Source organism: Rattus norvegicus, chromosome 3 (assembly GCF_036323735.1).
Source record: "Rattus norvegicus strain BN/NHsdMcwi chromosome 3, GRCr8, whole genome shotgun sequence".
Lineage (NCBI taxonomy): Eukaryota > Metazoa > Chordata > Mammalia > Rodentia > Muridae > Rattus > Rattus norvegicus.
The window spans coordinates 181,517,995-181,580,514 of NC_086021.1; the positions used below are offsets into that span (position 1 = coordinate 181,517,995).

At 50.2% G+C, this 62,520-nt stretch overlaps 3 protein-coding genes and 1 long non-coding RNA gene across 19 annotated transcripts in view; 2 read left to right on the top strand and 2 right to left on the bottom strand.

Moving 5' to 3' along the window:
- Nucleotides 1-207, bottom strand: part of LOC102550081 (uncharacterized) — a 5,850-nt gene extending 5,643 nt beyond the window's left edge. The window contains exon 1 of the long non-coding RNA XR_352946.5: nt 1-207. This exon is cut by the window's left edge and continues 202 nt beyond it. This is a non-coding gene — a long non-coding RNA (uncharacterized LOC102550081).
- An 18,463-nt stretch (nt 208-18,670) lies between these two features.
- On the top strand, nt 18,671-28,836 carry Fam210b (family with sequence similarity 210, member B). Of its 5 annotated transcripts, none has more exons than XM_006235677.5 (4): nt 18,678-18,925; nt 24,748-24,917; nt 25,729-25,987; nt 26,135-28,836. In XM_006235677.5, exons 1-3 carry the CDS (start codon nt 18,740-18,742, stop codon nt 25,943-25,945), a joined length of 573 nt encoding a protein of 190 aa, XP_006235739.1. In that variant the 5' UTR covers nt 18,678-18,739; the 3' UTR covers nt 25,946-25,987; nt 26,135-28,836. The 5 variants fall into 5 exon arrangements, with proteins under 5 accessions (XP_038960576.1, XP_006235739.1, NP_001100017.1 ...); XM_063283416.1 differs by lacking the exon at nt 18,678-18,925 and adding an exon at nt 18,927-19,542; XM_039104648.2 differs by lacking the exons at nt 25,729-25,987; nt 26,135-28,836 and adding an exon at nt 25,431-25,700 and having other exon boundaries at nt 18,671-18,925.
- Nucleotides 28,748-44,896, bottom strand: Aurka (aurora kinase A). 4 transcript variants are annotated; one of them, XM_006235675.5, is made up of 9 exons: nt 44,763-44,896; nt 42,729-42,775; nt 40,521-40,776; nt 37,076-37,130; nt 36,292-36,483; nt 35,466-35,604; nt 32,632-32,780; nt 30,179-30,353; nt 29,335-30,090 (listed from the first exon to the last, which is right to left on the bottom strand). In XM_006235675.5, the coding sequence occupies exons 2-9, from the start codon at nt 42,768-42,770 to the stop codon at nt 29,905-29,907; spliced, it is 1,194 nt and encodes a 397-aa protein (XP_006235737.1). In that variant the 5' UTR covers nt 42,771-42,775; nt 44,763-44,896; the 3' UTR covers nt 29,335-29,904. The 4 variants fall into 4 exon arrangements, with proteins under 4 accessions (NP_695208.2, XP_006235737.1, XP_006235738.1 ...); XM_006235676.5 differs by having other exon boundaries at nt 44,685-44,815; NM_153296.3 differs by lacking the exon at nt 44,763-44,896 and having other exon boundaries at nt 28,748-30,090.
- Nucleotides 44,897-44,958: 62 nt separating this feature from the next.
- Nucleotides 44,959-56,733, top strand: Cstf1 (cleavage stimulation factor subunit 1). 9 transcript variants are annotated; one of them, XM_006235683.5, is made up of 6 exons: nt 44,959-45,147; nt 47,064-47,264; nt 49,936-50,213; nt 50,348-50,545; nt 51,989-52,379; nt 54,685-55,442. In XM_006235683.5, exons 2-6 carry the CDS (start codon nt 47,096-47,098, stop codon nt 54,942-54,944), a joined length of 1,296 nt encoding a protein of 431 aa, XP_006235745.1. In that variant the 5' UTR covers nt 44,959-45,147; nt 47,064-47,095; the 3' UTR covers nt 54,945-55,442. The 9 variants fall into 9 exon arrangements, 8 of the variants coding, with proteins under 8 accessions (XP_006235745.1, NP_001402805.1, NP_001402806.1 ...); NM_001415876.1 differs by having other exon boundaries at nt 44,961-45,147; nt 47,067-47,264; nt 54,685-56,733; NM_001415877.1 differs by having other exon boundaries at nt 44,961-45,122; nt 54,685-56,733.
- The last annotated feature ends 5,787 nt before the right edge of the window (nt 56,734-62,520 follow it).

A 62,520-nucleotide genomic window follows, 5' to 3' on the forward strand; every position in this document is an offset into this window, starting at 1 on the left:
CTCTCATCCTCTAACTTTTTGTCCTCTTTTCTACTTTGGCGACTCTAAGGGAATTACATCTGTTTCGTAGTGGCTGGCACCTATGTCCAAGATTGTATTTAAGAGCTTTTTAATGTCTCCAAAACTGATGTGAAAGCCAGAAGATGTCTCAGCTGGGAAAGCGTCTACTGGCTTAGGACGTGTGAGCCATGAAGCTAGAAAGGAGCCGGGGAGAGGGGAGAGAGGTCTTAGGAGAAAGGGGACATCTTTAAGTGAGGCTATTAACATTCATGTGATGTCAAGACAGAAAGGGACACTGCAGGGAAGAGAGAGCCCAGCAAGAGTTGGGCAGGATTGGGGAGAAAGTGGGCAAAGGGACCAGAAGAACAAAGTATGTTCAAAATGCCCCCAAACTCAAAAGCTCTCATTGCTTCTACACTTTTCTGACATGATACCTTGTCCTTTTCAATCATGGGAGACAGAGACAGAGATATAGAGAAACAGAAACAGAGAAAAGAAGAGACAGGGTCAGAGAGACAGGGAGGCGGAGAGAGACAGACAGAAGGAGGAGAGACAGACAGACAGAAAAAGAGAGAGAGATGGGGGAGAGAGAAATACACAAGAGATTTTACATCCCCAAGAGACAGACAGAGACAGACAGAGACAGGGAGACAGAGACAGACAAACAGAGAGAGACAGAGACAGAAAGACAAAGAGAGACAGGCAGAAGGGGAGGGAGAGAGAGAGAGAGAGAGAGAGACAGAGACAGAGACAGAGAGAGACAGAGACAGAGAGAGACAGAGACAGAGAGAGACAGAGAGAGAGGAGAGAGAGAAGAGAGATGGGGGAGAGAGAAATACACAGGAGATTTTATATCCCGCAAGAGAGAGACAGAGACAGACAAACAGAGAGAGAGAGAGAGAGAGAGAGAGAGAGAGAGAGAGGAAAGAGAAATACACAAGAGATTTTACATCCCCCAAGTCAGTTAGCATCATCTGTGTGACAAACCACCACTTCATGATCTGTAGAAATGGTTCCTGTTCAGCAGACATCAGCTACCCAGGGGCGCTTAGCTGGGGCGTCAGCCTCCAGCAGGCTAACCTGGCGTGAGCGTGAGGTGGTCACTGTTCTAGAAACAAGAGCCGGAGCTGAGTTCACAACACACAGGTCACGACCTCTCAGTCCTGTTGATCAGTTTGATTAGCATGCTAAGACAGAACCAGGAGATGGAGAAACAGACTCCAGCCCTGGGAGGGAGGAGACTTATCGGTCCATTTTGACACACTCCTTCCTGCAGCTTCTCTATGGCTGAGTCACTTGAGGAATGCAAGCCAGGAAGAATTGGTCTGGAGTAAGGGAGCTATGGCTTCTCGGACACACGTGGCCCCCTGCACAGTGCTTCTCTCTATTGATTTGCTCAATTACATAAGCTTCCAGTGCACAGGGCATGGACATACTGACCACTCGCTATCCCAAAGTGACTTCCCACCCAGCATATACCAGATCTCAGACTGACTTCCAGCCCCAGCATATCCCAAATCCCAGGGATCTCCCATTCTAGTATATCCCGAATTCCAAAATGATCTCTACCCCAGTGTATCCTAATTCCTAGAGTGACCTCTGACTCCAGTATAACCCAAATTCCAGAATGACCTCCAACCTCCCCCCACCCCGTTATGTCAGTTCCCAGAGTGACCTCTACCCTGGCAAACTGCAAAGATCCAGCACAACTACAGCTGCACCCTGAAATCTCTCCTTTTTGCTCACCCTGCTTTCTTCTCCAGCCAATAGCCAATGGAACAGTCCACACGGCTAAGAGGTTAACTTAGTTGGTAACCCATAACCCGGATTGTGAACGGGCGCCGCTCTGGAACGGAATTCACATGCTACCATGTTGGTCCCACGGCCTGCCACTCACCCGGGTCTCTGAGGCCCAGTGCCCTCAACTGCAGAGCTGTGCATGCTGTGTTTGCATAACACTCTTTGAAGATATGTTCATTGATTTGTACATTTTGTACAAGCACCGGTTCGTTTTGAATATGCTGACGATGTTCAATAAGGAAATAAACCAACAAGGGTTCATTTCTTTGCATTTAGCCCTGAGTCCCCCGGTGTGATGGAGGAATAGCGGCATCCCACAAGAAGCAATTTGCACTCACACGGAGGCGTCTTGTTGAAAGGTGGAAAGACTCCGTAACTCAGGGAAGTCGGCTTAATACTTACATTTGCAAGTTACAGCGCTCACAAAATGACCCCAAAAGTCATCCGCTGTTGGCGCTGCCTCTGTGATCATGGCCGTGGGAGAGCCTACAGCGCCACCTTCTGGGTATTGATGTCTGCTACAAGAGTACCCTGTGCCGAGAGCCGCTCTCCTGGTAACTGCCCAAGGCAACCAGCACCTGGTAGCTGCGGAGCCACGATCCAATCCGTCTGGCAGGGCGTGGCCTCTGCAGTCCCTGAAACCTCTTACCAAGTGCCTCCCAACAGAGAGAGCAGCTCTCTGCCAACAACCATGCCAGAGTGGACAGAAAAAGGAAGGGGTCACAGGAGCTGGCCAGCCACGTGGGGTGGCACCCCCATTCTCACCTTTCTGAGGCCTCGGTTCTCACATTTGAAAATGTAAATGAAGCCAGCCTTTGGGGGTTGTGGTGCCCAAAACCAACAGCAACTAATTAACATTAAGCCTGAATTTCCTCTAAACGATGCTGCAAACACGGCCATATCAGCCACAGCCCTCCTTATAAAGAGAAGAGCCCGCACCGTGGGATTAAGCACCCAACAAATTCTGAGAATAGTTGTAAGCCTTGTGGTCCCATGGACACAGGGGTATTTCAGCCCCATTCATCGATGGAGAAAAAACTCATTAACTATCTTGTTCAATGTTAACTAGAGCCCTTGGGAATGTTTTGTTTTTCTCTGGCGGTCTGCTGGTTTTAGTTCAAGCAGTAAATAGACAATAGGCAGACTAACAGGAGAGAGAGAGAGACAGAGAGAGACAAAGACCTGCAGGTTTATTATTGTGCAAAAACACAGCGGTTAAACAAGGTAGGAGACTCAGAAGAGAAGGTCAGATGGCCTTAAACATCTCTTCCTGGCTGGAGGGAAGGGAGGGGCTGGTGATTTTAGAAGGATGGAGAAGGATTTAGGGTGGGCAGGAGCAAGAGTCAAAGGTAAGGCTGGGTTCCGCTGGATGTGTGTCTCTGAGGCTCCATTCTTGCCTCAGGTTGAATTCAGTCTTCCCTGGTTAGGGAAGTTTCAGGTAGACTAAAAGCCAGAGCTGAGGCAAAGTGCTGGCCTAGTGTACACGATGTCTCGGGTCCCATCGTATGCCAGGCAGGGTGGTGCAAGCCTGTCATCCCAGCACCGTGGGAGATGATAAAAACAGGATCAGAGGTTCAAGGTCACCCTCAGGTACTTTGTGAGTTCAAATCCACCCCGGGACTATGTGGAAGCCTGTCTAAATGAAAAGAGGAGGAAGAGGAAGAGGTAGAGGAGGAGGAGGAGCAGGAAAAGGAGGAGAAGCAGGAGGAGGAGGAAGAGCAGGAGGAGCAGAAGGAGGAGCAGGAGGAGGAGCAGGAGGAGGAAGAGGTGGAAGAGCAGGAGGAGGAGGAGCAGGAGGAAGAGCAGGAGGAGGAGGAGAAGGAAGAGGAGGAGGAAGAGGAGGAAGAATAGAAGGAGGAGGAGGAAGAGAAGGAGGAGGAGGGGGAGGAGGAGGAGGAGGGGGAGGAGCAGGAGGAGGTGGAGGAGCAGGAGGAGGAGGAGCAGGAGGAGGGGGAGGAGCAGGAGGAGGAGCAGGAGGAGGAAGAGGTGGAGGAGCAGGAGGAGGAAGAGGAGGAGGAGGAGGAGCAGGAGGAGGAGGAGCAGGAGGAGGAGGTGGAGGAGCAGGAGGAGGAGGAGCAGGAGGAGGAGCAAGAGGAGGAGGAGGAGCAGGAGGAGGAGGTGGAGGAGGTGGAGGAGCAGGAGGAGGAGGAGGAGGTGGAGGAGGAGCAGGAGGAGGAGGAGGAAGAGGTAGAGGAGGAGGAGGAAGAGGAGAAGGAAGAGGAGGAGGAAGAGGAGGAAGAATAGAAGGAGGAGGAGGAGGAAGAGAAGGAGGAGGAGGGGGAGGAGGAGGAGGGGGAGGAGCAGGAGGAGGAGCAGGAGGAGGAGCAGGAGGAGGAGGAAGAGGTGGAGGAACAGGAGGAGGAGGAGCAGGAGGAGGAACAGTAAGATGAGGAAAGGGAAAACTAAAGGCCTTCTCTTGGCAGGTCCAGTCCGGTAGAGAAGGAAACGTGGATTAACACCAGCAGTTGGGAATTGTGTAGCCCGGGGAGTCTAACAGAGCCAGAGGAGCTCCAATGGTTTTATTTGAAAATTTCATGCGGTGTACATAATCATGGTCTCCCATTTCTCCAACCCTTGGCAGATCCCTCCCCACTTCCTACTCACCCAACTCCATGTACTTCCCCCCTCTTTAAAAGAGGAAAAAGACAGGCTGGAGAGATAACTCAGTGGTTAAGAGCACTGACTGCTCTTCCAGAGGTCCTGAGTTCAAATCCCAGCAACCACATGGGATCTGTGCTACCATCTGTAATGGGATCTGATGCCCTCTTCTGCTGTGTCTGAAGACAGCTACTGTGTACTCATATATAATAAATAAATCTGAGAGAGAGCGAGATTGAAATTGATTGATTAATTGATTGATTGATTTTAAAACACTACTGAAAACCCTGGGGTCCAGTTTGTATTGGCCAACGACTCCCAAGCTCATGCTAGGCCTCGACTGTGGCCAGCTTGCTCAGCAGCTGTCACTTACAAACAGCCTCTTAGCGAGGGGCTCCCTACCCCGTCATGTTTGTGCATTGAGATGAAAGCTCTCAGCTACTGTTCTAGCTCTGGGCTCGTCTACCTTCTGTCATGCTCACTGCCATGGTAGGTAGAGACTCTTAACTATCCCTCTGAAACTGTGGGCCTCAGATAAACTCTTTCTTCTATAAATCACCGTGGTTATGGTGTGTTGTCACAGTAATAGAAACGTGACTGAAGCAGCAGTTGGTAGCAGGAGCTGGGTATCGCTGTGGCTGGCCTGCCCTGCTGCTTTTTAAAGGAATGTGGAGACTTGGGGACTTTGGACAAGGAAAGCAGCTGAATGTTGTAACGTTGAATGCTGTGGGCAAGGCTTACTTAATGAGTCATACCAGTAGGAGCCCGGGAGGGTATAGTGCTGAGACCAATGTGGACTGTGGAGGCCCAGTTCACGAGCTTTCAGACGGCACCTGTATTAGCAACTGGACTAAAGACCATCCTTGTGATACATTCTGTGGTTGATGTTTACCTTAATGTGTGGGTCAAGGGGAACACTCCTCCATTGCTGGTGGAAGGGCAAACTTGTGCAGCCATTATGGAAATTAGCATGGCAGCTCCTCAGAAAGATAGGGACCAATAGACCTCAAGATCCAGCTATGCCACTCTTAGGCATTTACCCAAGGGATGCTCCATTCTACCGCGGGGCCACCTGCTCGACCATGTTCACTGCTGGCCTAGTTTAAATGTCTCCAATAGAATGGGTAAAGAAAACGTGGTACATTTACACAGTGGAGTATTACTCAGCTGTTTGGAAAACAAAAACAAAAACGAAAACAAAACAAAAAAACAAAATAATGAAATCTGCAGACAAATGGGTATAATCAGAAAAAAAATCATTCTGAGTGAGGTAACACAGGCCCCGAAAGATAAATGCATTATGTATTTGCTTATATGTAGATATTAGCTGTTAAATACATGATAACAAGACTACAGAGACCCAGAGAAGTAAGGCACAGCTCACTGGCTCTCAACCTTCTTAGTATTGGGAGCCGTCAATGCCATTCCTCATGTTGTAGTGCCTCCAACCATAAGATTACTTTTGTTGCTACTTCGTAGCTGCAATCTTGCTGCTGTTGTGAACCATAATACAAACATTTTCTGAGACAGAGGCTTGCCGAAAATGTTGAGAACCACTGGTATAGAAGGGACCGGTGAGGAAGACATATGGAAGGGAAATAGAATAGTTTTTATGGGTGTGCTGCGGCATTTGGGGGGACAGGAGCAGGAGGATCAGAGGTGAGGAGAAGGGGACGTGGGGCTGAGGGAGGGAATGCACAGAGACCGCTAGAATTCGGGGAGAGGGGAGATCTGCTTGCTGCTGAATTGAAAAGTCTGGGACTAATTTCGCTAACAAAGGAGACTTTGGGACAGACTGATATTAACTCTGCCTCATGGTTATTAACAACCATTCTATTACACATCTCTAATGAAGAGGAGCAAGCAGGGCAAAGAGAGATGCCAATGTACAGTCTAGGGAGAAGAAGCGCGCCAGGAAATTCATTGATGGAGCCAAGGCTTGTGCTGAAAGAGACAGAGACCTGTAGAGAGCGGCGCGGCGAAACAAAGATGGCGCCGACATCCAGCCTTGTCTGGATATAAACGACTTACTGCGCATGTGCAGGCTTGTCCCCTTGCTAGGGCTCCCTCTAGTGGTGAAAAGCGGTACTGCACATGTGCGGTTTATGCACCAGGTGTCAGTTGACCGTTAATATGCTAATGAGGTGATTCATTCTCCGCCAATCACTGGAGGACAAGTAGTGGGGTGATCCAAGCCCCACCAATCCCTGAGAGATAATTAGCATACAGTTGTCTATATAAGTCGAGCGATTTTGCTGCTCGGGGTCCCTGTTCAAGAGAGCTGTAACACTAAGAAGAGCTGTAACACAGTAAAGGCTTGTTCGCAGAAGAATCCTGTTGCCGCGCGTCGTTCTTGCTGGCGGGACATTGGGCACGAGACAGAGACCCAGTGAGATGTGGAAGGAAGAGAGTGGCCCTCCTAGGCAAGTCCCCACACAGCTGACCCTGCAACTATTGAAAGGAAAGTCTCCATTCCTTCAAAGCAGCAGCGAATCACAGCTTATGCCAATATAATTCAAGGGAGAGGTCAGGGGGTCATCCCGAGCAGGCAGGCAAACTTGGTATCATGGGCCACGAGGTTCTGGCTTTACAGACACAAGGGACACAGGAGTAAAGGGTTGTAGAATCTTCCTCCACAGCTAAGGGAAGCTGCTGGGTGTGGGCTTTGTCAGTCACCCCTGGCGGAAGCCCTCGGAGGCCACTGCCTACAGCTGTGGGCATGAAGCCTGAATATCGCCGAAGATGCCAGGATGTTGGAGGTGCCAATTCCGCAATGTCTGCCAGGAAGAGAGGGTTTTACACAGAGAGTGGAACCAACCCAAGAGAGATGGAGGGATGCTGCAGGCAGCAAATCCAGGAGAGTGGCACCGTCTAAGTCCTCTGACGTTCGACGGGGCCTTCAGAATTGGAGTTTGGCCCCTGTATCTCCTCAGCGTTCCCCCAGTCCCCCCTTTTGGAATAAACTGAGAGGATCTCAAGATGCAGTCCTTGAGTAAATAAATACGCTCACTCCCAGTCATAAGGAAAGCGCTTTCTGCCTACCCTCGAAAGCTCTCGAAATGGAGTCTGTGAAATAAACAGACAGTACCTGAACCAGCCAGAGAAGCCCCACTTTCCACATCTGCACAGGAGACTCACACAGATCGGAAGCTCGCAGTCGAGCCAGATGGCTGAAGCTCATCCAATGCTCTGAGCACGAAAAGGGCTGGGTGCCTGGGGGCTCTGGTGGGAAGAGGTCATCTTCAAGTCACAGAAGTGACCACATAGTGCAGAGACCTAGCTGGGCCCTTGACTCTGGGGACAGGCCTTGTCATAGCAGCCTCTCCCGGCTGTTGCTGTCCTAATGGGATTCTTTCAGAGGCGGATGTCACTTCCATGGAAGGTCAGCTTTTTAGAGCTGTCCCCATGTCTGTAGTGTCCCCAAAGAGCCAGCTCAAAATAGGTCAGAGAAGTGAGGGGCACATTCTGCAGACCCCTGCAGTCACTCCGTTGAGGGGTGGCGCAACAGGGAGGTGTCCTAAGTTCTACTAAGCTCGATTTGAATCTTATTACTTTTTGCAATGAGCGAGTTAGAGTTATAATAACAGGTTTAGTTTTTAAATCTCCGACAGTTGCGGTAGGACTGGCTGTCCGGCTGTCCGGACACTGATTTTTTTAGCCCGTCATACTTCTCAGACCTGAATCACATTTCCCTCTGTCGGTGTTAGTAATGACTTTCCATTAGTGAGCATTTCGTACAAAGCACCCTCAGACCTGACCGGCCCAGTCCCTCTGGATCCCGGCAGTACTGAGAAATGATAGGCTCTTTCTGAAAAGCAGTGCAGTTCTCGGAAGGCCCCATGATTCTGTCCTCCCACTGACAGGCTTACAATCAGCGCTCTCCCCAAACAGCTCACTGTTCCAGGCACCTGAGGTGCTGTGTCCTGAGCTGCCCACCTTCCAGCTTAGACCAGACACGCCTATCAGCTTCTTCTCAAAATAGATGAGTGAGAAGAAGCCACAATAGACCCGCTATGTATTGATATACTGGCCTTGGGGAGATGGCATCCTGACTAATGCTGTGCCCACATTCTGTGTTCTCTGTCTCTCTCCCCCTCCCCTCTGTCTTCCATCCCCTCCCATTCGCTCCCTCTCCTTCTCTCCTTCTCCTCCCTCCCCACCCCTTCCCTCCCCCTCCCTCTTCCTTCCCTCCCCCTCCCTCCCCTTCCTCCTACCCTCCCCTCCACCTCCTCTTTTCCCCTTCCTTCCCCTTCCCCCTCCTTCCCCTTCCTTCTCTCCTCTCCTTCCCTCCCTCCCCTTTCTTCTCCCCTCTCCTTCCCTCCCTCCTCCCCCTCCCCTCCCCTCCCCTCTTCCTGTCTCCTCCCCCTCCCCTCCCCTCCCCTTCTTCCTCCCCTCTTTCTCCCTCCCCTTCCTGCTACCCTCCCTCTCCTCCTTCCCTCTCCTCCCCTCCCCCTCCTCTTACACAAGTCCCCTGAAACAGGGACTGTCTTTGTGCCGGGTCTACAGACAAGGATAGAGAATGTCAGAGGTGAGGATGGACTTGCTTACTCACAGGGTATGCATGATGTCCACGAGTTAAATCTGAGCGATCAAATCCCTAAACCTGAAGCCACAAACAGCCCTTTGCTTCAATGCCCTGGGCCGATGATCTTCCACTCAATTTGTAGAAACAGAAAGAGAAAGCCCACAGGGAAGAAACTGGAAGGAAAACCAGAGCTGTCTTGATAATTCACCTCATCTTTGTTCTTATCTGTGGTCTGCCCAGGCTTAGCACACTAGAGACATCATACCCAACAATGGTCTCCTGCAGCGTTCGGTATAAGCAGAGGGGGGCAGGCACACATCCAGCACCACACTAGGAATTGGTCAAGCCAAAATCTGGCCAGCTTCTGTTTACAGTCATGATTCTTCATCAAAAGCAAGGGAGAAACATGAAGTCAATCTGGAGCTCAGTCCATATTCGGGACTGGGAAGACGACTATATGTGAGGTTTCCCCAGAGCTCAGGTAAATGCCAGGTGAGCCTGATGTCCCACCTGCTACTCTAGCCCCATGGAGCAGAAGCAGGAGATCTCCAGAGCAGTCTGGCTAGCCAGAATAGCCACATCAGTGAGCTCTGGGTTTGATTGAGAGCCCCTGTCTCACTGAATAAGGTGAAAGGGTAAAGAGAGATGACTCTTGGCATCAACCTTGGGCCTCCACATGCATGTGCACACACCCAAACACATCCACAAGTGTGCTGACTCACATGCAAGCATGCACACAGACACAGGCACGGCATACACCTGAAAGTGGAAAGGGAGGGTCTGTCCGAATTCAAACAGGAAAAACTCGTTCACAGGGCCAGCCACACAAGAACAGTGCTACTCTGAAACAGGAGGACAGTCGTCTCATCCTTCCAGGGCGGGGAAGCCCTGTGTCCAGGGTGTGAAGTGTACCCCCAGGCTCATGTATTTGAACACTTGGTCCTAGGTTGTTGTGCTGTTTAGGGGAGGCCATCTGTGTGAACTTACTGCCAAGAGATGGTCACAATCATGGGGCCAGTGGTGCTTTGAGTGAGAATGTCCCCCATGGGCTCAGAGATCTGAATACTCGGTCACCAGGGAGTGGCCCTGTTTGAAAGGATTAGTAGGTGTGGTCTTGTTGGAGGAAGTGTGTCACTAAATGTCTTAGTTAAGGTTTTACTTGGGGCTGGGGATTTAGCTCAGTGGTAGAGCGCTTACCTAGGAAGCGCAAGGCCCTGGGTTCGATCCCCAGCTCCGAAAAAAAGAACCAAAAAAAAAAAAAAAAAAAAGGGTTTTACTGCTGTGAACAGTCACCATGACCAAGGCAACTCTTATAAGGACAACATTTAAATGGGTCTGGCTTACAGGTTCAGAGGGTCAGTCCATTATCATCAAGACGGGAACATGGCAGCATCCAGGCAGGCATGGTGCAGGAGGAGATGAGAATTCTGCAGATTCATCTGAAGGCTGCTAGCAGAAGACTGGCTTCCATGCAGTTAGAGTGAGGGGTGAGGGTCTTAAAGCCCATGTCCACATTGACACACCCACTCCAACAAGATCACACCCACTCCAACAAGGTCACACCTACCCCAACAAGGTCACACCCACTCCAACAAGGCCCCACCCACTCCAACAAGGTCCCACCCACTCCAACAAGGCCACACCCACTCCAACAAGGTCACACCCACTCCAACAAAGCCATACCCACTCCAACAAGGCACACCCACTCCAACAAGGTCACACCCACTCCAACAAGGCCATACCTACTCCAACAAGGTCACACCCACTCCAACAAGGCCATACCCACTCCAACAAGGCCACACCCACTCCAACAAGGCCACACCTTCCAATAGTACCACTCCCTGGGCCATAAACAAACCATAACACTAAGAGTGGTCTTCCCGGGGCTGGGGATTTAGCTCAGTGGTAGAGCGCTTACCTAGGAAGCGCAAAGCCCTGGGTTCGGTCCCCAGCTCCGAAAAAAAAAAAAAAAAAAAAAAAGAACCAAAAAAAAAAAAAAAGAGTGGTCTTCCCAAAAAGGTAAGGTTCCAAAAGCCCATTCCAAGCACAGAGTCTCTCTCGCTCTCTCGCTCTCTCTCTCCCCCTGCTGTCCACGGGTCCAGTAGAGCCCTCAGTTCCTTCTCCAGCATGATGTCTGCCTGGACGCTGCCATGCTCCCTGCCATGCTGATCATGGACTGAACCTCTGCACCTGTAAGCCAGACTCAAGTAAATGCTCTCTTTTGTAAGAGTTGCTGTGGCCATGGTGTCTCTTCACAGCAATAGAACACTGACTAAAAGAGCACCACAGAGTGCCCTGCATCTTTGGAAATAATTCTCAAGCACAGTGGTCTCAACAGCAAAAACACAGGCAAAGCTAAAGGGAGCAGTGCTGTCAGTCAATATCCATGAACACTGGGAAAATATTTCAGGAGAACTCAGGTATGCACTGGCCTCCTGACCATCGGGTGGTGGCTTGACAGACAGCCTTGCTGGGAAGAGCAAACGGCAAGCAAAGGGAAGGAAAGGGGAGTGGCAGCCATGTTGTCATGGCTCCTGACCTTGTACGGCCCATAAGCATTCGTCTGGCTTAACCCTCTGCTATCCCAAACTGTGGCTAAACAGACCTTCGCTCTTCATAAATCCCTTGCCTCGTGTGTTTCATTGTGATAAGAAGAAAGCTGACCAATGCTCCTTCCTTCTCAGCAATGCTTTGAGATCAATTCCACAGGGACACGGTTACCAGGAGTGGGTGATTTGCAGTGGCATGAGCACAAGGAGCCAAGGCCACTGACATTACACATGAGTACTAGCAGCCAGGGGCATGAACACCAAGAAGGCAGGGCCACTGCCATCTCTGAGGCCACAGAAACTGTGCTGAGCACCAGCTTTCAAGTAGCTTCCAGTGGGATGAGGGTCGATGCTTTGCTCTGCCAACCACTGAGGACCAGCTCCGAGTCTGAGCCAAGCCAGGCTCCTGTGCCTCCCGCTACAGAAGGAAATCACTTTCTATAATGAGGTCTTCAGGCTGCTCCCTCAGAAGGAAGGCCCATCTCTCACTCAGCCTCTGCCTCATTACTCTTGAGACACACACAATTTTCCTGGGTGCCGATGTCTTCCCTCTGTGTCGCGCAGATGTGAGTCTGATCCGCAAAAAGCCATCATCTCATAATCTGACCATCAGAGAGGCGTAAGGGGGACATGCCATCAATCTTAATTAATCAGAATTAAAAAATGTCTGTTTTAAATTCCAAGAAACATGAGCTGAGGCGTGAGGTTTGAAGGTGCTTGTTTCTATCTGCTTCTATTGTTCCTCCCCTAAGGGCTTCCTGGGAGAGCATGCGTTCTGTCTGCACCCACGTTGATTCAGTGGCCATTTTTAAAATCGTGTGTGTGTGTGTGTGTGTGTGTGTGTGTGTGCACGTGTGTGCGCGTGTATACACTTGTGTGCACACTTGCATGCATGGGTATGTGTGAGAGAGTGTGTGCACTCTCTCTTTCACACACACACACACACACACAAACACACAGACACACACACACAGACATACACACACAAGTATACACATGTGTAGGTTGGGTCCCAGGGATCAGACTCAGTCTGTCAGTCTTGGTAGCAAACACTTTTCCCCACAGAGCCAGCCCACTGTCTCCTCTTTGGATTTCTTCATGCGATCTCTCTTGCTGTATCTACGTGAGGCCAGACCTGCAGAAGCTGCAGGAATCTCGCCATGTCTTACCACAACTTCTTCAGGACGGCACACAGCGTCCAGGAGCCACATGCAGAAGGGCACACAAATACCAACAGGATAAAACCCCAAGGAAGGAAAGCAGGACAGGTAATCACCAGCCACTGTCTCCCCAGCTCAGCAACAGGTCACCACGGGCTGCACAGGAAGGACGCCACCAGAGTGCCACTGGTGTGAGGTCCAAGTCAGCTCCATGGTATGTGAACAATTCTTATTTTGTGTGTTTGCATCTTTTCTTGAAACAAATTATATCATAACCTGAGTCCCCATTAGCCCACCATGATCAAAATCCCATCCGTACATCCTGCATGAACACCCCAAGGGGAAGAATGGTATAGAAATTGTGGTATATAGAATATTCCAGAATGTCTCAGTTAGGGTTTTACTGCTGTGAGCAGACACCATGACCAAAGCAACTCTTTTAAGGACAACAGTTAAAGGGATCTGGTTTACAGGTTCAGAGGTTCAGTCCATTATCATCATGGTGGGAGCATGGCAGCACCCAGGCAGGAAGGGTGCAGGAGGAGCTGAGAGTTCTACATCTTCATCTGAAGGCTGCTAGCAGAATACTGGCTTCCAGGCAGCTAGGATGAGGGTCTTAGAGGCCACGCCCACAGTGACACGCCCACTCCAACAAAGCCACACCCACTCCAACAAGACCACACCTCCTAATAGTGCCACTCTCTGTGCTGAGCATGTACAAACCATCACACAGGAAAACGTCAATATCTTCAGTGCAGTACCAAGGGGCAATTTGAGATTGGGGAAGCTACTAGGTGTTCAGTTTAGATCAACATAGAAGATAGTTCAGGTACCTCATCTCCACCTCGGCCCTGTGAGAGTACCTCCAAAATGTCCCCTCAGTTCAAGTTCACCCAGCCTCCCTAACTGGTATAGTTTCATTCTGTTACTGTTGCAAATACTATGACCAAAATTAATGTAGGAGAGAGGGAAGGGTTTATTTTACTGTCACACTGTATTCAGACAGAGAGAGTTCAGTGACCCTGGTCCAGCAGTGTAAGCCCCTTAGCTCTCAGTTTATAGGTTACTGTCCAATATTGAAGGAAGTCAGGGGAGGAACCCAAGGCAGGGACTTAGATCAAAACCACTCTCTGGCGCACCCTCGAGTCCACGCCTGGCTGGCTAGCTTTCTATACAGCTGAGAGCCACCTGCCAAGGTGGGAAGGCCTTCCTTCATCAATAAATAACCTAGACAGTCCACCATAGACATGAGCACCACAGACCAAGCAGACCTAGACAAATCAAGGCTCTCCACTCAAAAGATTCAAGGCTGTGGCAAGTTGAAAATTAAGGCTAAGTAGACAGCAGCCACCCTCCGTACCCTGGTCAATTCTGGAGGCTCGTGTGGTGCCGTGAAAGCCTTGCAAGGCTTGGTAACTCTAGCTATCCCCACCTTGGTAGGTTGAAAGACTTAGGCATGGGAGGTAGGCTCAGCCCATTTGAGCAGAGGTGGGAGCTTAGCCTGAGACTGTGGTCTCAGCCAGTCTGTACCGCCCATCCTCCAGAACACCCAGGTGAATCAGGAGTCATCAGAAGTCGTGATAGCAAAACCCACAGCCATTACAGAGCAGTTCTATTAGTCGTTCTATTAGCAGAGAGACATCCCCTTAACTCCAAGTGGGATTCTTCATCTCCAGTCTAAGCTGAGGACTGCAGCGTCTTGCTGTGAGTGTCGTAGCAAGATGACACTCTGGACCAGAGGAGGGCTCAGCCCCACAGCTGACACCCAGTCTAGTGTCTGGCAGGAAGGTAGCACTTTATTTAGACAGAGAGAGTTCAGTGCTCTTGGTCAAGCACTTCCCTGATCAATCTCCTGGAAGACAAGGACCCAGACAAAAAGGCAGCTGGGAACCCTTCCTGGAAGGGATCCAGCCCAACTCTGCAGGAGTCCCTGACAGACAGTCCTTAAAGCACTGAGACCTGGTTCCTTGGCTCAGAGCACTGTACAGCATTGAGGAGTCTCACCAGGCCCCAGGAAGGGATGAGGGGTCGACTTCTAATCCCTTGCAGATGGCCCTCCTGCTGAGGGATCTTGGTCAGTTGGCTGTACTCCCCAAGCCCCACGCCCTCGTGTCTGTGGACAATTAGAGCATCCCTAAGCCCTGGACTCAATGGCCAGCGCAGAGGGGGAAGAGAGAGAGAAAAACCACAGAGTGGCTGGGCCGAGTCTTTTGTCCTGCACAGCCCTGGTTCTCCTCTAAAGAATTTGTGATCCTGGTGACTGCAGTTCGTTTTCTAATAAAACTTTGAACTCTTGTCTGCTGATGTCCTGTAGAAGCAGAATGTCGGTATGGTCTGAGATTTGAGGACATCATGCACAAGGTGGACAAAATTCAATTCAAGCATAGACTCCCGGGTGGGCCCAGCCTAAGATCTCCCTGTATACCTTTTCAGCCATTTATTTATCAAAGGGTTTATTGGCAGCAACTCCTTCATGTCTGTCACTCGACACCTTCCTTCCCTGTGTGATCAGATCAAACCGACTGGGACAAATCTCACCCCAGCCAAGAAGGGACAACTGAGACCAAACCACCAGATGGCTGAACAGAGAGGTCTTCAGAGAATATTGTTCAGAAAGATGGGGGAGGAGCTGTCAGATCAAAATGAAGTCACACTGTGCACAGTGGCACTTGCCTGTCATCTCAGTGTTTGGGAAACCAAAGCAAGGACGATTGTAAAATTGAGGTGAGACCCTGTCTGAAAGCCTGGGGCAGGAAAGCACAGTGATCTGTGTCAGCCCTTCCAAAAATAAGTCCAGATGAGACGTTACCTGACGTGGGTACCCGAAGTTACTGAAATGCTTTCTGACCTCAGAACCTATGTGCCTTCTCTTTGTATCTGTTTCAGATGCAGAAATACCTTGGAGAATTTAAAACTAACTCATAGCTGTTGACTGTACTCCGATGTGCACAATCATGTACTGGAAATTTCTCTTACTGAGGAGAAGCCATTCTGCCAAACAAGTGTGTCCGTGTTGGAGGGATGTCACCCTCCCTGTGGCACGGAGCTCAAGTGTGTGTGTTTTGGAAGGATGCTGTCCTTCACGTGGCACAGAGCTCATAGATGTGAGTTACTAGTAGCCACCAGGGATTATGGAGGGCAGAAGGGAGGAAAAGTGCTTTCACTTGCTGTACTCTGGATGCAGCTGTACCCGGGTGTGCCCATTAAGAACATCTGCACACGGGGTTGGGGATTTAGCTCAGTGGTAGAGCGCTTGCCTAGCAGGCGCAAGGCCCTGGGTTCGGTCCCCAGCTCCGAAAAAAAGAAAAAAGAAAAAAAAAAAAAGAACATCTGCACATACACATTATTGATCTCGGAATATGAACACACGGTCAAAGGCTGGCAGCGTTTGACCATAGCATTCCTCCTCATCCTCTGACAAATTTTTTTTTTTTTTTTGGTTCTTTTTTTCGGAGCTGGGGACCGAACCCAGGGCCTTGCGCTTCCTAGGCAAGCGCTCTACCACTGAGCTAAATCCCCAACCCCATCCTCTGACAAATTTAAAGGGGAAAATTTAAACGTGTCTCTCTCTTCCCCAAGAACCATCAAGCAGAAAACACGAACTCAGTTCTGAGGAAGCCAGAGCAGGAAGCCTGAGTGAATAAAGGAGACCCAGACACAAGAGCATTATGGGAACTAGGAGGCCCTCCAGAGGAAGTGCTAGGAGGCCTCTCTGACCCTGGGGACTTGGAAAAGACACCTTTGAGACATTCCAGAAAAAATGTCCACTCTCTCTGTGTACCAGGCACTTGGTAGCAACCCTTTCTAAGGTCTGTGTCAAGACTTCCCCAACAATAGGGGGGCTATTAGTGTCTCTTTATTTTACAAGTGAAAAGGTGAAGCTCAGAGAGGCTGAGTCACTGACTCCAGGTCACACAGCTCAGAGTTGCAGGACCAACGTGACTGAAGACTACACCTTTTACTACTCTTTATACCTTGAACACCCTGAGCAGAAGCAGTCCACACAGGACCAGTTTACATCCTTCAGATACTCAGACCCAACTACCATAAACAGAACGCATGCATATCCAGTACGGTTTCTGACTGTAAGAGCTTTGCCGAGCTGAAATGCAGCTAGTGGCATATCTTGAGAATTTTAGCTTTATACATTTCATTCTTTTGGGTCGAGGAGACTGAGCTCAGACACTGGTCTGAAGCTCCTGCCTCTAGTTCCCAAATACTGAGCCACAGTCCCTGTCCTGAGGGCCGTTGACATTGTTTCATTTTGCTGGGGCTGGAGAGATGGCTCAGAGGTTAAGAGCACTGATTGATCTTCCAGAGGTCCTGAGTTCAATTCCCAGCAACTACATGGTGGCTCACAACCGTCTGTAATGGGATCTGATGCCCTCTTCTGGTGTGTCTGAGGACAGCTACAATATAGTTACATACATAAAATAAATACATCTTTTTTTTTAAAGTGGACTTTGCCGAGTGCACTGTCGTGACCCCTCACTGACTGGTCAGCCCCCTGCTCCTTGAAGGCCCTCCCATCTCCCACTCTCAGCCATAGATGGCCACTGACCCTTTTTTTGAGGGGGTTCAGAATTTTGCCTGGTTTGGCGTTCTTTGAAAATGAAGTCCTCCTGCCTGTTGTATTGGTAGCTGCAATTTTCCATTTGGCGAGACAGTCCTGAGACTTGTCCCTTGGATGAAGGTGTTACTTGTTACCTGTAAAGATTTTTTTTTTTATTATTTTTTTCATGGGGGCAAGGAACATGTGTGCAGGTCAGAGGATGACTTTGTGGAGACCGTGGTTCTTTCTCCCGCCCCCCCACCCCACCCCCAGCTCCTTGCCTGGGTCTCAGGGTAGAACTCAGAGCCTCGGCTTGGATAGCAAATGACCCACAGACTGAAGTTCCATTCCCCAGCTGACAGACTTCTGGATTGCCCTGTTAGGAATATTGCTGTCTTCTGTGCATGTGTGTAAGACAGGTTCTCCTGTGGTGGAGGCTAGCTTTGAACTCCTAATCCTTCTGTCTTGGCCTCCTGGCTGCTTGAGTTACAGACCTGCACCACCATGTCAAGATAATAGATTACTTTTGTTTCTTTCTTAAGTTATAAGAACAGAAGGGTTAATTTTGGCTCATGGTCCTGGAGGTCCAAGATAGAGGGGCCACATCTAACGCCAGCAACGCCTTCCTATGCGTTCAAGTCCCCAGGCAGTGCAGAGTCACCAGGTGAGAGAGAGTGAGCTCTTGTCAGATTTTAACCCGGAATAAAAATTGAGTCTTTGGCTGGGGATTTAGCTCAGTGGTAGAGCGCTTACCTAGGAAGCGCAAGGCCCTGGGTTCGGTCCCCAGCTCCGAAAAAAAAGAACCAAAAAAAAAAAAAAGAAAGTTTAAAAAAATTGAGTCTTTGCCTCTCTTGAGACGCTATGGGAGTGAAGTTGCTGAACAACCTGGCTTGTGTACTTTTAACTATCTGTGAAAGTACAAAACTTTTCTCCACGGTGGCTGCTTTCATGTTCACACCAACGATATAATAGAGTCATTTAGAGGGCTTCTTCAAGTGAGATTTAATTGCTATAGTCCCTTTCTTCTTTAAAGAGGTCATGTAAGCATCAGTCCTCCAAGTTTCGCCCATTCGGCTGAGAGTAAAAACAAAGAATGGGTGAGCCCTCTTATGAAACAGCCGCCAGCCACACTCTACAGTCCAGAAACTTAAAATCCTGGAAAGCCCTGCGAAAATGCATTCCAAAAAGATCTGGCCTGAGGTCCTGAGAACCAGGCTGATGGACTTGGCAGGTCCCCAGCCCCGCCCACTCCGCTCAGGAGGCGGGACTTAGCCCGGGGAAGCTGGGCCGAGGGGCGGGAACGAGAGAGAGCGGGCGTCTCCAGATGCCCCGCCCACTCAGGGATAGGCTGCTTCTGCAGAGGGCGGAGCTGTTGGGTGGAGCCCAAAAAACCTGAGCTCTGCCGTAGAGCCCCGCCCACCCCACGCTCAGCTCCGGGGGAGGACCCTGGAGAGGTTGAGGCGGGGCCTGGCAGGAGGTGGAGCTCGAGGCCCCGGCCCCGCCCACCGCTCTGTGCTGGGGCTGGTTCCTGAGTGGGCACCGCTCGCGGCGCGCCATGGCCGGGCTCTTGGCGCTGCTTGGCCCGGCGGGAAGAGTGGGCGCCCGGCTGCGGCTCCCGCCCCCTTGGCTCCTGGGAACCGCCACCTCCTGTACTCCACCGCTCTGGGCCGTGGCCTTGTCCCGCCCGGGTCCGGACGCCAGGCTGCTCCGCACGGCCCGCGGAGACTGTCTCAGGCTCCAGGTAAGGCTCTCTACACCCACTCCGACCCTCATCCCCAAGTGACCGGAGCGCCGTGTCAGGGCCAGCTCCAATCGACATTTTTTACATTGCACCTGCCCTAAATGGGTCACCTCCGGTGTTCCGGAGTTCTCTGATTCCTAGAATCCGAGAAAAATCTCTTTTAATTGGCAGCGGAGAAACTGAGGCTTGGGAGTGGTATGGTGCGCTGCCCAAGGTCATGGAGTCGCCCGCCGAGCTCTGGTTTTGAAAGCCAGAATAGTGGCGTTACCAAGCCGATCGCAAGGGGCCTGAACTCGATATGAACTTCCAAGCCGGCCCCTGGAGTTGTTCCTTTTGAAGTTCAGTTCAGGCCTGGGCACTGGGCCCAAGGGGCGGCATCGCGGGGTGCCGGTGCTCCTTGCTCCGCCCTTTTTATCTAGCTGGAGGAGCAGGCTCAGAGCAGCCAGTGCACCCCGTTTCGTTTCGTTGTGGTTACTTTCCCTGAGTGCTAAGAGTGAAAACTAGCTTCCATTCAGACAGCCGCGCATCTCAAGTAGGTCTCTTGAAAAAAAGTAGTAGTTTCGAGAACAGAAGCCTCAAGGTCTGGAGGAGTCTGGAAGACCACCGCCATGAATCAGGTAGTTCTGAGTACTGTCTGCTCCTGTAGCTTTTCAGTAAGTAGCCAAGGGGATTGATTGGTCCCTTTTCTTGGGTGCCTCTCACAAACATGGATGGACTTCCCCTCTCCTCTTCTGCCTGACAGACAGGACACTGGTCTCAGCTCTGCTCCTGAGCACAAAGCAGGATGCTCAGGACGTACCTTGCTTCCTGGTGATTCTTCAGGGCATAGCATAGCTTCCTTCTCCTCCAGAAAGTCTTCCCTGACCAACGGTGGTGTTCCTCCCACCAGTCCCATACTGTCTCTTCTCTGGCGCCCAGATCTTTGCTGCTTTCACAATCTGGTACAACCTCTTGACTTGTTCTGCCACTATCAGCCCTGTTGGCAGCCTAACACTAATGCTAATCCTAACCCTAATGCTAATCCTAACAGTAACACTAACCCTAACGCTAATAACCCTAACCCTAAAACTAACCCTAATGCTAATTCTTTTTTTTTTTTTTTGATTCTTTTTTTTTCCGGAGCTGGGGACCGAACCCAGGGCCTTGCGCTTCCTAGGTAAGCGCTCTACCACTGAGCTAAATCCCCAGCCCCTGCTAATTCTAACCCTAAATGCACACTGTCTTGACAGGTGTGTGTTTACAGCAAGGATAAGTCTGGTCTGAGCCTCCTAGGATCCATGTCTCTGCTTGCTAAGTCAGTCACTTTGATCAAATGCTATCCCCTTTTCATGTCTGTAAAATGAGATGTTACTAAGTAACATTTCCCAGAGGGTGAATGTGATAAGAGATAGCATGCTAGCTAGCATCTGGCACATCATGGGGACACTGCGATTGCTGTCATCTGTGTCAGTACACGCCGCCCAGGGCCTCCAGAGCCCAAGAGCAGAAGTTGTACTGCTGCTGCTTGATACATAGAATCAGAGTGGGATCAGAACCTTAACAGAAGGTTAGAACAAAAGACACTCCTGAAGAAGCCAGCCGTGGGGGAAGGGCCTGCCCCTGGGCCTCAGTCCAGCATCCCACTCCATCTCCAACCTGGCTGCCTACACTGGGAGGCCAGCTGGGGTCTCCAAATGTTCTAGACAGTAAATCAAGTATCTTGAATGACAGGCCGACCTCGTGCCTACAGCAAGGACGACTGCACTGTGCTTGGGGGGTGGGGGGGGATTCGCACAAGAAGCCTGCCCTTTCACAGCACATGGTTCAGGGTCACTTAGACCTAGTGAGTGGAGGCCTCCACTTGTGACCCTGAGGGGGGGTGGGGCGGGGGGAGGAGCTCGTATGCAAGTGGCTTGCTGGCTTCCCTTATCTAATGAGCAGCATCCCTCCTGACTCACTCCTTGCTTGTCTAGGTGTGTCTGTCTCCTCCCTAATATTTCACTGTTCGTCCTCCTCTGCTCCCTAAAGTCGGCCTCCTTAGAGGTCTGTCCGTCTGATTTTTGGCACAGTCCCCTGCTCTGGAACACTCTGACCCAGAAGAGATATAGAAGGCGCCATGCTGGGACTGAGATTGGGCCGTGCCGCCCTGAGCTATGTGCTCCCCCCCCCCGTCCCGCCCTCCCCACCCCCTGCCCCCACTCCCCACCGCCCCATCCCTCCCCACCCCCATCCCTCCAACCCCATCCCCCCCACCCCCCACCCCCACCCCGAGCTTTGCGGATCCTCCTCTGTTCCTGGGGATGTTGTGAGGATTCCCCGAACTAAGATCTCCATGGCCTTCGGAACACTGCCCGGGACAAAGTCAGCACATGTGGTGCTTATCAAATGAACCGGAGCACACCGAGGGATCAACGCGACCGACCTTCCCACCCCTTTCCTAATCCGGCTTCCTCTGGTTGTTGTGAAACACCGCCTCCTGTATCCCAAGCAGGCTAGCCTTCAACTTGAGAAGCTTGAACTTCTGATCCTCCTGCCCCCACCTCCAAAGGGCGGGGACTCTAGGTTTATACGGCCAAGCTGGTTTTATACTGTGCTAGAAAATCGAAGCTTTGCACATGCTAAGCCTTCTGCCGCCGAGATGCATCCCTGCCTGAGCGCTCAGAGGCGTGTCAGTGTCCCACGATCAGGGCGGTCCGGAGCCCTTGCAGGTAGCGAGCAGCAATACCTGTGGAGAAAGGGTGTCTGCCAGTGCCCCATTGCTTGCGCTCGCTCTTGTGAACGCCTTCGCTTTAGCTTCTTTAAACTAGGGCTTGGGAGAAAACTGCATGGTCCTTCATGTCCTGCAAGAGTGGTCATTCCTTACAGGAGAGACTTTTCCAGAACATTCTGGCCCTGGAGGATAGGTAGAAAAGCTGCCACTGCTTTCTTTTAGTGGCCAGCCCTTGCCACGCCCCCTCCAGGAGGCATGCACTCCCCAACTGAAATGCTTACAGGGGCTCTGGTTCTTACTGATAAGGAATTCCCCCCCCCACCCGCCCCCGGGCTGCAGATGGTGTGGCTAAGCAGATAGGACAATCTGCAGACCCTCCCAGTGTCTGCACCTCTGCTAGGCCAGTGTCAGTCAAAAACGCCCATTGACACTTGGCCCAGGCAATCTCAGTTATGGCCCAGTCTCCATGCCCCAGAGCAGCCACAGCTGTCTTCTGCTGAGGCCCCCTTTGTCTCACACTCTCAGGTTTGGCAAAAGGCCTTCTGGCCCAGAAAGGAGATGAGAAGGGCAGCCAGACTTCCAGCCAGAAAATAAACAGCAGCTTCTACCAGGCTGAGGGAGCAAACATTAGAACCAGACATTTGTTTGCTTTGGAGAGGGGGGTAGGCTGGAGACATGGTCTGATGGTTTAGAGCACTGGCTGCTCTTGCAGAGGACCTGGGTTCAATTCCCAAATCCCACAGGACAGCTCACAACTGTCTGTAACTCAAGTTCCAGAGGATCCGAGGCCTTCTGTCCTCCAAGGACACTAGGCATGTTCATGGCACACAGATATACACACATGCAGGTAAACACCCATACCCGTTAAACAAATAAATATTACAATTAGAGAGGGGGACCTTGAAAAACCTAATGGAGGTACTGCTTGGTTAGGACTTGAAGGCTACAGTGAGGGGACTCCTGAGGGAGGTAACATTGGCATTTCTGTCCGACATGTGAGATGGACTCGGACACACTCCATCCCTGTAGCACCCCATGTGTTAGCAGGGCCAGGACAGAGGCCAGGTGAGCCAGGGCTTTCTTCTCTAAGTTAGTGATGACTTTCCAGGCACCTCCAGAAATGATGGCAAGGCCCAGTCTTCAGGCCTTTTCCCAGATCTGCAAAAATCAAGATTGGGCTCACAGGCCTAGGTACAAACAGAAGAGCCCTCTAGCTGGCCACCGGTGAGCCACCGCAGAAAGCAGCACTGGTGCACCTGGGGCTGTCGAGGGACACGGGAGGGAGGGTGCTGAGCCTTATCCCACAAGTAGGAAGTGAGAACCCAGAGCTGCAGCAGGTGGCTGCCCCAATGGGTAAGAATAAAGCCCTTTGGTTTAAAGCATTTTCCTGGGGGCGGGGGGGAGGGAGCTGTACTTTGTCTAATCCAAGTGTGGCTGGGATCCCTGTTTTCTGTCCCAAACTTCGCAGACTCAGAAGATTATCCGGTCCATGTTAAGGTCGCCACATGTGACCAGCAAGATGGCTTGGCAGGTACCCTTCTTGCCTTGCACACCTGGCAACCCTATTCCCGCTGTGTGGTTTGAATGAGAATGTCCCCACAGGCTCTGGCATTTAAAACACTTGGTCTCTTTTGGTGGCGCTGTTCTGTTCACAGTTCCGGGTTGCAGCCTGTTAGTGGGAGTGGCCTTTGGGTTTGTGTTCCTGCCTCACTTCCGGTTTGTTCAGCTTCCGGCTCCCACCACTAAGTCTGCCACTTGCTGCCGAGCCTTCCCGCCAGGATGGGCTCATCTGTCTGGAGCCGTGGGCCCAAGCGAACACTTTCACAGCCTGCTTTTGGTCATAGTGTTTTATTACAGCAGCAGAAAAGTAAATACACAGACACAAAGGGAAGAGAATCCACTCAACAAAGTCGTCCTACTCCAAGTACAAACTGTGACGCAAATGCATGTGCGTGCGCGCACACAGACATACATACACACACACACACACACACACACACACACACACACACGGATTGCTACAGTGTGGCTAATTTCTTTCCACACCCTGGTCAGTATTTTGTCCAGGAACCAGCCTGCCTTACCGTGTTTCCGGTCTCAGTGAAGGCGCATGGCTTTTGAGCTCCATCCTGTTCCAGCCCTACTCCCCTCCCAGGATAGTGCGGACCTGGAGTTGTGTGCTCAGTCCACAGATTCTTCGGATGGTCTGAACTGTCACCTTAGCCACTTTTCTCGTTTCTGTGACCAAATATATTGTGCAAAAGCAACATCAGGAAGAAGGGCTCATCGTGGCCCAGGCTTTGAGACGTCTCCATCTTGGTGGTGTCATGGGGGTGTTGAACAGCCAGTTCAATTGCATCTGCAGTCAGAAAGCAGAGAGATATCAACGCTGGTGCCCAGCTAGCTTTCTTCTTTGTATTCAGCACCAGAGCCCTGTACAGGGAATGGTGCCTCCTACATTCATGGTGTGTCTTCCCTCCTCCATTAACCCGCTTGGAAATACTAACCCGCTTGGAAATACTCTCACAGACCTACCCAGAGGTGTCCTGAAGTTATTCTGATCAAGTATCACACTTTTGCCCTTGATAGCAAACCTGTGTCGCTCCTCTGGTGCACAACACGTTTATTAGCTCCCCTGCTAGAGGTCAGAAGTCCAAACCTTGCCTCACTGGGCTCAGGTCAAGGTGACAGGGGAGGTAGTTTGCTTCCTGAAGTTCCAGGGCGGTTCCTAACCCTACAGAATCCACATCCTGCTTCTTGTAGCTTCTGATGTCCTCCTGACCCACCCCCGGCCACACCCACATATCAAAGGGCACCTAACGCCCCCTCCCCTTGGATTCCAATTCTGCCCGCTCCTTTCCCTTCTAAAGACCCTTATATGTTTTCACTGGGCCACCCAGTCAAATCCAAGTTACCATTCCCATCCCAACATCCGTGGCCAGATTCCATTGCCAAGTCCTTCTGAGCTGGGAGATGACCCGGACATCTCCCGGGCCACTCTTATGCTAACCTAGTTGGCTTCGTGGGAGTGGTGGTAACTGACATCTGAGTAGGGAGGCAGGGGTTCACAGGTCAGATAAGGGTAAAAGCCAGTGACAGCTACCAACCTGACCTCCCCTTCATCCGTGCCCAGGCGCCCAACAGAACCACTGATCCAGGAAGCGGTGCCACCAGCACAGAGAAAAAGCTAAGCAAATCCCAGCAGCTGAAGAAGGTTTTCCAAGAATACGGGGCCGTGGGCGTTTCGCTGCACATCGGGATCTCACTGGTCTCCTTGGGGATATTTTACACGATTGTTTCCAGGTACGTTTTCGATGGTGTTCATTATCGTTTGTGGCTGGGTGTGGTAGCTCACACTTGCGAGTGCTTGGGAAGTTGAGACCAAAAGTCCCAGGGCAGCCTGGGCTTCACCCAGAGGCATGTCTACAAACAACAGGAGGGAGAGAGGGAGGGAGGGCAGGCGGCCATGCTGGGGGTGCAGCCCAGTGGGTAGAATCACTTGCCCTGCGTTCACAAAGCCCTGAGTTCCATTCCTCAAACAGCATCAGCCACACCTGTAATCCCAGCATTCAGAAGGTGGAGGCAGGAGGGTTGCACAGTTCCAGGTCATCCATTCTCGCGACATAGAATTTGAGCCAGCTTGGGCTCCATGGGACCCAGTCTCAGAAGCATTTTTTCATTTCGTTTTGTTTTCCTGCAGAAAGGGAAGCTAAAGTGTGGGTGAATTTTGTTATTGTTTTGGGGTTGGGGATTTTGTTTCACTTGCTGAAACTACTCACCTAGTTCCTTGTATTATTCTGTATTTTAAAAATATAGCCCATCTGGGCCAGCAAGACGGCTCAGCGGGTTAAACGCTTGCCAAACAAGCCCGACAGCTTGGGTTTCAGTCCTAGAACCCACAATGGAAGGAACTGACTCCTGACCTCTGACCTCTGTTGCCCTCTGACCTCCATACACAGGCCGTGGCTCGAGCATCACCCACACACATGATAATTGTAAGGGTTTTTTTTTTTTTTTTTTAAATAAAAAGTAAAAATACTGTTAACAACTCAATTCCTTCCTTTAATCCCTGCTGTAACGTTTTGTCTCCCCCCCACCCCTCCCCCACCCCCAGTGGCATAGACATGTCTGCAATCCTGCTTAAGCTTGGCTTTAAGGAGTCGTTGGTGCAGTCCAAAATGGCAGCAGGCACCAGCACGTTCGTGGTGGCCTACGCCGTCCACAAGCTGTTTGCGCCCGTGAGGATCAGCATCACCTTGGTCTCCGTGCCCTTCTTGGTCAGATATTTCCGCAGCGTCGGGCTCTTTAAACCTCCAGCCGCCAAGCCTTGAAGCCGGTTTCTTCTCATCTGCAGGATTTGGGTTGTTTGCAAGGTGGTTTTCGGTTTGTTTTTTTTTTTTTCCCGGTGGGGGGGGGTCAGTGGCTAATTGCTATGTTCCCTATGGGTTGGTCTGACTTTTACCAGCGAACATCTGGTGTCTTACTTTTTTTTTTTTTTTTTTAAATGCTGTTCCTCACAGAGCCACCATGTACGCGTGACTTAAAATGTCACCAAGGCATCAAAATGAGTTGACAGCCAGGCCTGGTGGTGCAGGCCAGTAAAGCCAGCTGCTCTTGGAGGCCGAGGCAGGAGGATCTCGAGTTCAAGGCTGCTTTGAGCTACTTAGTTTAGGGTCAGCTTAACAGTCTGTAAGATTGTGACTTCTTGTTTACCAGTGAAGAGAGGGCTGTGGTCATTAGTCCTAGAGCCCTCACCTGGCACAGAAGACGGCTCAAATTCAATCCCCAGCACAAAATGGGGACTGCCTGCAAATTGTTCCTCTAGGTCAGTGGGACAGAAATGCTATCTGCAAAGCCCCCCCGGGGGGGGGGGCTAACCTTTGCTTAGGTTCTTAAAAAGCAGTGGTTAATTTGCTGGCTTTTCAAAGCCTGCCTCCTCTGGCAGCAGCCTGCAGTTTAATATGCAGTGTTCAGCAGACAGTTGCCAGCGCTACAATTAATGAGGTGAAAATTAGCCCTCCATAATCATGATCCACATTAACATCAAGCCCTTGACATTCAGAACACTTGCTTTGAGGGAAGCAGGCCAAGGACTTCCCGTGTGCTTCATCAACTCCGGAGCGTCTTCGAGACTGGATGGGATGGGACTGTATGTCTGAAATTTCACTGACAGTGGGCAGTATTGTCAAATAGAGAAACGCCGCCCAGCTGTAATATCATCACTGGACTCCTGATGCCCATATTCTGGGGCCCTCAGATACTGACATAGATGCTAAAAGCATCCTCACTTTCTTAGACAATCCACTTAGGAAACTGGAGGCATTCTAGACCTGATGTGTTTACAATGGACCACTGAATTTTTTAATTGAATTAATCGGATGCAAAAAAATATTTGTACCACTTCGGGGGTTGGGAGGGATATTACTTGTTCTAACTGTAAAGAAACCAAGAAATAATACAAGCTAAGGAGAAGAGAGATGTCTTAATTAGGGTTCTGTTGCTGTGATGAAACACCGTGACCAAACTCACAGTCCCGTAACAGTTCGTCAAGAACAGTGAGCACCGGAACCTGGAGGCGGGAGCTGACACCGAGGCCATGGAGGGTGCCGCTTATTGGCTTGCTCAGCCTGCTTCCTTAGAGAACCCAGGACCACCAGCTCATGAGTGGCAGCCGTTCTCAAGTTGTGGGTTGCAACTCCTTTGCCAAGACTCTATCTCAATTCAGAACAGTGGCAAAATCAACTGTGAGATGGAAATGAAAATAACTTTATGGTTGGGGGCGGGGTCACCACAACATGAGGAACTGAGTTAAAGAGCTTAGCATCAGGAAGGGTGGGAACCGCTGGTGTAGAGGGAGGTTAGACTAGAAACTCAAGTAGGGGCTTCCTCCTCCAGGAAGTCAGGAGCAGTCAGAGCAGGAATTAGCTCTGGTCACTCAAGCTTTCTTCCCCTCTGGCTGGGCTGACATGGGGGCACTTCCTCTGTCAGATCCAGAGCAAACTCCCATTTCCCCAAGGCAGTCCAAATATCCAGAAACAGGTTCACTGGATTATAGGATTTCTGGTGGTTAGATGAAAAAGACAGCATTTCTCAGGAATTTGTGAAACTGGTTCTCTCTACCAAGTGGAGTCATTTCCCTTACTTCTGGCAGAAGGGACACAGGGCTCTTCCATGCGGCACCATATTAAAGGCACTCTGGTATCACAAGAGCTTGATACACATTTCAGAGTTCTGGCCCTTCTTGTCCCCTCCTCTACCCTAAACTGCCCCCAGCCCAGCTACTTGTCCTTATAACCCAGCTGGCCTCTCGGCTCTTCTCCTCTGTCCTGTTCTCTACCCTGTGCTAGTCTCCCCTCTCACAGATACCCCTGGCCACATTCAGTCTGCTCTCTGAACTCTTCAGATGCCTCTGCCTGTCCTCTGGTATCTAAAATAAGAACTTCCCCTCAACCATACCCTGTCTGTCTATAGCTCCCCCAGGGAGCTTGTGTTTGAACTTTGAAGTCTGCTCAGCTGCATGGTGGAGAGGACTGCATTCGTTTCTCTTGCTCACAATTCCTTTCAAATTGCATTGACAGCCAGAAGACAAAGGAAAGAACTGTTAACTAGCAGAATGCATTTTACAGAGCTCTGGCTGACAGTCTCCTTGCCCACGGAATCATTTGTCTCAGTTAGCGTTTAAAGGAGTTTTTGCGAGGCAAATTTTCCGTTTGTGAGATCTCTGAAGTGGGATTGTTATTTTCCCACTGCCAAAACACTTTCACTGATTTCAAATCAGGATGCATTACAGAAACTATTTCCTAGGACTTCCTCGAAGCTAAGCAAGATGCCCCAGGCCAGTGGCAGGCAAACAGGATGGGGACTGTCAAGCCTGTGTTCAAAGAGCCTCGTTAGCTTCCGGCTCTGGATCCTCACCCTAGCTGCTCTCGGCTCCTAACACCTATGCAAAGAAACACAACAAAAGCCAACTCGTGCTACCCACAGCCATGTTTTTTCCAAACCTAACCCCACTCTCAGCCCTGTACCCAGCAGCCAGAACCCAGGAGGATGAGTTGCACCCTATAAACCAGCAAGACAAGCAGAGCGGATCTGCTCCTGTGCTATCTTTAAGTAGAACTGGAGCAAGGAAACTATTTTAAGATGTAAATCATTGTGTCTCTACTTTTTTAAGCAGACCAAGTGAATGGCTTCGTCTGTGAACCAAATAAAAATCTTTGTAAAAGCGTGTGGTCTGTCATCTGGTAAGCCATCACTGGAAGAGCACGGTGGGAATGTGTCAGTCATCTGCACATAACAACACTCACAGAGCATGAGCAGAGCAGGCAGTGTCCCGTGCTCGGCTTCCTTCCCTCAACCACCTCACACCTAACTGCAGCTGGGCAGTTGCTACTTCAACAAAGCCAGTTAGTTTAGGACAGGACCAGGGACCAAAGGCCACTTGTCCCAACTGGAGGGCCTCTGCAGTTCCACTCAAGCATGTTCTCCACTTCATGATGGTGGTCCAGTTGGCATGACATTTAGCCCTGGGCACCCGCATTTCCAGTCATCTGACATCTATCCCAAGTTGGCCATAAAAGCCTGTTTGTCTAATTCCAAGTCCCCCTCTGGTTGATGGACAGATAGCACTGGAGCACATCCAGCAGGTCAGAAAGGCACGGCGGCTGCCCATGGTGAGCCAGCAGTGAAGAGATGCTCAAAGGATTAGCCATGGACTCCAGGCAGGTGTTATAGTTATACATTTAACAAGTTGCATACATGACAGAACAACATAAAAAGTAGCCTTTAACATCCAGAAACACCTGAGGCAGGTCCCAAGCACAGGCTCTAGAACAGTGGTTGAGGATCTGAACCCCACATGGGCTTCAGAAGGCTTAAAACAGGAGGGCCTTGAATGGGTGTCCCTTAAAAACAGTCTATACAAATCTTTATTTTGACACTAAAAGATTACATATCCATTCCAACAGCTTTTCCAGGCCTGGTGACCCAATAAGTTACACACACACTGGCACTTGGAGGCTAAGACACAGGTGATCACTGGTAATTTCCCACAGAGACCCCCACACCTTGGAGCATAGGCCGGGGGGGACAGTTGCAGTGGAACCTTCCTTCCAGATTACATCAGAAAAAGCAGCATGGTTCTTAGGGGCTGGGCAACAGGCGGGGCTTCCTGGGTGCAAGGCCAAGGTCTAGTTGCTCAGCAAGGCACCCTGAGGGCAGCGATGATGGTCTGGGCGGCTTCAATGGGACCTTTCTCACAGTTAGTTGCACAATGCCCATGGCTCCAGATTCCCTAAGACGATTTGCTAGTTGCCTCTTTGCTATTGTGGCCAGTCGGAGGTTTTGAAGAATTAGCTTTGATCCAAGGGTGCTCAAGGACTTCCGCTAGTGTTAGCCTTTGACTTGAGTTGTGTTTTAACAGTCTTGAAATGAGGTCCCTGGCTCCCTCCGTCACAAAGTCAGGGAATGTGAATTCAACCTACAGAATAAATGATAAAAAGAACCGTGGGTCAGAGGTATGCACGAATAAACACCACCCTCGGAAGAAGCCTGACAGCAGCGCTCACCCGTGATATCCTTCTGTAGGTCTCCTGATAAGTGTGTGCCTCAAAAGGAGGCATCCCCACTAGGAACTCATAGCAGAGCACCCCCAGGCTCCAGAGGTCCACCTTCTCGTCATGCATCCGACCTTCAATCATCTCCGGGGGCAGGTAGTCCAGGGTGCCACACAGCGTGGTTCTCCTAAAACAGACAAGGCTGGGGCTGACACAGACATACTACGTGGTGACGTGACATGAGCCCTCCCTATGGCGGGCCAGTGCTCTCAGACAGGTGCCCACCTAAATGGTCAGAGGGAAGCACGTAAGACCACACGCTAGCACCAAACTTCCCCAGACCCATCCAACTCCAGGAGCTCCAGGGAAATCCAGGGAAGTGGCAACTCCTCTCACCCCAGTAACACCACTGAGGCTAACAGGACCGTGAATCCTGGAGGCCAGTCTGGGCTTTGAAGCAAGATGGTATCTCAGAAAACAATGACAAAGCTGCTGTACATACAGTGTTGTTCTGTAAATACACTTTGGGGTTCCACATGCGCTCTCAGTGACGTAACACCACCATTTTAGGCTTGGTGTACTGACTCATACCTGTAATTCCAACATCTGGCAGGATGAGGCAGGAGGATTGACGGAAGTTCAAAGCCAACCTGGGCTACAGCGTGAGATTATTTCATTTATGGGGAGACAGAGAAGTCTTGAAAAGGGAAGAGCCTACAGAATGAAAGCAGCAGCCACGTTTTATGGAGCTTCACCGGGTTCTCCAGTCCTTTGGCTCTATTGGGTTAGGGTCTAAGATTGTATTTTTATTTTACAACGTATGGGTATTTTGCCTGCATGTCTGTCTGTGTACATGGATGTTTATCGTGTCCAAGGAGGCCAGAAAAAGAATGTCAGATCTGGAAATGGAGTTACAGACAGTTGTAAGGCACCATGTGGGTGCTGAGAACTGAATCTAGGTCCTCTGCAAAAGCCTCCAGTGCTCTCAACACCTGAGCCACCTCTCCAGCCCATTTGTTTATTTTTTCAAAGTGTCTTGCTCTGCAGCCCAGACTCTGCTCCAAGCAGGCATTCTCTGGCCCCAGTCTTCTTGCTGCTGGGATCACAGGCGTGAGTGCACCACCATACCCAGCACCGAGTCCTGTTTTTAAGACAATCTTAGCAGACCAGCCCTGAGCTTGAGGTCCCTCCCCACCTCTCAAGTGCTGGGATTAAAGGACACACCAGCACACAGGGCTTGGTTATGTTTCCCTCTTACCTTCTGTTGAGAGGGGTGTGTGTGTGTGTGAGTTCCAATTTTAAAGCAGCTATAAGATTTCATGAACAACTTGAAAAATCAGAGTATGGACTAAATATTAGCTATTTATTAAGAATTGTGCTAACCTCCTGAGAGGTCACAATGGTGGTGAGTGCACAGGGCACAGTACCCTATCGTAGGGATAGCATCTCCATCTTAGGGAGCACACACTGAGACATCATATCGTGATGTCACAACTGACTTTATATGTCCACAGTGTCATCACCAATGTCCAGGGCTCTAGAGTGGGGCTGTGGACCTCTGTGCCGCTGCCGCCACCACCACCACCACCACTGCATTTTCTATCCATTTGGGTTTTGAAAACAAAAGCTGGAACCAACCAGGAACAGACAGCAGAGGCTACTGTGGGATGGATTCTCAAAGGTGGTCCCCAATAGCCAGGCAGCTAGCTATGATGGGGACTGAACTTGAGGCTGTTGGAATAGCTGACAAGACTCACACCTACGATCTCCCCTGAAACCTGCAAGCTGTCTCTATCCTGTGTCACCACTAGGCAGGCTATAGTCCTGCTTACTCAGACAGCCCTATGACACCTGCAACTCTCACGCTTGTGTCACTGGGTAACAGGCAGCCCGCCCCAGTGCTGCTAGAGATATAAAGCAAGTTCAGGAGAGACAGTCAGACAGACACCCTGACTCAAAAGGAGTCCCCGAAGCTGGCAATGCCTTGACAACAGACACACACTTTAAGACCCCCCCCATTTGCATGAATTATCAAGGCTATTCAGACCCAACTCTATTCGGAGTTGAAGTGTGCCTACTTTTGAATTGTTGCATTAGATAATGTCTGTCTCCACTATAAGGGGAACCTTTATAGCCACTGATTGACCCAGGACACCGGCATCCCCAGAGCTGGCTGCACCCACACCACTGGTGCCAGCTTTGTTCGCCCTCTACCCACACCCCCATCCCTATAAGGTTCAAGTCCCTGCAGTACAGGCCCGTTTCTCTTTTAGTTCACTGTCCTCTTCCATTACACTCTAGGGACACTCAGCATCATAAGCCAGAGTGCCAGAGCCCAGGTCACAGAAAGAATTCTATCAGGTCTAGATCGCTCCAATGTTCCTAGTCAGCCAAGACCCTTGGACTAGCATTTAGTTAACAGTGCTCGCCCAACCCCTGGGCTTCTGCTAACCCCAATGCCATACCTGGAAGACGGAGCATGCACAGACCACCCAAAGTCTGCGATCTTCAACTCCCCATTTGAGCCAAGCAGCAGGTTCTCTGGCTTGATGTCTCTGTGGATGACTCTCTTTGAGTGGCAGTAGGACAAAGCATTCGCCAACTCCGTGATGTACTGTTGAGAAAAAGAGCACAGGAGGCTCAGGGGTCAGGCTCATGTAAGGCAGTCGGGCAACTCAAAGCTGATCCAACATAGACTAGTGTGTTTCTTTCCAGGTCTTGAAGCAAAAAAAGGGGTGAGTCTGCATAGCAGATACAGATCGACAGACTCTCTCAGGGCCAAGCTAACACGATGCTTGCACGAGTAATGAAATCTTGAGAGGCAGGGAAGGCACTGGCTGTAAACTGACTTACAGAACTGCACAGCTAGCAATGGAACGCTTCAGCAATCTTTAGACATTTTAACGGCCCTGACCAGGTGCAGACCTTGAGCTCCCGGCCTCCAGATCTGAGGAATCTATTGCCAGCCCCGAGGTCTGCTTTGCATCCCATAGCAGGACACTCAGGATAACTCCGTTAAGTTTTAATCGACATGAAAGGTAAGTACGAAAAGACAGAAAGTGGTGAGCGTTTTCCAGCAAACCCGTCTTTCTATTTGCTTCCTGTGGAGCCTCCCCAGACTTGGGGTGAGGTGGACTTCAGTGGTGGCCACTTACTCAGCATGCACGAACCACCTCAGCTCTAGTGTAACAAGGCATGATTGGCAAAAAACCTTTGCTTTCCCAAAAGGAGAACAAGATCAGGCTTTGGTATTGTTGTTTATGAAGCATCGCTGTCTCAATGCTTTATAAACATTCTTCTCCATCATCCTTCTAATTGCTTTAATAAAGAACCAAACGACCTATGGCAAAGCAGGAAAGGACAGGCGGGACTTCCAGGCAGAGACAGGAACTCAATAAAAGTATTGAGTGTGGGGGGCTCTCGAGTCAGAAGCAGAGGAAGAAACAGGCACCAGGACTGGTTGCATAAGAGGGACGCAGTCGTGCGGCACAACACAGATTAGTAAAAGTGGGCCCGTGTAAGCTGTACAAGCTAGTCAGGAGCAAGCCCAAGCTAAGGCCAAGCTGTATATGATAAAGTCTCCAGACCAGTACTTGGATGACTGGTCAAGACAGTCCAGTGATATGATTTCTTATTAATGGCCAATTAATGGGGGCTGCTGTCAAGTCAGGTGGGCATGATGGCAGCCTTTAATTCCAACATGTAGGAAGCAGACAGGGTTTTAAAAAAAAGTAAACTGCCGTGCTTTAAGGACAAGAAGCCAAAAACCACCTTGAGAAGGGAGGAGGGAAAAGCTCAGACTGGGAGGAGACAACTGCAGGACGGACACACAGGGCAGGAGCTGGGAGAGGGAGAACTCAGACTGGGAGGAGACACCTGCAGGAAGGACACACAGGACAGGAGCTAAGGGAACTACAACACAACAATGAGGAAGAGATATACAGGCATCTAATGACAAGGCATAAATGGCAAATAGCCAATGTCACATGCCCTGGAAACAACAGACCAACACAGAGAGATGACTACCTGTCAGAAACACTGATGCCCAAAACCATGGCAGCAAGTGCCCGAGGAGTGCTGTGTGGAATGACAAACTGTCACCAAATGGCACAGGCCCACAGTGAGACCCAGGCACACTGGAATGCATAGCAAAGAGAGGCAGTGGGTGCTGCTGGGGTGCAGTGTACAGTGAAGTCCAAAAAGGGGGGTGTCCACAATGTCCCACACACAATGGATGAGCTCAAGACGGACGAATACTGGTCACTAAACACACGCATGATCCTTCTCCCCAGCTGAAGACCTAGAAGCAACAACATCCCAGCAGCGAGAGCTCCCAGGAGTCCTTAGTTCTAGTAACACTCTCCACCAAGGAGCCGAGATCCTTAAGGAAGAAATGGCTGCTTCTAGGACCAGGCCTGCAAGTAAAATGAGGCCAGTACTCGGCACCAGAACAAAGCACACACAGCCAAAAGCCCCGCAGTGGTGGTTTATGTGGAAACCAGGAAGAGCGTCCAGGGACACAATAAAGCAGTGCTGGCCAAACACAAAACAAGTCCTCTGCAGTTCAAGTTACAGACAGGGAAACTGGCTCCCCTTGCAGAGGACCCAGATCCACTTTCCAGCTCCTACATGGGTGCTCACAACCATCTGAAAAACCCTAGTTCAGGGAATCTGACTCCCTGCTCTGGCCTATGGGAACAGAGAAAAAAGCAAGCAAAATATCCACACGGATGACATAAACCTAAAAGACTACAGCAGGAGGGGTCTCCTGTCACACAGCGCCAAATAAGTCACACGCCATGCTCTCCCGGGGAGAGCATGCTTACTGGCTGTGAGAGGCCAGCATGGGAAGGCGGACACTGACTTTAGGTAGAAGGACAAAGGCCACCCAAGAAACTAGCTTACCACCTAGGGAGCATTACATTACAAATGCACAATGGTGACGTGACAAAATCACACTTTAAACCAAGATCTTCTCATACCCACACCCTTTCTGGTCACAAAGAACACAGAAGCTCTCTGAAGAGTGGGCTTTAGCACACCAGTCACGCGCCAGGATCGCTTAGTTATAAAGAAAGTATGAGAAATAAGGTGTGGGAACCAGAAACTGTGTTCAAAAAAACACGCGCGCGCACGCACACGCTAGAGCTCAAGCTCGCCAATAACCGTCTAGAGGCAACTAAGCTGCCTTGACTTTCCTGTTTCAAATATTTGATCCTGTGAAGCCCCTTCTCCGAACGCAGGCCAACTCCACCATCAAGAAGGCACATTAGGAGAACGAGGGAGGGTGAGCACTTACGGTAGCTGTTCTCTGCTCATCAAACTTGGAGAGTTTTTGAAGCTCTCTATATACTGTTCCAAGGGGCGCGTATTCCAGAATTAAATAAACTCTGGTGGCGTCATGGAAATACCCATACAGCCTGAGGATGTTGGGGTGCCTGCAACAGAAACAACAACTGTGACACCTGGCTTCAGAGCCAGTCCAGCAGGGACTGCTGACCCCTCAAGAAATAAAGACAACAGGTGTCACAGAACACACACGAGGTCTGAACCCAGATCTGAGCCCAGCCAAGAAAAAGACACCTTAACCATCTGCCCACATGGACGTGAAATACAAGCAGATCTTAAACTTAGTTCTCACTGCTCCTTTTAGACATCTTTATTCTTAGTGGGAAGTGTCGGCTGACACCAGTCTCTCTCTGCGTGTTGAGGAGGAAAGTGCTTCTGTGCAGGAGGAGGACAAGCACCCACAGCAGACAGGGTGGCAGTGCGTGGGTGCCAAGTAGCACCACTCACTGCTTCAGTCGGCACCCTGCCAGGTGATGGCAAGCAAGCCAGACAAGCGGAGGACACCAGAGCCTAGGATTGGCACCTGTGTCAAACTTGGAAACACGGAAAGCAAAAAGGGAAAACCAAAGCCACCGATTCATCCAGTCTTTCTCAAATCCCCTCCTGCTGAACAAGCCCAAGCACACTGCTCACTTTAAGCCCTTGAGCAGTGTTTCCTGGGGGCCACATCACCTATGTGTATGGAAATGTCAGATTCAACCATTCCCGTGGTGGCCTGAGGCAAGCTGGGTGGGGCGCTGTCCGGCTCCCCAGCTCCTCCCGGGAGGACCACTCACCGCAGGTGGGACTGGATCTCCACTTCTCTCCGGAGCTGGTGCTCCACACCTGCCTTCTCCAGCTGTACTTTAAACAGCACCTTCAGAGCCAGGATGAACTTGCTTTGCTTCTCCCTCGCCAAGTAGACATTTCCAAACTTCCCTTTTCCTAGTGGGCGGCCGATGTCAAAATCTTCCAAAGTCCACTGCCTTCTACAAAGTAATGTGAACAATTAAAATAAGAAATCGCCAACCATGGACCATGAACCTACCTGGTCTGCTCAGACGACATTCAGTTTGTGCCCTCAATGGGCATCGACCCCAAACCCCCAGAATGAGCCACAAACTTCAGAACCCAACTTTCCTAGGACACAGCAGCATTCTGGTCCAGGACAGACTGACTGGCCACCCTCACCACCACAGGACAGCAACAGTCCTGGACAGGACACCCTATCAGGACCATATGGGGACCTCCTCCCAGCATCCCCAGCGGTGCTAACAGACTGTGGGGTGAAGAGTCAGTCTGGTGGGAAACATAGAGCCACTGTCACTGGTGGAAGCAGGGAAGAGACAACAGGCCATTCCAAACGACTACCCAATCATGTACGAGTTCACGGAATTACAGCATCGTTTACTGTATGGTTTTTCTTGCTACTTTTTAAATTTTAACAAAAATTTTATATGAAAAAAATAATTAGGGAAATAAAACGAACTAATTCTGAGCCCCTGGCAGGTTTGATGATGGCGTGAAGATTAGTGGACCACAGCCAGATGAGTGTTCTGGTGGGAGAGAAAGCAAGCTTACTTTTTTGAGTCTTCAGTTTTCTGGATGGATGTCTGTTCCTTTTCAGAATTATTTCCTATAGAAAATAAGTTAAAATACTGTTTTTAGAGCAACTAAATAAAATTCTTTTGAAAAAGAAAAGAGAAAATCTATGAAGAGACGAATCTTAGAATGAGTCCATAGTGGGTCATGGCGGCGCTCACCTCAGGAGGCAGAAGCGCCAGCCAGGGCTACACAGTTACATAGTGAGACCTTGTCTCAAAAAACAAAACAACCAAAACCAAAACAAAGAACAAAAAACCCCCGACAACAACAAAACATGAACACAGACAGACAGACAGACAACCATCATCACCAAAATGCTAAACCTGGGCTCTCGGCTTCCTCACAGCGAAAACTACTAAAGCATGAGCCATACCCCGACTCCCGCCGCACACTCAGGGTCTCAGGATCTAGAGTGGACATGAGGTGAGCAGGTCCTCCCTCCCAGCCCTTCCTCAGGAAGAGCTTCCACACGGAGAGCAGCAGCAGCCCCATGCACAGCTGCCACTGTCACCGTCTCCACCTGCTGCCTCAGATGACTTTATCAACGTGGGAACAAACACAAGCAATCACCCTCCTTCCAAAGCCAGAGGAAAATAGAAGCCTCTAAGTCAAGAGCATGCACCACAGCCTACACCACAGGGACCACAGGTGCCGCCCACGCGAGAGACTTAGACAGCTCCACTCAGGCTTTGGGAACGCAGGTCCAAACTGGTTTCCCCTTCATGATTCATTATCTCCACTCACATCATAACATCACCACTGCTGGGGGTCAGGACCTTGACCTCTGCAGGATAGTTCATCATCCTCTAAACCCCAAGATTGTGTTACTTACTGGGAAAAACAAGTGTCTAGCTGTGATGTGGCTCACTCCTCCTTAGCACATGCCTTTAATGCCAAACAATGAAGGTAAAGTTAGTTTGCAGCCATGTTTGAAAATGATGTCTGAGTGACAATGACGAATCAGAGAAAGACTTGACAGAATAGGATCTGCCCAATTCTCATGAGAAGAGACAGGAAAGGGAAGCTACTTGAGAGAGAAAGGGAGGGGGAGGGAGAGGTAGAGAGAGAGGGAAGAGGCAGTTTACTGGGACAGTTCTACAGAGAGCAAACAAGCTAGACACAGGTGAAGACAGACAGAAAAAGCTGAGAATGAAAAACCAGAAGATTAGAACATTAGTATGAGGCCAAGCAGAGCAATTCAGTAAGAAACTGAGAGAAGCCAGATGGAGTCAGTCAGCTTGAAGAGGAGTTGGAGGCAGAACAGCAGAGTTAAATCAACCAAGAGAGTTCAGAGAGAGCTAGAAGGTAAGCTTATTCAGCAGGAAGCCTCAGAGGCTGCAGGCCTAGATTAGACTGTACAGAGGCTAGAAGCTTCCAGGAGCAGGCCTAGGTTAGCAGACAGAGCCTCCAAGACAACAACAATTACTTCAGGTGAATAAAAGTTACTCTTCTTACAATGACCCCAAAATATGATTCAAAACCAGAAGCCACCCAAAATACACTCCAGCCTACTGTTTCAGACATCAGAATGGACGGTAGAGTGACAGTGGGCCAGCTGAGGGGGATTTGAGGGCAGCACAGGCTTCCCTCATCTCCATCTTCTCCTCTGCCCTCCACACTTGGTGCGTCTCTCCCTCGCTGACGCTCAGGATACTACACAAGCTTCAGCCATCTGCCCCTCCGGTTTCCTGTTTTGTGACTGGATTTAAGTGAGTTTCCTACAGACTGTCTGTCTGCCTTGGCCTATTTGTACACACTGTTCTACTTCCCCATGAGGCCGGGCCTAACTTCTCTCCCTTCTTACACAACCACAGCTCTCTCCTGCCAACCCACCTCTCAGGTCTTATCGTACAATGGTCTGGCATCTGCTCCCTAAACAGAGTGGCAGATCACCCATACCTCTCCTTTCTGGAGTTGTCCTGGGATAAGTTAACAAATGAGTTGTAGCCCCTTCTGTGTAAGTGAGTCAGTACCTGGCTGTCTACACGCAGTGACTACAAGGGTTGAGAGAATGCAGGTCAAGGCTATCGCAGAGGCTCTGCCCACACCACCATCAGCCGAACGATCACAATCAACACCCAACATCAGCCCTGTGCTAGCACAGCCACAGTCACCTTCGGGGCTTGGTCTCTGTATTGCATATTATTATGGTTGCTGTACCATTGGAGGCTTTCTACATTATGATTCTTTTTATGTCTTCCTGAGAAAAACTATGCCTGAGCCTTTTTAGGAAAATCCTAAACTTAACTTTACCTGGCCACTGTTTGGAAGTCTTCCTTATGCCCTGGAGATCACTAAGCATAGATAAGCAGAGCTAGATGAGGCCATTACTCCCGGAATCTGCCTGGGGTCTCTGCCCCTAAGCAAACTCAAGCAGCACAATTGATACAGGGCAAACAGAGGGAACTGACGAACTCTGACCAACCAGGAGAACAGGTCAGATTCAAGGTCTCTTTAGTATAGGCTTAGAGGTCTCTAAAAATGTGGCTTGAAAATAGGGGGTCATACAGGGTACACTCCTGAAGGATCAAACTCAGTAAAGAGATACACTGACTGAAATGGGCTCTTCCTGCTTCATAGTGTAGATGATGAAACATATAACAAAGTCAGGTGTTAGTATCTGCTGCCCAGAGACTGGGTCAGGTGTCTTCTCTTCTCTGGAGTCCTTTCCAACAGCAAACACTGCCATCTTAAAAGCAGTCTGTCATACAACAAATGTGTTTGCTTTGGAGGTGACATTCTTAGATTCTCTAAGTTGGAGTTACAGGCTTAGTAATAATAAGAATCTGTTCTGTTTGCTTATATTTTCTAATTATGACTGAACTTGTAACCCTGGGCATGTAAGGAAACGTTCCTCTGACCACCTCCCCTGGCCAACTCTGACCTGCTCTGCCAGCTGTGTCAGGAAGGCCCCTCTGACTCTCTCCTTTTAGGAAGGCCCCTCTGACTCTCCTCTCCTGTCAGGAAGGTCCCTCTGACTCTCCTCTCCTTTTAGGAAGGCCCCTCTGACTCTCCTCTCCTTTTAGGAAGGCCCCTCTGACTCTCCTCTCCTGTCAGGAAGGTCCCTCTGACTCTCCTCTCCTTTTAGGAAGGTCCCTCTGACTCTCCTCTCCTTTTAGGAAGGTCCCTCTGACTCTCCTCTCCTGTCAGGAAGGCCCCTCTGACTCTCCTCTCCATGCTGGGCACAGTTCCAGGCAGTGCCATCTGAGTTCAGCCTCCCTCCCAGGCCCTGGGGACCCAGCAATGGCACCTGCATTCCCAGCACTGGAGGAGCCCAGACACACCATTATACTTGAGCATGCACGGACACCCATCTCATTCTTTTCCTCCTCCTCAACAAACATGGTAGAGAGACCAGGACATCAAGGATAAACGCCAATCTATGCATTTGATCATCCAGTGCAGTGACAACCCCACTTACCCGAGGCCGCAGGCTGTGGCTGCTCACTCTTCTGGGGGTTACTCAGCCGGGAAGCAGGTCGAGGACCGCTGGCAGCCGGCAACTGCTTGAGCACTGGCTTCTGACCTGCGACAGGTTTCTGTGCTTGTGGAGGGACACGCTGGGAGTTGGAGGGACACAGGACCCGCTGGGCCTGGCCACTGCTCGCTGATCCTGGGTGCTGAGAAGGAATCTGCTCAGTCACCAAGACTCGTTTCGGACCGAAGGGAACAGTGGACTGAGATGGAGAGAAGACAGGGAAAGTGGCCTTCAGGAAAGGCTGATGGTAACGAGAACCAAGTTTCCTTTGCAGTCTAACAAAACTCAGTAATACATGGAAATGGGGGGCGGGGGTGACTGAACAGGTAGCAGTACTGACTGCCCTCTCAGAGGCTCTGGATTGGTTCCCAGCACCCACATGGTGACTCACAACCATCTGTTACTCCAGATCCAGGAGACCTGACCCCCTCTTCTGGCTTCCTCAAGTCCCAGGCACACGCATGCACGCAAACACTCACCCACACCAGACATAAATATATAAATAACTCTCTTTAATAAATAAAGTAAAAGGGAGGAGGCTGAAGCTACGTTAATGTGCGTGTGCCCTAGGGAGGGCTTGGCCGACTCAAGCCCTGCTTCCTTAACCTCACGCGGGAATAAGCTCCGGTAAATCGATGGAAACCCCAAACACCTGTAAGCCCAGAGGCCGGGGAGCTGGCAACCTGTAACCCAGTACTTGAGGCTGAGGCAGGAGGAGCACTGAGTTCTGAGGCAAACGCCTCCACTGTGATGAAACTTCCTATCAAATCGTGCTTGAGGCTGAGGCAGGAGGGGCACTGAGTTCTGAGGCAAACGCCTCCACTGTGATGAAACTTCCTATCAAATCGTGCTTGAGGCTGAGGCAGGAGGAGCACTGAGTTCTGAGGCAAACGCCTCCACTGTGATGAAACTTCCTATCAAATCGTGCTTGAGGCTGAGGCAGGAGGAGCACTGAGTTCTGAGGCAAACGCCTCCACTGTGATGAAACTTCCTATCAAATCGTGCGGTGATTTTATGCTTAGGAAAAAGGATGGAACTGGCGACTGATCGCCCTCAAGCGATTTTGCAGAACAGTCTAAATGTAAGGTTGTGCTGGGTTTCCGTGGCTTATGACCATCATCACAGTTCGTTAAACTCCCTGGGTTTCCCTTTCAGAGTACGTATTTGACAAAGTCTCACTGTGTAATACTGACCAGTCCCAGACTCACGCCTGGCACTATCTCAGTCTGCTCGCTGCTCTCTCCTAAAATGTTGGATTAAAGGTGTGCCCACTGAGCCTCACCCAACAGAAATATTTTAGGAAGTAATCTCCAAAACTAAAATGCATAGAATCTATTGAGTTTTCCATAGAAAACAAGGACAAAGAAGAAGCAAGTGTAGGCACCTAGAGAAGCAATCACTACCCCACTGGATTACCTGTGAAGACTCTGTCAGTCTCAACTCTTAAGGTCCACGCTCATCACACTCAGAGAAACTGAGACTTCCTCCTCCTTAAATGAGAGCCTCAGGATTCACCATGAGCTCAGAGGACATGAGGTTCCAGGGCAAAGGCATCTCCCACAGAAACAGAGGCTCAGGAAGCCTCCAGGCACGGTCAAGAAGAGCCCTCCAGTTCCCACCCAAAGCCACAGCGGGAAGAACGCGATTGTCAGAACAACATGCTCAGGAGCGGTCCGGCTTTGCTCAGTGACTAAGGTCTTACAGCCAAGCCCAAGGACCTGTGGTAGAGCCCAGACCCACAGGACAGAGACCCCCTCCAGCCTTGCTCTCTGACCTCCACAGTGGCATATGCATGGGTGCACACAAACAAAGTACACATCACTTAAAAAGTACAATTGTGGGGCTGGGGATTTAGCTCAGTGGTAGAGCGCTTACCTAGGAAGCGCAAGGCCCTGGGTTCGGTCCCCAGCTCCAAAAAAAAGAAACAAAGAAAAAAAAAAAAAGTACAATTGTAGGGGCTGGAAAGATGGCTCAGCCATTAAGAGTCCTGGCTACTCTTCCAGAGGTTCTAGGTTCAATTCCCAGCCACAACACGGCAACTCACAACCACCTGTGATGCGATGCCCTCTTCTGGTGTGCACGAAGATACTCATTTTCATAAAATAAATAACTTTTTAAAATGCAATTGTGAATGCAGGGAATTCTACTTACCTTGACAGGCCTAGAGACACAGTTTTCTTTACATCTGTCCATGTCACCTGAAGAGAGACACAAGAGCCTTTTGTTTAAAAGGAGCCACCTGCTCTGAAGTGTTTGTCACACTCAGCAGTCACGGCTCCCTGACAGACAGGCCTCTGCACCGCACACCCTTTGTCATAGCCGGAGACAAGCAAACTGACAAGAGATGAGCGGATGCCATTGCCTGATACATTCCCTGTGCATCCCCGAGGCCCTTCCCTCCCACACTCCCTGCATCGTGCCACCCCCTCTCCTCCTCTTCCCTCTTGGGCCTCTTCTTTCTGCTTTAGTATACCATGTTCAGCATCACAGGCTGCTTGGAAGACCTCCTACTTAAAAAGCCCCATTTATACCACAGCTGCCGCAGGCCATGGTCCTACCTTGGAGCAGCAAAGGTCCAGAACTACCTACCTAAGCCTCTCTCCCTCCCAAGCCTAGTCCCGTTGGGCCTTTGAAACCACACTGTGTTGCCAGTCTCTCAGCTTCCCCCACTGTTGTACCCCGCTGCACACTCGCATTCCTGTGGAACAGGTTTCTCTATCACCTTGCTAGCTGTCTTTTCCTACCCTCATGGCTTGGCCTCATTTCTCCCAAGTCCAAGTCCACCTTGCATCTACACCCAATGACCTTGACAGTTCCGTTCAGCTCAAAGATGGACTACAAGTAAGAAAATTGCTCATGCCTCGGCAGGCTGGGCTCGGAAGACTAGGCAGGAGGCAGAAGCCTTAAGCAAAGGACCGTAGTTTGCAGCTACCTCACCAGAAGCCTGTTAGGAAATGGAGCTCCTGGGCCCAAGGCCAGCTTTAATAAACAGCCCTGCATTTTAGCTTTCCCATGACAGCTACACCGGAGTCGAGAATTCTAACAGATTTCTATTTCCTGTATCTGCAGTAGAGCCAGGATTTTGTTTGTTAGGTTTGGATTTTTTATTTATTTATTTGGTTTGGTTTTTTGTTGTTGTTTTTTAAGACAGAGTCTCCCTGTGTAGTCCTGTCTGTTCTGGAACTCACTATGTAGACCAGGCTGGCCTTGAACTCACTCCACCTGCCTCTGCCTCCTAGATACTGGGATTAAAAGAATGCGAGACCACACCTAACCTTAGGTTTATGGTTGAGACAGAATTTCCTGGATCCCAGGCTGGCCTTGAACATGCTAAACGGTGGAGATTACTTTGAACTCCTGCTCCTCTGCCTGCGGTACCTCAGTGCTGGGATTACAAATTCATCGCCATCCTCAATGTATGAAGTGCTGGGGAGGGGACCCAGGACGTGCTAGGACCTTACTAACTGAACTACACTCCCAGACAGGCTCCACTTTTGAGACACTGTAGCGGAGAGACTGGCCTCAGATTCAAGGCTATCCTTCTGCCTCAGACTGCTGAGGCACACTTGGGGTGTTTGTGTGTGGTAGGAGTTGGGGGGATATTGAGTCTGGGTCCTATGTAGTTTAGGCTGGGTTTTTGGACCTACTGTGTAGCTGAGGATGACCTTTGACTTCTGAGCCTGCCTCCACCATCTTACTGTTGGAATAAACAGCGGGAAGGGGGTCATGAAGGCAGTGCTGGGGTCAAGCTTTGGGCTTCTGGGATACTCTACAAATTGGGCTTTAACGGGTCTAAGGTGCGAACCAGACCCTCAAATAGTCCCGACGTAAACTGCTCAGAAGGCTGCGGTGAGAGCAGCACCAGTCCTGGGCACTCTACGAGGGAACTCCCGTTCATCTGCGGACTCGATTCGACCTAGACTCCGACTCTCCACCCGAAGCAGTCCTCACTAAGCCGCAGTTCCCGCGTCCACCATCAGTTTGCAAATTACTCGGTTAGCTGGCGGTCTGGGTCCCCATTCCCACAAAAGCCTAAACCCAAGCCAGGAAAAAAGCCGTCTGGGTCTTTCTTAAACGGAATGCAAACCCACTAAGACAGTCCATTACCCCGATGCCACTCAACCTTCCCCTTCGGTTTGCAGCAACCAAGCTCGTCCTCACCAACCGGGTCCCCTTCCTACTCACAGGCAAGAACCTGCTTCCGACCGAAGTCTCCAAGCGATCCCGGTAGCTCAGCCGTTACAATTCAAAGGTTCTCCTTTTAAAATAGGAGTTAAACCCTCTCCTCCGAGAGCTGATTGGCTATAGCCGGAGCGACGCCGTTCTGTGATTGGCTCACCCTGAACGCGACTACGGGAAGCTCGTTCCTTGCCGTAGCTGGGCGCAGGCGCACTGAGCTGTCGGAGCCCGGAAGTGGTGCACCAACGGCCTGTCCGATCTACGGCCGTTCTATCGCCCGCCGTGCTCTCCAAGGATCGGGCGTTTGCCGGTCACTCACAGTCCTTTGGATTCAAGGCTGTCGCGGAGGTGATCAGCTCGGAGAAGGTGAATGAGCGTCTCGAACGTGCCAGTGAGTAAGATGGCGAGAAGGGCAGGCTTGCGAGTGAGCGGGGACTTGCTCGGCGCTCGGCTGCATGCCCTTTGCACGTGCGCACTGAGTGTGCACTCAGAGCGATCGATCGGGCACGATTCGCGCCTCCATTTTTCTAGAAGAGAGCGGGAGACCGAGACCCTGATCAGCGGGTACGGGGTCGAGGGGTCGAAAGGGGACGGGATAGTGCGGTTGGCTAGGGTCTGTAGTGGATCACGTGAAGGACCGGGGCTAGCGGAGAGGATAGCGAGAGGCCGTTCGCCCCATGTCCGTGTCCTAGAGTTGCCCGGCCTGGCCTGCACCCCGGGTCTCAAAGGGCCTCGGTCCCGGTGGGTCCCTGCCTTGCGCCCTGAGCAGGAGTGGTCGCGCGGCTTCTCTCTGGGCCTCCTACATTCCCGGGTGTTAGCTTCCCGGGGTCAGGCTCCTCCTGTCTCGTGCCTCGGTGTCCAGTCCGCGAAGGATATAAATAGATCTATGCCCCATTGGAAGTTCAGTAGGGAGTTAAGTAAAGGCTCAACATCCTCCCCACCCCGTTTTCCTTAAATGTCGTGATAAAAGTTCTGGGCTCCGGAGTGTGCTGGCCCCTCCTCAACTTTTGGGGACTGACTTTAGCTTGAACGGGTGCCCTAGATTCTTCGAACTCATTTCACCCTATGTTGTATCCCAATGCCTTATGCAAGGGTAGATTTGTATACACTTATTTCTAATGTGCACGAATATATTGAATAGCTTCGTTTCGCGGTCGAATGCTAATTAGGTGCTTGACATCGTATCTGGCGGTAGGAACTGCCTGGTGTTATTGTTAAGGACTCTGGTCAGCACGATGCTGGGTGGCCTTGCTAGTCTTCTTATTTTAAATTGAACCTAGGGTATCTGTCAGCAAACACTTAACTCTTGGCTGTATCTCTAGGCTACCTTCTTGCTTGATGTCCCCAGACATCTATATTCAAGCATCTAACCACACATATACTTACCAAATTATCTACCCGGGTTGATTAAGAAACCATCATCTTCAGTTCTGTTTAATTTTCATGGACTGGTGAGCCTAGATCCTCCCAAATAAAACTTAAGAGCACAATGTTCAGATTTTTGCATTTCTTATTTGTTTTGATGGTAGTCATTTGTGTGTGTGTGTGTGTCTGTGTGTCTGTGTGTGTGATAGGGTCTCACTATGTAGTCCTGCCTGGCCTGTGACTACCTATGTAGACCAGGTTGGTCTCAAAATCACAGGGATCTCCTTGTCTCTTAGTCCCAAGTGCTGGGACTAAAGACGTGGGTGGGGCAGGCATTTGACACATTTAAGCAGTTTTACCTTAGGATCTTCCCAAAGCGTCGAACTTAGCTTATTTTTCATTTTGTGATCCTCCTTTGTTTTTTGGTTTGTTTTTTTTTTTGTTTGTTTTGTTTTTGTTTTTTCGGAGCTGGGGACCAAACCCAGGGCCTTGCGCTTGCTAGGCAAGTGCTCTACCACTGAGCCAAATCCCCAACCCCCTCCTTTGTTTTTTTATGATGTATTTGTGTGTTCGTGTACTGCCTCATCAAGTTGCATGATTATAATAATAAGCTCGGTTGCCTAGATTTACATTCCGGCTGGTGTGAAGTGGTCCAGGCATCCGACAAAACATAGCTATCAGCCTGTTGTGGGTGCCGCTGCTCACAGAAGAGTCAGGGGTAGCAGCAGAATAAAAGTTGCAGGTGGGTAGTTAGCAGCGAAGGACAAATGGTTGGGGATTCTAGCAGATCCATCAGTGACACTATTTGAAAAGTTTGATTAACCTCCAGTGACTTGGGTAACAGCTGAAGAACCTGAACTGAGAGAAGCAAGCAGACTGAGGTGTGTGCTTAGGCCTAGGAGGCGTGCCTCTGCCTTTCACCAGTGCTGGTTTTCCTTGCAGCAGTCAGGGGAACTGTCATCCTCTTGTGCAGAATGTACAGAACCAAAGTGGGCCTGAAGGACCGCCAGCAGCTCTACAAGCTGATCATCAGCCAGCTGCTCTATGACGGATACATTAGCATCGCCAATGGCCTCATCAACGAGATCAAGCCACAGTCGGTGTGTGCGCCCTCGGAGCAGCTCCTGCACCTCATCAAGCTAGGTAAAGCCTGGTGTGTTCACCCAGACCTCAGCACGAGGTTTGGCTTGCGCACTGGTCCAGGGCAGTTTCTGCAGTTACTCCTGTGTGCTGTCAGTGCCGGTGTGTGCGGAAGACAGTGGTGGGTACTGAAAGGGCGAGTGAAGACAGGGGATAAGCTGCTTCTCGGGCAGTCATACCCACATGCTGGGCACTCCCCTCGGGGCCCAGTTCAGGACTCTTGGCACACTGGCCCCTCGCCCCTCTAGTTATCCTGCCACCCCCGTGCTCCTTTGCTTGGTCACTCTGCCACAGCGCACCATTCCTTTCTTAACAGACAGTGTCGGAAGCTTGCCTTGTTCTTTGACTTAGTGCCACACATTCTTCACCTTCCTGCTCTGTACTCACCAGCTAGACCAGACCAGAATAGAATGTCTGTTGATCTCAGGATCGAGGGTTAACCTCTGATACCTGGCAAAATAATGAGCAAAGCATCCTGGGGCTCCAACTTCCTGCTACCTGCCCCAAAGATTCTCTCACACACACACACACACACACACACACACACGCACGCACACACACACACGCACACACACGCCTTAAGCAGCGCAGCCGCTGGGCCACTCCCTAACCTTACTAAATTCTATATTCTACCTTGGCTGTCTCTGCCTCCCCATCCCCACCTTCTCTCTCTTCCCTCAGTCAGGAATCCTAAAAGTCCCAACTCTGTCCTGCCCAGCCATTGGCTGCCAGCATCTTAGTGTCTTACAATTGGACACTCCTGTAAGCAGTTTTGGGGACCCAAATCAGCATAAGCCAAACCCACTACCGATACCTGCTTTACTGCCCCAGTCCCTGCAGGCACACATTACGCCCAGCAGTTACGGGAAGTCTGTTTTGTTTCAGATTCTTCCAGTCTGCTCCCTGCTCTCAGCAAGTGATCATCAGCACACGCACACAGTCAGGACACATGCGCGTAGTGAGAGGTGCTTTAAGACTTTAATCCTAGATAGTCTTAAAAGTGAAGGGGCTGGGGATTTAGCTCAGTGGTAGAGCGCTTGCCTAGCAACCGCAAGGCCCTGGGTTCGGTCCCCAGCTCCGGAAAAAAAAAAAAAAAGAAAAAGTGTAAGTGTTGGACTGGAGAGATGGCTCAGTGGTTAAGAGCACCGACTGCTCTTCCAGAGGTCCTGAGTTCAACTCCCAGCAACCACATGGTGGCTCACAACCATCTGTAATGGGATCTGATGCCCTGGTCTAACACACAGGATATATGCAGATAGAGCACACATATACATAAAATAAATAAGTGACCGTTTTTTTTTTAATATATGATGTTAAAGCAATATAATGTTGAAGACTCGTCCTAATGGGTTTTATTTTAAATTTTTAAACAACCAAGCAAGTCCCAAGTTACAGTTGAGGCCTGCTTTTGTTTTGAAAAGCAAGAATTTATGCATGGGCCGAGGCCACAAAAGTTCTTTGAGTGTTTTGATTTCTCCTGTCCCAGTCACCGTTATTGCTTACGTGACGTGTGAGGCTATGTTTGAATCCAGCCCGTTCTTGTTTGTTATGAAGGATGGCTTTTATTCTTTACTCTGTTTTGTTAGTCGTATGTTTGGGATTTTCCCGACACGTGTGCTGTAGTGGGTGCGCAGAAGGTGGAGGCCAGCACATCCCAGGACAAGAAGGGCACACAGTTTGTGAGCTGCCATGTGGATGCCGAGAACTGAGCTGGCTCCTGTGGAGGAGCAGCCAGTGCTCTTAACTGCCGGGCACCTCTCCAGCCTCTGGGTTGGGTTTTGGGGGGGTTATTTTTTATTTTATGTGTGTGTGTGTTTTGTCTACATGTATGTGCATATACCATATGTGTAACTGGTGCCCACCAAGGCTAGAAAAGGTCTCCTAGGACTGGTATGGATGGGTGGTTGTGAGTCACCATGTGGATGATGGGAACTGAACCAAGGGACAAGTACTCTGAACCCTTGAGCCATCTTTCCAGCCTCTTTGTTTTGTTTTGAAGACAAGGTTTCACTACATAGCCCTGGGTAGCCTGGAACTGAAATTATGTAGACCAGGCTGGCCTCTGCTCAGCCTGCCTCTGCCTCCCGTGAGTGTTGGGATTAAAGGGGGGCACCATCATACCCGGCTTTTGCTTGCAGTAGGATTCCATGTCTCCTCTCCTCTCCTCAGTATGTAAGTGAGGTGGGTCTTAAACTCAAAAATCCTCCTACCTCAGACTCCTAAATTCTGGCATCACGAGCTTCTGTCATAACACCAACAAACGTACTGTTCGTGAACTTCATTATACTTCAATTAAGCATGGCATTCTTTAGAAATATTTCACTCATGTGAGCAGTATAGCAACGCCCACCAAAGCTGCCACTGACTGGTCAGAGCCCCAAGGATGAGCAGTCAGGGCGTGAGGCATGGGGTTGTACTCAACACCACAAAATAAGCCAAGAGCCATTTGCATTGACCGCCTCGCCGCTGTTTTCACTGCATTTTGTTGTCGTGTTAAACATTGAATGGCTGTGGAAGTGTAAATTCCCTCTCCCAACTCACACACGGACAGGGCTCACGACCCATCCAGCACTTGGTGGTCATTTGGTCGTTGCTGGACGTCGTTTCACTTCCGCTCCAGAGCAGATCGTTGCATTTAGCAGGTTTTCTCATTCTCTTCATCTTGATTCCTTAGGGATGGAGAACGATGACACTGCAGTTCAGTATGCCATTGGTCGCTCTGACACGGTTGCCCCTGGCACAGGGATTGACCTGGAGTTTGATGCAGACGTCCAAACAATGTCACCCGAGGCTTCGGAGTATGAAACCTGTTATGTCACCTCCCACAAAGGCCCATGCCGAGTGGCCACCTACAGCAGAGATGGGCAGTTGATAGCCACAGGGTCTGCGGATGCTTCCATCAAGATACTGGACACAGAGAGGATGCTGGCCAAGAGCGCCATGCCCATCGAGGTACTGTTCCCACCCACTGCTGCTCCAGACAGCGCGGCTGTGGTCACCAGCTCGGGTTTGCCTGTGGGACTGTGGGCTTGGACTGAGTGCCTCTGTGCCTTGAGCATCTGTCGTTCCTTTTCTTGTTGGTCCAGGTCATGATGAATGAGACTGCACAACAGAACATGGAGAACCACCCAGTGATCCGAACTCTTTACGACCATGTGGATGAAGTCACGTGTCTCGCTTTTCACCCAACAGAACAGATCCTGGCCTCCGGCTCAAGGGATTATACTCTAAAATTGTTTGATTATTCCAAACCCTCTGCAAAAAGAGCCTTTAAATACATTCAGGTTAGATATACCGGGGAGCACGTTTTAGATACAGTATTTTATGGCTGTTTTCTTAGGTTCAGATATTTTTTCCAAGTGGTCTCAGTGATTAGCCCTATGTGACACTTAGATGCCATTGGTGTCAGGGTCACTGGCTGTCCTTTGCCTATGCAAGACTGCAGATGAGTTGGGTATGGTGGATCACACTGTGATCCCAACACTCAGGACTGTCACAAGTTCAAGGCCAACCTGCTGCATAATCAGTTCCTTGCCAGCTTGAGCCATAGAGAGAGACCCTGGCTCAAAGGGGGTTTGAGGATGGGTCACTTTTACAACACTGGGATCAAGCTCAGGACTGGGAAAAAAAAAACAACCAAAATGGGGGTGAGAGGTAGTGGTGGAAAGGGAGACAAAAGAAAACCCTGCCTTCCCTAAAAGTGCCTTTTAGCCACCGACGTGCTCAGTAAAAGTAACCTAGGCCTGGTCCTGGAAGCTTCTAGCCTCCATACAGCCTAATCCAGGCCCAGAATGCCTAGCCTCTGGTACGTACGGCCACATAAGCTCTCCCTCTCTGGCTGGCTGGTTCAGCGCCTCTCCATGCTGACTGACTCAACCTGGCTTCTCTTGATTGCTCCTGAACTGCGCTGCTTGGCTTCTTACTAACTAACTTTGGCAATCTGTTCTAATTTTCTGGTTCCTTCTTGTTCTCTCTTCACCCTGTCTCTCTAATAAGATTCTCCCCGTAAAACTGCCTTCTCTCTGTGCACTGCCCCCAAGTAGCTTTCCTGTTCTCTTCCCATGAACATTGGGCATCTCCTATCTCTGATACATTCTGTCAGATCCTTCTCTCATTCAGCACTTTGCCTGCCCCTCAATTAGACAGCACTTTCAAACATGGCTGCTTCCTTCTACAAACTAACTTTACCTTCCTTGTGTGGGATTAAAGGTGTGTGCTAAGGGTCTGTGTGTATTCCAGCCAGAGGAACTGCAGGCGCTAAGGTGAGCTGCGCCACAGCTGGAAACAGGTTCTCCCAGTAAAGAGCACAGTCTCGGGGTTCACGGTGTGATCAGCCTACAAAAGGACCAGGTGGGGTGTTGATCATCTGAGGAAAGCAGCACGTGTCCCCTGCCTGGTCTGTTGCAGAAATACTCATGGTTCAGAAGCAGCTTCTGACCCTCATCCTCTGGGTTTTCCTTAGAAGTCCCTAGAGCAGATTGCGGGAGCTTTTGTTCATCTTCTGTGGCTGTGTGAGCGGAGCTGCCTTAGTCCATTTGCAAGGCCATCTGATTTCACCCCGTGTTCATTTGCAAGTGAATTCCTGCCTGGTTTTAGGAATGTGTGATCAGTAACTAGTTCCAGAAAGAACCGGTTTGCTGCATCCCAGGAAGTGCGATTGTCGCTCTGCCCCTGCGCTCAGTCGTGCGTGTGCCTGACCCGTGCCTTGTCCGTGCTTCTGTCCGCAGGAAGCTGAGATGCTGCGCTCCATCTCGTTCCACCCTTCTGGAGACTTCATCCTGGTCGGGACCCAGCATCCCACGCTTCGCCTCTATGACATCAACACCTTCCAGTGTTTCGTCTCCTGCAATCCCCAAGACCAGCACACCGACGCCATCTGCTCTGTCAACTATAACCCTAGTGCCAACATGTACGTCACTGGCAGCAAGGACGGCTGCATCAAGCTGTGGGACGGCGTCTCCAATCGCTGCATCACAACCTTTGAGAAAGCTCACGACGGGGCAGAAGTCTGTTCTGCCATTTTCTCCAAGAATTCCAAGTACATCCTCTCAAGTGGAAAAGACTCTGTAGCTAAACTCTGGGAAATATCCACGGGACGGACACTGGTGAGGTACACAGGTGCGTGAGAAGGTGATGGTGGGTTTCTCGGGAATCACACTGTCGAGGGCGGAGATGCACTGGAGGAAAGGGGTTTGGGAATGGCTTTGGCCCACCCCGAGGCCAGTGTCCATATGTGAAGTAGACCCTCAGACGAGAAGACAAGCTCAGTTCCCCACTCGTTCCTGCTAGTTTATAGGTTGTAGGGATTGTGCCCGGGCTTTTTATGGTGATTGTTTGAGTTGGCCACGTGCAGCCCTGTGTTCAGGTCTGGGTACAGTGAGTGCTGACTCCTGCTGAGCTTAATCTGTTCCATAGCAGCTGAGAGTGGGGTTGGATAGAAAACCTGGGGTATCTCCCCTGCCTTCCTCCTGAAAGGTGTTTGTGGCTGACTCAGAGTGTACAGAAGACACCAGTGTCTAAGGAGCTGAGTTAGCGTCCTGGAGAGGGACATGGACGAGCTGGTGACATCCAGGCCACTAGGGTGCAGCACAGTTCCTCTGTGTGGCACAGGCTGCTTGCCACAGGGGCCACTTCTGTTATTTTACATGATGTCATTTTGGAAAACCTCTTAGAACCAAGTTCTGCTTGCCTGCAGAAGTGTTCAGAGCGAATGCCAGCTTTTAGTTTACAAGTGACACCCTTGCTTCCCAGGGGACAGCACGCCCAGACAGACATGCTCAAGAGTGAGGATGCTAGCAGCATAGGTTGCTTATTTGAGGAGGGCGTTGTAATTTTGCTTTTGTTTTCCAAAGGAACATACAGACACATCCCTTATTTCCTAATTCCTAAGTCAGCACCCTGACAGTCAGGGTGTGAGGGTTTCCCTTCTGGTTTTAAGACACACTTAGAAAGCAGAGTGTCCTTGCAATGGCGACAGAGGAAGGAACCGAGGAAGACGTTGGATGCGCCAAGGTCAGGGTGCACAGGGCAGTGGTCAGAGTCTGTAGATGGGGGCCGTCAGTGAAAAAGATGAGCCCAGTTTTACAGGGGGAAAAAGTCAAAATTTGCGGTATTTTGCAAGAGAAATTAAAGGGGACAGTTAGTTATCAAATGACTGGCCTTAAACTCTGTAAACTCTGGAAATAGAATTGGCAGTGTGTTTCTTGGCTCATCAAACTCTACAACTCGAGGGACTGTGTTTTATTGGAGAAAATTTGAAAAAGTCAGCCTTTTTACTGATGTGTCGTTTGGTAAATATTTCGGAAAGGTAATTGTCATGTCAAATGTTTAAATATATGTGTTTTGTCACAGTCTTAGAAAGGTAAGTACCTGTACATGCACACAGAATGGTATCTGTCGGCATCACTGAGAGTCACTGAAACAGGAATATACATGCAACTGCAGAAGCCAGAGTACTGCAGGGCATGGAGCGCTCTGCCCTGCACCCGTGGCCACATGCAGCCTTTGCAGAGAACCACTCATTTGTCGTATGTTTTAATCCTCAGCACCCTAAAGGGTAGACACTAGAGAGCTGAGAGAGGACCATCTACCCAAGGCCACAGCTCCTTAGGAGTGCACACCCCGCTAACCATGAAGGATGTGTCTTTGCTCTGTCGTCATGTTCCTCTTACTCTACAGCACGCTTGCTCCCAGTGAAAATAGTGTGTGATTTCTGGTTTCTTCAATTGGAAGTGTGTGTGTGTGTGCAGTGCGTGGGTATTTGGGAGGCCATCTACCAAAGTGCAGCCTCAGTAAGTCAGGGGATGCCCTGGCTGTCCTAGTCTTTTCTTTTTTTTCTTTTAAGATTGACTGACTGACTGACTGTTATGTAATGTACATGAGTACACTGCAGCTGTCTTCAGACACACCAGAAGAGGGCATTGGATCCCACTGCAGAGTTGTGGTTGCTGGAAATTGAACTCAAGACCTCTGGAAGAGCAGTCAGTGCTCTCAACCACTGAGCCATCTCTCCAGCCCTGTCTTAATCTTTTATGCATTGCTTTAAACATGAAGTGTCTGTTCACAGTCATGAAATGATAAGCCTTCCTTTTGAAAGGTGTGTGTTCATGCGGTTTGTCCCAGTAAGTCTGAATGTTAGGAGATAGCGATGTGTACCAAGGATTTCACACAGCGTTGTTCAGTGGCTACAGCTGTGTGCCCACAGCAAGAGAATCACTAGTGATGGCAGACAGGGCCAAGCACTGTGGGGTTGACCTCTGTCAGAGAGAAGTGGTGTGTCACAGGTCGGTGTTGGCCTGCACCAGAGTGAACAGGCCTAGGGTGCTAGGCCTGAAGGAGACTGTGGACATGGCGCTAGAGCACTGTGAGGGCGTGGGCTGCCCCTTTATCCACAGGCTAACTAACATGCTGGTTTATGTGACAGGCGCAGGGCTGAGTGGACGGCAAGTGCACCGGACACAGGCTGTGTTCAACCACACTGAGGACTATATTTTGCTGCCGGACGAAAGGACCATCAGCCTGTGCTGCTGGGACTCTAGGACAGCTGAGCGCAGGAACCTGCTGTCCCTGGGCCACAACAACATTGTGCGCTGCATAGTGCACTCCCCGACCAACCCTGGCTTCATGACGTGCAGCGACGACTTCCGAGCTCGGTTCTGGTACCGGAGGTCCACCACTGACTGAACTGGCCCCGCTCTGGGGTTCTTGTCTCAGGACTCTGCCCTCCTCCCTGTCCTGCCACCGGCTGCGGAAGTGAGCAACTTGCACCATCTGTGGCGGGTGTGTGGCCGCCCAGCTCCTGCCTTGGATTTGTGGTGGAAGCTCTTTTTTACCTTGGTGTAGAATCGTGGTGGGAAAAGTCGGAAACAGATCTGTGCAGCTGTCCTGTCACAGTGATTTTGGTGTGGTCTTCACCAGCTTAGCGAGTGCAGGGCTTGGCACGGCCTTCAACTCTCGTGCCTGGAGAAGGACAGAATATGGAAGTACTTCCTGGGCCTCGGGTCACACTTGTCTCCTCCTATGCTGTCCCTCCCCTTCTGTATTTTCTTTCCAGATGCATTTTGGCACACAAGGAGGGCCACATCTCTGAGGACCTGGGTCCCATGTGGAACCACCTTGCAGGGATCCCAGTCCCTTCCTGAGGTGACATCATCGTCCTGGTAATAAAGCTCAGATGCACAACCTCACTGTTCCTCCTCCTTCCCGTCAAATCAAACGAAGGCTCCTGGCCTCCCGTCTTCCATCCTGCAGCGTCCTCTGGGTACCAGCTGTACTTGCTGGTAGGATCCAGAACTGGCCTGCAAGCCCTGTGGAGCAGGAGCCAGCCTGGGCTACATTAGCCCCCTTTTCACACCTTAATCCCAGCTCTTGAGAGGCAGAGGCAGGTGGTTCTCTGTGAGATCCTAGCCTGGTCTAAATAGTGAGCTCCAGGGCAGCCAGGGCTACACAGTGAAGCCTTGTCTCAGAAAGAGGAGGGAATGATCCGATCTACTCAGTTCAAGCCACCAGAGCCCACTGTCCCCAGCCGAGGGTGCAGGAGGGTGCAGGGGCCTCACTCTTGGAAGGTTGCTGCAGCACCCACGTCTGGTACATTTTTCTCTCTTGAAGTGTTTGGGAAGCTGGCAGTATTCTCTCTGTGTTAAGTCCCATGTAGGCGGCCCAGCCCTGCATGACCCACTTACTAACAAAGTCTGCTTCCTGTTTCTCCTGAAGAGGAATCAGGAGCTGGGCAGAAGTACCTGGAAATGGTGTGAGGTCACCAATTAAGCAGTGACCAGGCCCCAGTAAGTCAGTCCCGAGTTGTGAGAACTTCGGCATAAAAGGTCTGTCCCAGCCTCACCACTGGGTTTATGGTTGTAGGCGTAAAGAGCTGTATTTCTGTCCGCAATAAGTGTTAACTGACACTTTTATTTTACATTCTGACTTTCAGGTATTTGATCCTGGCTACCCATAGGTTATAAGAAAGCTGATGGACAGGGACAGGGACAACCCGTTCTGTCTAGGCAAGCTTTGCTCTTCTTCCTCTAGAGTCCCTGTTGCTCTCTGGCTATGACACTACAGAGCAGACTTGTCACCTCTGTTCCCACCCACACTCCCAGCACAAGATGCCAGGGTGCTGCAGTCACTTGTGAATTAAAATGATGCCACTTCGTGCAGCCTCTGCTGGGCTGGTCTCAAGGGCCGGGAGTTTCAGGGCTGACAGGTGCAGGACGGAGATGCTCTTCTGTTTCCAAAACAGTTTCCTCCTCTCTCGCTGCCTTCCTCTCTCCTTCCTTTTAAAAGCCGCATTAACGTTTGAGCTGGTGTACATGTCGAGAGTATCACACAGACTCATTCTCCTCACAGAACATCCCGCTAATTGTACCACATAACACCCTGGCATTGAATGAAGAATTTATATCTGGTCAGGATAACCTTCTATGTTGTTTTTTAAAGATGTGATTTCTAAAATAAATTTTTTATATCACAGCAATGTAAAGGTAGTTTTTGTCTTTGGAGGTTGCCATGAGCCTTCCTATGCTTGAACGTCGGTGGTTCATAAGCCATGGCTGTGGATGGGGCATTCACAGCTGGGGGCGTAGTTTAGAAATTGAAGCGGAGTTCCCACAGGCTGTACTCTCCTACTCTGAGCAGAAAGGACCTGACCGGACTGATCCCTTTCTTTGGATCAATTCAAGAGAATTGTTTTCTGCCTTGCGTCTTGGTTTTCTTTAGAAAGCCAACAGGGAGAGTCTGGTCTCAGCTCTAGCAGACTTGATAGGTAGTGAAGTCGCTTGTGGGTGGGCCGCACTGCGCCCCCCTTGGCTGCTCAAAGAGCTGCTGCTCCAATCTCCGGCCAGCACTTGAGCAAGTGGAGTTGGTTTCCAAGCACTACGGTGTAAACGGGTGGTGGGAGGCTTTGCTGTCAGGGAGACCTGGGAAAGTTGACTAAGTAAGCCATTCTGAGACCCTTGCAAGGTCAAAAGTGAGCAGAATATAATTTTAAGTTCTAAATAGTGGAGCTAACAAAAAAGCAAGAGAATCCAGAGAGAAACAAACCAGGATTAGCAGTGTCAGAGCCGGCAGGGTTGCCATTTGGGGTCAGGTGACAGTTTCTGAGCAGAGCTAACACTGTGCCCCACAGAGTAGGTGTTGTGATTCAAACCCGAAGGAGAAAACAGAGGAAAGAGAAGATTAAGTTGTTTTGGTTTTAAGTCCCAGAAAGTAAGACTGAGCTCCGAGATGCCCCTCTAAACTCCATAAAAGCAAGTGTACAGAAATCTCCATGCTCTTGCACTGGCTTGGGACTTCAGGAAGAGCAGGAGGGTGGTGACACAGGGAAGGTCTCCAAGAGCCAGCCTGTGTGCGAGCTGTACCTCAAGCAGATACAGGTTAACACTGCCCAGAATGCTGAGAGAACCAAGTGGGGAACTAAAGCCATCCCCAAGAAGAAGCAGGCAAGTGCCTTGCAGAAGCCAGCCCAGATCTCTATGACAGCACTGAACCCTGTCCTCCGTAACAGGATTCGTGAGAACACAGGCCGCCATGGTGCCAGCCACTGAAGTCAGACCTGCAGAGTTAGAACTACCCACGTAGGCTGTACACATGCATGGAGTATATATTTACCCGTGGAGGAGAGGGCATTGCTTCTTCTAGAATGGGCATATGTGGGCATTGTGAGCCACCGGCCGTTGGTGCTGGGAGCCAACACTGAGTATCTGTGCTCTCGACAACTGAGCCATCGCTCCAGCCCTTTAATTCTGACTTGGTTTTAGTTTCTTTCTAAGGCGATCTTCATTCACAGCGTGACTATCTATGAATCCATTTTCCTGCCATTGGCATAACTTCCTTCGTCGTGATGACTGGGGGAAAAAATGCCCCTGTGCTCACACCACATTTCCTTAGTCGTCCTCTATTACTGGATGAGTAAGAGTTCCATGAAGGAGTTATCGTGGACAGAGACACAAGCGCCTCTGACATACTGACTTAGGGGACTTGGGGCAGATACTTGGAGTGCTAGCTGGGTCATGTGGGCGATCCATGTTTCCAGTTATTTGAGAAGCGCCGTACTGTCCTCAGTGGCTGGCCTAGTTATTTTTCTCTCCATGGCACAGAAGGGCTCCCTTTGTCACATCTGCCACTAGCAGTTGTCATTTGCTCTGATGGCTGCCATCTTGATTGGGCCGAGATCGGATCTCAGTGTACTTCCAATTCACATTTCTCTGACGGCGGCTGGCTGGTGGAACTGGACGTCTCCATGTTTATTGGCCACTTGTGTTTCATCCTCTAAGAAACTGTCTGTCCAGGAAGCCACAAAAGAGGGAACCCTTAAAAAGTGTGACAGAAATAATGTGGAGCTCTGCAGGGCTGCTGGCTGCTGGCTGCTGGCTGCTGGCTGCTGGATTGAAGGAGGGGGAGGAGCAAACCTCTGAGAGGCTGGGAACGCCCTAGTGAGCAAATAGAGAATGCGAGTGGATATGTGTTTCCTTTTCTTTTTCCCTTATTTTTATTTTTACTTTGTGTTGTGTGTGTGTGTGTGTGTGTGTGTGTGGTGGTGGGGTAGTCACAAGAGTCGAGGGGCAGGCACGGAAGGATTGGGAAGTGAATGGTTGGGGTGTGTGATGTGAAATTGCCAGAGAATCAGTAAGAATGTTGTTTTGGGGCGGGGGGAGCAATCTGTCCAGTTCTTTGATTTGGGTGGTTTGGCCCTTTATTTTGTTGTCGAGTTCTATGTATGAACTAAGTATCAGTCCCACCAGCAGAAGTTCAGCTAGCAGGTATCTTTTCTCGTGTGTGTGTGTGTGTGTGTGTGTGTGTGTGTGTGTGTGTGTGTGTGTGTCTTCTAAGGCTTGCCTGTCTTTGTCTCCTGAGAGCTGGCATATGTCAACACACCCATCTCTTGCCCCTTTCTGTAGGCTGAGATGACGGTCTCAACCCTCAACCTCTCCAGAGCTGGGATCACGGGCAGGTGCGATCTTATTAAGGGGCATCTCAAGTGTGTATTGAAGGCAGCAGTATAACCGAGCTGTGCTCGCCAGGGCCTGGGATGAGAGCTCTTGCCACCAAGCCTGGCATCTGAGAGAAGCAGCTCTTATATGTTGTCCTGACCTTCACATGCACACTATGGGACCTGTGGTCAGCTGTTACACACACACACACACACACACACACACACACACGCGCGCGCGCGCGCGCGCACACCAGTCTTGGGGTTTGTTCTGTTGCTGAAAAAAAAAAAAAAAAAAACAAACCACCATGACCAAAAGCAAGTTGGGGAGGAAACTATTCATCACCAAAGGAAGTCAGGACTGGAACTCATACAGGGTGGGAACCTGGAGGCAGGAGCTGATGCAGAGGCCACAGAGGGATGCTGCCTACCATTTTGCTTCCCCTGGCTTGCTCAGCCTGCTTCTTTATAAAAGCCAGGACCACCAGCCCAGGGATGGAACCACCCACAATGCCCTGAGCCCTCCTTCATCATCACTAATTGAGAAAATGCTTGATGGAGCTGGAGAGATGGCTTAGTGGTTAAGAGCACCGGATACTCTTCCAAAAATCCCAGATTCAATTCCCAGCACCCACATGACAGCTCACAACTGTCTGTTCCAGGGGATATGACACCCTCAGACATAGAAACAGGTAGAACACCAATGCACATAAAACAAGAATAAATAATTTTTAAAATTTTTTTACAAGAAAGAAAATGCCTTACGACCAGATCTTTCTCAGTCAAGGTTCCCTTTTAAATCACTCTGGTGTCGTTTCCAGTTGACGTAGGACTGTGTCACACACACCAAGTAAACATGTCTACTCGGCAACTCAGCCTGGCGTATCTACCAGGCAGACTTGTCATCAGAGCATGTGGTCTTTTCTGTGGTCCCAGGGATCAAGCCCAGGGCCTTGCACAAACTAGACACACACTCTACCCATCAGCCACAGCCCAAGCACAATCATGACCAATCTTGATCTACTCAAGCATTCATACGTTTCCTAAGTGACTGAAGCAAGATCTCAGGTGGGTTCATATAGATATATAGGTATCGATGTGTGTGTATAGGATATATATATATATATATATGTGTGTGTGTGTGTGTGTATATATACACATTGTATATTATATATGTATATATAACTATATACAATGTATATATATCCTATACACACACATATATCAGGAAGACAGGGTCTTTCAGAAGCAGTCAGCGGCATCATTACACCTGAAAACGTGATGTCACATTGGCAAAGTTGTCACATCCAGCCAGTGTTCTCACGTCCATACAGATGTGTCCTAACAGAAGCTCCAGGTGACTCCTTCGTCCTGCTTGCTATTTCACCAGATGAATTCAGTCCCTCCTAAGTAAAACCCTTACCACAGACCAGCTACATCTTCAGCCTGCTCTTGACACGTGAGGAAACGGCTGCCACGTGGCACACCAAGTCTGAAAGCACAGCCGCAGGTGACAGGTAAGGGTAGAGATGGCCCTTGGGCCTAACCAAACCCCAGTGCTCTGTCGTCTCGGGCTCCTCTCTGCTCAGCCTTTCAGTGTGTGGCGGCCACATGGCACCAACAGGACGCAACCTGCCTATTCCCTACTGAGCATTACAGAGAGCATGGAGACCCTTCTTCCTGGGATCTCCAAGATAGATGACCACAGCAGGGTCACCACTGGCTTCCCCATCACTGTAAGCCCCCGCAGTGGGACCTGGGGGCTGAGTTCACTGTCTATCTGCAAGCTCCTCCCCATCCTGGTTTCGCAGCTTCTCCAGGTGTTAGAAAGAAGGGTGGCGGAGGGGGCGAAGGAGCAAAATCAAGAGTTCTGGAGCCAGACAGCATTGCTCTGGAGAGCACAGGGCTCAACTACTGATACTGAAGTAAGTCCTACTCTTCAACCGTTTCACACATATTTCCATAATGGATTTTGAGCACACACCCCCATACACTGACTTATGTAAATATAAAATCGTTTTTAAAATGACTTCAGAGTTCTGTGTGCTTTCTGAGTGCCAGGAAAGCCTCAGCGGTTTACAGGCTCACACGCAGAACGGGCTTAATGAAGAAACTTTCGGTGAATTCTGTGGAGCGGGTACGTGACAGAGGATGCGTGCCCGGTCACTCGGTCATTCGTGCTTTCATTTGGCTAGCATTCGACCACTCACCTCTGATCTCTTCCTCCCGTTCCCCTAATACGTGATGGCATTTTGGCGTGGGCTTGGGGTTTTTGTAGTTTGATGGATATGTGTCTGCTAGGGATGTTATTCGCTCTCTGGTTTTTCCTCACATCCCCACCTTCTTTCTTGCTTTAGAGATTAGTATGAGCAACGAATGCTTTTTAGCCGAGTTCTGCCCTATTTAAAGCATCAACCTAGGGCTCGGGCTGCAGTTCAGTTGGTAAGAATGCTTGCTTACCACGCTCTAGGCCCTGGACTTGTTCCCCAGCACCACATACGCTGAATATGGTGCCCGTAACCTGAACACTTGGGAGGTGAAGGCAGGAGGCTCACACACTCAAGGCCATCCTTAGCTACATAGAAAATTGAAGCCAGCCTGGGCTATGTTGAGACTCTATTTCAAAATAAAGTAAGGGCTGCTGGGAGTCGGGGTGCACACCTTTAGTCCGGCACTCTGGAGGCAGAGGTAGGAGGATCTCTGCAAGTTAGAGGCTAGCCTGGTCTACCAGGTGAGTTTCAGGACAGCCAGTGCTGTTATGCACAGAAACACTGTCTCAAAAAACCAAAAAAAAAAAAAAAAAGTAAAAAATAAGGGAGGAAGGAAGGAAGGAAGGAAGCAGCAGGCACAAGGAGGCTCACTTCAGCAGCAGAGCAGCTGAAAAGACACTCAACACCGCCTGTAACTGCAGTGCCAGAGGATCTGACGCCTCCTTCAGGCATCTGTGGACACGGCCTGCACATTTACATACATATGAGCAAAACACCACACCCACTTAAAAAACTGGGTAACTGACAGGAGAGTCACCTGCCACCAGGAATCTCCGGCTCTGTGAGAGAGAGAATACACCGTCTGATGTGTCACTGTGTGCTGAGCAGTAGACTGGAGCTCTCACTGTCACCGAAGCCCTGGCCCCTGTGAGTCACCACTCCTCTCTGCATCTACGGGGTTTCCTAAAATGGAGTGTGTGCACACAGCCTCTGTTCCGCCACCCTTTTCAGAATGTGTCTTCTCGTGAAAAGCCTTCTGGAAATTACTCCTCCTTCCCTGCGGACTTCGGCAGGGAGCACGTGGCTGTCAGCTACTTCTATTTGCTTAAGAGAGACTCACACT

What these genes read in the sequence shown, in the direction of transcription:
- Aurka (NM_153296.3), bottom strand. Translation starts at nt 42,770, where the DNA reads ATGGACAGATGTAAAGAAAACTGTGTCTCTAGGCCTGTCAAG. An exon ending in AAAACTGAAGACTCAAAAAA is followed by an intron (nt 36,484 to 37,075) that starts GTAAGCTTGCTT and finishes ATTACTTTGTAG; the next exon opens with AAGGCAGTGGACTTTGGAAG. An exon ending in GTGCATGCTCCGTCTTCCAG is followed by an intron (nt 30,354 to 32,631) that starts GTATGGCATTGG and finishes TGTCTGTTTTAG; the next exon opens with GAGAACCACGCTGTGTGGCA.
- Cstf1 (XM_006235683.5), top strand. Translation starts at nt 47,096, where the DNA reads ATGTACAGAACCAAAGTGGGCCTGAAGGACCGCCAGCAGCTCTACAAG. An exon ending in CCTGCACCTCATCAAGCTAG is followed by an intron (nt 47,265 to 49,935) that starts GTAAAGCCTGGT and finishes TTGATTCCTTAG; the next exon opens with GGATGGAGAACGATGACACT. An exon ending in GAGCCTTTAAATACATTCAG is followed by an intron (nt 50,546 to 51,988) that starts GTTAGATATACC and finishes TTCTGTCCGCAG; the next exon opens with GAAGCTGAGATGCTGCGCTC.
- Fam210b (XM_006235677.5), top strand. Translation starts at nt 18,740, where the DNA reads ATGGCCGGGCTCTTGGCGCTGCTTGGCCCGGCGGGAAGAGTGGGCGCC. An exon ending in GAGACTGTCTCAGGCTCCAG is followed by an intron (nt 18,926 to 24,747) that starts GTAAGGCTCTCT and finishes ATCCGTGCCCAG; the next exon opens with GCGCCCAACAGAACCACTGA. An exon ending in TTTTACACGATTGTTTCCAG is followed by an intron (nt 24,918 to 25,728) that starts GTACGTTTTCGA and finishes CCCCACCCCCAG; the next exon opens with TGGCATAGACATGTCTGCAA.